The sequence below is a fragment of the Gopherus evgoodei genome, chromosome 5 (genome assembly GCF_007399415.2).
Source record: "Gopherus evgoodei ecotype Sinaloan lineage chromosome 5, rGopEvg1_v1.p, whole genome shotgun sequence".
In the NCBI taxonomy this organism is placed as follows: Eukaryota; Metazoa; Chordata; order Testudines; family Testudinidae; genus Gopherus; species Gopherus evgoodei.
In genome coordinates, this window is record NC_044326.1 from 146,563,563 (window position 1) to 146,634,268 (window position 70,706).

At 52.2% G+C, this 70,706-nt stretch overlaps 6 non-coding genes across 6 annotated transcripts; 3 read left to right on the plus strand and 3 right to left on the minus strand.

Annotated features, from left to right (window-relative positions):
* Nucleotides 1–9,183: 9,183 nt before the first annotated feature.
* Nucleotides 9,184–9,255, minus strand: TRNAQ-CUG. Its single transcript has one exon. It is a non-coding gene; the product is annotated as a tRNA-Gln (tRNA).
* Nucleotides 9,256–14,479: 5,224 nt separating this feature from the next.
* Nucleotides 14,480–14,553, minus strand: TRNAT-UGU. Its single transcript has one exon. It is a non-coding gene; the product is annotated as a tRNA-Thr (tRNA).
* Nucleotides 14,554–32,056: 17,503 nt separating this feature from the next.
* On the plus strand, nucleotides 32,057–32,138 carry TRNAL-UAA. Its single transcript has one exon. It is a non-coding gene; the product is annotated as a tRNA-Leu (tRNA).
* Nucleotides 32,139–33,676: 1,538 nt separating this feature from the next.
* On the plus strand, nucleotides 33,677–33,749 carry TRNAF-GAA. The gene has a single exon. It is a non-coding gene; the product is annotated as a tRNA-Phe (tRNA).
* A 9,710-nt stretch (nucleotides 33,750–43,459) lies between these two features.
* Nucleotides 43,460–43,533, minus strand: TRNAI-UAU. Its single transcript has one exon. It is a non-coding gene; the product is annotated as a tRNA-Ile (tRNA).
* A 6,132-nt stretch (nucleotides 43,534–49,665) lies between these two features.
* TRNAS-AGA lies at nucleotides 49,666–49,747 on the plus strand. Its single transcript has one exon. It is a non-coding gene; the product is annotated as a tRNA-Ser (tRNA).
* Nucleotides 49,748–70,706: the final 20,959 nt, after the last annotated feature.

A 70,706-nucleotide genomic window follows, 5' to 3' on the forward strand; every position in this document is an offset into this window, starting at 1 on the left:
GGGCAGGCAGGAGCGAAATCAGGGAGGGCAGCTCAGGCTTGGAGTTGCAGCTAGCAAGAGATGTGAAGAGTAACAAGAAGAAGGGTTTCTTCAGGTATGTTAGCAAGAAGAAGAAAGTCAAGGAAACTGTGGGCCCCTTACTGAATGAGAGAGGCAACCTAGTGACAGAGGATGTGGAAAAAGCTAAGGTACTCAATGCTTTCCCCCACCCCGCCCCTGTCTTCACGAACAAAATCAGCTCCCAGACTGCTGCACTGGGCAGCACAGCATGGAGAGGAGGTGACCAGCCCCCTGTGCAGAAAGAAGTGGTTTGAGACTATTTAGAAAAGTTGGAGGAGCACAATTCCGTGGGGCTGGATGCCCTGCATCCGAGGGTGCTAAAGGAGTTGGCGGGTGTAATTGCAGGGCCATTGGCTATTATCTTTGAAAACTCATGGTGATCGGGGGAGGTCCCAGATGACTGGAAAAAGGCTAGTGTAGTGCCCATCGTTAAAAAAGGGACAAAAGAAGGAGGATGCGGGGAACTATAGGCCAGTCAACCTCACCTCAGTCCCTGGAAAAATCATGGAGCAGGTCCTCGAGGAATCAATTCTGAAGCACTCAGAGAAGAGGCAAGTGATCAGCAGCAGTCAGCATGGATTCAGCAAGGGCAAGTCACACCTGACTAACCGAATTGCCTTCTGTGAGGAGATAACTGGGTCTGGGGATGAGGGGAAAGCAATGGACGTGTTATTCCTTGATTTTATCAAAGCTTTTGATACAATCATCTCCCACAGTATTCTTGTTGGCAAGTTCAAGAAGTATGGGCTGGATGAATGGACTATAAGGTGGAGAGAAAGCTGGCTAGGTCGTCGGGTAGTGATCGATGGCTCCATGTCTAATTGGCAGCCGATATCAAGCAGCGTGCCCCAGGGGTCAGTCCTGGGGCCGATTGTGTTCAATATCTTCATTAATGTTCTGGAGGATGGCGTGGACTGCCCTCTCAGCAAGTTTGCAGATGACACTAAATTGGGAGGAGCGGTCGATACGCTGGAGGGTAGGGATAGGATACAGAGGGACCTAGACAAATTAGAGGATTGGGCCAAAAGACACCTGATGAGGTTCAACAAGAACAAGTGCCCAGTCTTACACTTAGGACGGAAGAATCCCACGCACTGCTCCAGACTAGGGACTGAATGGCTAGGCAGCAGTTCTGCAGAAAAGGACCCAGGGGTTACAGTGGACGAGAAGCTGCCTATGAGTCGACAGTGTGCCCTTGTTGCCAAGAAGGCTAACGGCATTTTGGACTGCATACATAGGGGCATTGCCAGCAGATGGAGGGACGTGATCGTTCCCTTCTATTCGACATTGGTGAGGCCTCATCTGGAGTACCGTGTCCAGTTTTGGCCCCCACACTACAAGAAGGATGTGGAAAAACTGAAAAGAGTCCAGCCTAGGGCAAGAAAAATGATTGCGGGGGGCGAGGGTACGGGGGCTGGAAGGCATGACTTATGAGGAGAGGCTGAGGGAACTGGGATTGTTTAGTCTGCAGAAGAGAAGAATGAGGGGGGATTGATCGCTGCTTCCAACTACCTGTAAGGGGGTTCCAAAGAGGATGGATCTAAACTGTTCTCTGTGGTTCCAGATGACAGAACAAGGAGCAATGGTCCCAAGTTGTGGTTGGGAAGGTGGCGGTTGGATATTAGGAAAACTCTTTTTCACGAGGAGGGTGGTGAAGCATTGGAATGGGTTCTCTATTCCAATGGAGGTGGTGGAATCTCCTTCCTTAGAGGTTTTCTAGGTCAGGCTTGACAAAGCCCTGGCTGGGATGATTTAGTTGGGGATTGGGTTGGACTAGATGACCTCCTGAGGTCCCTTCCAACCCTGAGGCCTGGTCCACACTACAGCGTTACATCAATTTAAACAGGGTTAAATCGATTTAAAGTCGTACCCGTCCACACTACAAGGCACTTTAAATCGATTTTAAGGGCTCTTAATATCGATTTCTGTACTCCTCCCCAACGAGAGGAGTAACCCTAAAATTGATATTACTATATCGATTTAGGGTTAGTGTGGACGGAAATCGAAGTTATTGCTCTCATTCTTTTACTGTAGCTACCCAGAGTGCACCACTCCGGAAATCGATGGTAGCCTAGGACCATGGATGCACACCACCGAATTAATGTGCCCTAGTGTGGACGCGTAAAATCAATTTTATAAAACCGGTTTTATAAAACCAGTTTTAATAATTTCCATTTTATGCTGTAGTGTAGACTAGTGGCCGTAGTTTAGGTTAAGCAGTGTCGCTATGAACTGTAGCCTGCCATCTGTTGGTGATCTGTTGTAAAGGCCTTTTGAGGCTGTTGTCATTTGCATGGTTCCACCCACTCCGGATTGCATGATGGGAGTGCTTGTCCAAACGGTCATTTCAGCTGCTGTGGGATCCCCAGTCTCTTTGTTATTGGGACAGGAGTAATGCAGTGTATTTTCCTGTTCGTTCTGGATCAAGGAGAGAGTAACTGTACCTGGTGTTTGAGGCCTGAGAGCTTCACCCTAGGCTGAAAAGTACTCACCCATTAAGGGGTCTGGGTTCCAAACACCCAAAGCTTGGATGTTTGTTTGGTTGTTGTGGGTGTATGTTTGTGCTTGCATGTTTTTTTTCCTGGTGTATGAAGATGGAGGCTTTTTTGAATTTCTCTGAGTTGTTGTTAATACTGCAGTTGTTTGTCTTAAGTTTATACTACTCAATCTCTTTTAGGGTATGCTTTGTTTCTGCAGAGGTAAAAGGCTGCTCCTTGTGTGGTGTTATGGAGTGAGGGAGCAAAGGTTGGTATTGCAGAGGTGGTGCATGTGCCACTAAAATTGCCCCCCCCCACTACCAACCTCAGTTCTGGTCCCAGAGTCCAGAATTTGCATAAACCCACCTGCTGACCTGCGACTAAGAATTTGGTTGCAGAGGTAGTTCGTGTGTCACAAATTTGTGTCCCACAGCTGATCTCCCAGTGTGCAGTCTGCAAAATTTCCTTGCCGTTTGAGCTGTATGTTTTTATTTTATTTATCTCTCTAGTTTAAAAATAGAGTTTTTATAGTTGTAATACATATTTGCACCTATATTGCAGATAAAAAGTAATTAATGACTAAATGCACTTTTAGACATACATAACCTGCTGGGCTGGCATTTCATTTCCACAGTAAAAGTTGTAAACAACTCCATAGATGGGTAAAATGCTTGTTCTCTGTCCACACCTGAAACTGAGCACAACACAAGTAGTCTCGAAATTTCTCAGTGATGGCCCATTTCAAGACCAAGAACTGCTGCTGGTGAATGGAATAGTGAGTTTTGCTATCAGACAGTCCTCAGCTGGCAAAGCCTACAGATTTACATTTCCTTCCACTTCCCAGGCCAGGAACACCAGATTGGAGGGGGTCAGGGGAGAGGATGAGGTGTTCATGACTCAGTCCAGGTCAGCTAATGCTGCAACGGAGAAGATTTCTTTTCTCAGTCTAGGTCAACTTGAATTGTTGTTGCAGTGGGGGAGAGATGTCTTTCATCTGGTTCTTAGATGCTTTGGTGAGAGAAGACAAGCAGAGATTTTTTCTTTCCTTTGCAGCTCAAATCACACACTTCTTTTCTGCTTTTTGCTTTAGCTTGATTTCTCTCTTGCATCTCAATTTTCTCTTTCCTGGCCTCATTCCTGAGCATTCACAGCCCAATTCTCTATCCTAACTCTGAGTCCTCTACTGCACTCTGAATGTCTCATTCTAACCCCACCCCAGAGTCTGCACCCCCAGAGCCAGTGCCTTCATCCCTCTGCACTCCAACTCTCTGTCCCATGTAGCCTGAATTAGGGTGTACTAATAATATTAATTTGGATAATTTGATGAAAATTTAATTGATTAGCTTACATTTTATTTAATTTAATTGAGTTACAAAGTTACAGTTGCATTACTGCTATTCAAAAGATACATATGGCATTATATGCAACAAAGTTTTGGTGAATATACTCACAGCCTTCCTTGATAACCTGGTGGTAGGAGACAAAGGACCAGCCTTGCAGTTCAGGTTTCTCAATTCTTAAGTGAAAGATGCAGTGCTTAGAAAAAGCTGGTGTTACTTAGGGTTTACTTGAATATGTTAAACTTTAGAATCAAAACCTAATAAAGACTAAAAACGTAGGGAAACCGAACTTAGCCTAGTTCCCTTGAAACTTAAAGTTTAAGAACAAGTACAGCCTACTGATAGTACATAGAGAGAGAGTGGAGGAAGTAAGTCAGAATGATAGAGCAAAGTGCTCTAGCGAGGTGGGTTCCCTCTTTTATAGGGCACAAGGGCCGGAAATCCTTCCTCCTATGCCCAAATTTCGTTCCTCACCCACAAAACATTAGGGTACGTTTACTTCATAGGGTAGTATGTTTGTGCTTGTTGATGACATGTACATATGCACATAAGTTAACGTTGTGGTGTACCTGTTAAATCTGTGGGTACAACGCTGAAAAAAACCCTATGGCATTCTCCATTGTCGATTGGTCTAGGTAAAGGTCTTGGACAGACATGTGTACTTATCTATTTAAGTAACATGATAAAGGTCGATTTTCCTTTCTGAGTAAAAGGTCACAATATAGATATGCTAACTTTGCCTTAGCTTAACATACAGGATATGGCCTGTAGGTTCTCGTAAGTCATGTGTCCCAGTCCCCTAATCATTTTTATTGCCCTCTGCTGGATTCTCTCCAGTTTGTCCACATCCCCTCTCATGTGGGTCCCAACCCCAAAAGTACTCACATTTCACCCCATTGGCCCCAAAATGCCAGCTTTTAATATGTAAATAGGGTGCTGCCATGGTCAAGTCACTCCCCAGCTCTCCAGTGGATCCTGCTGGTGGAGAACAAGGTGAAAATTAGCCAGGATGTCACTCGGTCAAATCCCTGTGCTCCCCACAGGTGATAGCGGAAAGCTCCAAGATGGCTCACTTCCCTTTCTCTTGTCAGCTTCAGGCCCCAGGGTTACAAATGCACAAATCATTTGGGATTCTCCCCTGGCCTCAGGGTGTGGGGCTGCTCTGAGGGGATGGACTTGCACACTTGGGCTATTAGTGCAAAGATACAATTTCAATTTCTCTTAGAGAAATTGGAGGGCAATTTATATTTGGTAAAAATCTTATTTAGTGAAAGGAAAGCTGCAGTGACAGCCTGATTACTGGGGTGCAAAACACCTTCCTCCTGGGAGAAACAAGAAGTTAGAATTAGAAATGTACATTGTTTGTTCCTGTGTTGGTACAGGTTTAATTTTGCATCTGTATAGGTTTGTTTCAGGCTGTGGCCATTTTGGTTTATTGGGTTGTTTTGGTTTTTTTACTTGGACTGGAGCTTTTAATTGACATTTTCTGGATCGAGTGGCTGTCCTGCAACACCAGTTTTGACATACTTCTGCATACTTTATACAGATTTGCCCAGTATTCAAGGATTCAATTCCTTTATAGGAGGTTTTAGTGGTTATGCTTATTTATTTGATGTTATTTTATCATTCTGCTGCAGCACACTTTTTTGATAAAATGTTAAAATTATTAATTTACAGCATTTGTTAGTTTTTATTTTTACAAACAAAGTTTTTCTTAATGTTTGGGTTTTAAATTAAGCCTTGTTTTTGGTTTCCATTTGGGTTTTGGTTACTGATGGGATCTTTAAGAGAACTTTGGATTCAGTGCTAAAATTTGGACAGATTTAGAATATTTAAAGTAAACCCTGTTTACTATTTTATTTTAATAAAGTTTGTATTGCTGTGAACCCTAGCCCGGGGGAGAGGAGATGAGCCTGGCCTTTAACTTAGAAGGAGCAGAGTCATGGCCCCTGTGAAGGGTGGGGCCAGGTGATGGGGGGAACAGCCCCCCAATTTTTTTTGTCTAGCCCATCTCAGTCCCCCACTAAAGGAGAAGAGTCTGATGCCACCCATGCTGGTCACTGGGTGTCACTGCTGCTCCATGAGAAACACACTCTGTGCCTTACCCAGACTGGTGGGAAACACACTCTGTGCCTTACCGTGACTGGTCCGTGGGTGTCACTGCTCGTAGAGGGCAGACACACGCTGTGCATTACACCACCTGGCCACTGGGTGTCACTGCTGTACCAAGGGAAACACCTTCTGTGCATTACCCTGACTGCCCACTGGGTGTCACTGCTGCGCCAAGGGAGACATAAGAGCGGCCAGACTGGTTCAGACGCAAAGTCCATCTAGCCCAGTATCCTCCTGTCTTCTGACAGTGGCCAGTGCCAGGTGCCCCAGAGGGAATGAACAGAGCAGGGAATCATCAAGTGATCCATCCCCTATTGCCCATTCCCAGCTTCTGGCAAACAGAGGCTACAGGCACCATCCCTGCCCACCCTGGCTAATAGCCCTTGATGGATCTATCCACCATAAACTTATCTAGTTCTTTTCTGAACCCTGTTATAGTCTTGGCCTTCACAGCATCCTCTTGCAAGGAGTTCCACAGGTTAACTATGCAACTGCCCTGAGTTTACCCCCCCCCCTCAGGCCAGGTTGTATATGGAAAAGAGGATGAGGATGAGGAGAGCTATGATGTGTCTGTCAGTGGCTGGTGCCTCAGTTTCCTCTAGGCAGCAGTGCTGCAGGCTCCTTTGGTCTGTGCCCATGCAACTGTGTCTGAGGAAGGGGGAGTACAGGCTCATTCTTCCCAGCCCCACACCCCACCCCAGCAGCAGGGGAATCCAGGCCAAATTAAACCCTGGTAGCTGGGCTGGGATTAGCCTGGGCTGGGGTAGGGGTGGGGAGGAATTGGGCAGGAGACAGACGCACCTGCTGTGAGGCCAGATCCTCCCATTCCCTGCCAACCCCCTTCACTCCTTGCAGCACGGCACCCCCTAGCGTTTCTTTCTCTGTCATGGGAGCTGTCTGCTGCCTGCTTCTCCCTTAGCATCGTCTCTCCCCACCCTGGGGCACTGGCATTGCCCATCCTGTGCAAACAGGCAGGCCCTGGTGTGCCCCATGGCACTGCCCTGCAATTGTGGGGGCAGCTGTTGTATGGAGCCATATCGAAATATGGGGGTGGGCAAGGCTGGCAACCAGGACTCCTGGGTTCTCCCCTCAAATGTGGGAGGGGAGTGGAGGTTACGGGGTAGAGTGGGGGAGGAGCAGGGCCGGGATCCAGGGCCACTGCTTTTTCTGGTTTTCTCCACCTCCTGCAGCTGCCTTGGTCCTTTCAGTGCGTTTCTTGTTCCGAAGTCATTTGCTGACTTGTGTAACTCACCCCAGAGGTGGCTGCATCTCAGTGTTGGGTGAGGCACCCTTGGCTGCATCACCTCTTAACCGCGTCTCTCTCCCCCTTCGGGTGACCCTGCAGCACTCGGCAAACATCCACAAGATCATGGGGCACTTTGAGCACTGGGCAGGCAGGCAGGGGCCAGGCGCCCAGCCCTCCCTCCAGAGAATGGGACCCAGCACCCTCTACTTTTTACAGGGATTAAAAAGGGGCAAAGGGGGCATGTCAGAGGAGGGGGTGGAAAGGGTCTGAGCAGGGGGTGGAAATTAACTGGTCGGGGGGTCAAGCAGCTGGAGGCAGAGTTAGGAGAAGGACTGAAGGGCAAAGTCAGGGAGGGGGGAAGGAGCCGAAATTAAGCCCAGAGGGAGGCGCTGCCAGAGAGTTAAGCCCAGGCACAGGCAGGGGAAGAGGTGTAACAGTTATCCCGGTGGGCTGAGACTCCAGTGTTTGCAGACATGGGTGGAGGGAGCAGAGGGGCTTTTTTATTTCCCCTCCCACAGGCAGCACCTCTCAGCATGGGCTTCCCAGGGCTGGGCTCTTAAAAGCACAGGCATCCCACTGCCTAGACACTGCAGCTCCTCTCTGATGTAACCTACTGAGGTGCTGCAGTAGGAGACTCAATTCAGTGAAACTGGGCATTCCCTATACGCCCCCCAGTCAGGGGGCTGTGCACCCCCTTCCCCGAATTTCCCCAGCACCCCCTCCCTCAGTGGTCAGCTAGTTACATGCTGCGCTGCCAATGTTGGTTCCATTGGTTGCAAATTTGTACGGAAATTGAAACGTTAACACACACTTTAAAATCAGATACAACGTATGAAAACTACTTGTACCTGAGAAAGTAAAATAGGTTTGGAAAGTCTGGTCAAAGCCGGGTTTCCTCACCCAGCTGTGGTGTTTGCTGACAATGTTGGTGCATTGGCTTGGGCAGTGTTGGCCAACCTTAGAATTTCAAATGATGATCTGTAAGCGAGGTGTGAATGAGCTCTCCCCTGGCAGCTACTGATGACCAGGGTTGGGGGGAGGCTTTGGGACCAGACTGTATTTACATGAACTCACCTACTCTGCTGAGGTATCCAGCGGACAGAGCTGGGCTGCCTCTGCTCTAGGTGCCCGGAGGAGGGAAGGTGTGTGGGGCTCCAGCCTGGGACTCTTCCTCCCTCCTGCTAAGCCCTGACTATTAATCCCAGCCCTGTCACTCCTTTCTTCAAGCGCCATTTGGGCCAGAGGAAAAGTGTGGTAGGAAGCACAAGGGCCAAGCTTGTGGATATCAGCTGCAGCAGCAAGAATCCCAACTATCAGGATAGCAAGTTCTAGAGCCCTAACCCATTGTGGCCATCGCAGCCAAAGACCTGGCTCTAGGAGGTGTGAGTCACCCAGCAGGAGGGGAAAGATTCACTCTTACACAGCTGGAGACAGGCAGGTTGAGCTCTGGGGCTTTACCATAAGCATGGGTGGCAAGTTTGTAGAAATTTTGGTGGTGCACAGAACCCGCCCCCCAAACTCCACCCCCACCTGCATAAGGCTCTGGGAAGGCAGATCTTGGGCTGGGGATTAGGGCGCAGGCTTTGGGATGGAGTTTGGGTGCTGGCTCCAGGAAGAGATGAGAGGTGCACCCTCTGGGAGGGAGTGCAGGGCTGAGGGATTCATGATGCAGGAGGGGGCTCAGGACAGCCTGCCTTGCCCTTAGTGCAGGGCAGGAACTAGGATGTGGGGCAGCAGACTAGCAGTTCTGCTCAAAATCCCTCTACTCCAGCAGCAGGAGAGAGGCACAGGCTGCTTTTGGTCAGGCAGGGAGGGGGGCTAGGCAGGGGCCAGGGGAAGAGACCCAGCTCCAAATATTGCTGGAGCAGGGCCCCCAGCCTTGAATATTCCTGGAGCCTGAGCACCACAAATGTATATAACCTGCCACCTATGACCACAAGCCAACACAAGGTCCCACTGAGATTTGAACTCAAATTACAGGATTCAGAGTCCTGAGTGCTGCCCATTACACCATGGGACCAGCTTGTGCTGCCTTCTCTGCACATTGGTGACCCTCATGGGGCTGGCTTGTGTAAGGGGGCTCTTGGCCCTTTGCTAAAACTTAGTGTGTGTGTGTGGGGGGGCTTGGCTGGCTAGTTCCCAGCACCAATAGAAGGGGGAAGGATCAATGGGAAATCAGGACCCTGAGACTGACAGTCCCCAGGGACAATGGGGAGAGGCCAAAGCTCCAAGTTAGCTGCACTGACAGGCCAGGCAGTGTAATGAGGGAGTCACCAGGCCAGGGGGTCCCGTCCTCCATGTGAGCTGGAACTGCCTGGGCGAGAGTGGGGCAGAGCTAAGGAGAGAGCAGGAGCCCGAGAAGAGCTGGGGAGCAGAGCTGTGCAGGTGTATGCTAGAAACTGCTGCATGTAGGAATTTGCAACCTGTAGCAGTTACTGATACCTGAAGTTGTTCTTATTTGCTGACTTGTCCAAATTTGCTAAAACTTGACAGTGGTTTCTCCAGCAAAGGCCAGTCCCTGGCCCCTTGGTCCAGACATCCTCCTTCATATCAGGCTAGGGTGACCAGATGTCAAAGATGAAATATCGGGACTTGGGGAGCAGAGAAAAAAAAAAGCCGGAGGGCCCCCCCGCCACCAAGCACCAGTGGCATAGCCCCATCTGCAACCAACTCTCGGCTCCAACCCCCGCTACACCCCCAGTTCCCCCATCCTCTCGATTCTGGGCCCAGCCTGGGCTCCGAGCTCTGCAGCCGAGCCATGATCCGGGCCCCTCCTGCAGCTCCCGGGCAAGGGGTGAACCAGGCAGCTCCCGGCAGGAGCGTGTCAGCCTCATGTATGTCTCTGCCCCCCACCCACCTGGGCCCTGCCTGCTCCGCGCTGCCCCCATCCCCACTGCGCTGCCCCGCAGGCTGCAGGGCTGGAGCAGCTTCCGCACTGTGCTCCCGGCCATGGCCATGGCCTGTGTGCAAACCTGGGAGGGAGGAAGAATGCTGCTTACTTGGGGAAGAGACAGAGCCAGGGCGAGGATTTGGGGAGGAATCCAATGGGGCAGTGAGAAGATAGGGCTGGGGGCAGGGCCAGGGCCAGGATTTGGGGATGGATCCAATGCGGGAATGAGGGGGTGGAGTTGGGGGGGGGGCAAGTATCCCTCCAGACTATGCCTGTGTGCTGGAGAAGAGGACAAAGTTATTTGTTTGTCCAGGGTCCTGACCAAACATCGGTCGGGAAGTGGGACAAACAAGAAAATATCAGGACAGTCCTGATAAAATCGGAACGTCTGGTCACCCTACATCAGGCTTCAAGTTGAGAATCATTTCCCATTCCTGCTGTGTGGGAGGGGAGACTTTTAAACGCACTCTCTGTGCGACTGCACATGGCTAAGCAAAGATAACAAACCCCAAATCCCCCCTGTGCTTTGGGAGCCAGGTTTGCGGTGGGAATTCTGTAGCTCAGATGACTTGACACCTGGTCATTGTGATTCTTTACCAATTTCTCTGGCATTGGGGGAGTTTTTCACTCACAGCTGTGATGGCTGAGTGGTTAAGATGTGGGAGTTGAAGTATAATAGGGTTTCGCTGTGCAGGTTTGAATCCTGCTCACAGCATTGCCTGCGTTTTGGCCAGTCTCTAACCCAGGCAATACCTCTGTACCACTCCCTGAGACACTCTCAGTTCTCTCCCCACCCCAAGTAAATCCTGCTCTGCTCCTTTCATAGAGGTCCCTGGGACACCACCTCACACTGTGTCCCTGGGGGGTCAGGCAAACTCTCAGCACCTGAAGCCTCTGCCACTCACCTGGTGCCCCATAGATCAGCCATAGCCCTGGTTCTGCTCCTCTCTCTAGAGTGCAAAGGAAGCCAAGTCAGCGACTCCATGGGAGCTATGGGACTGCAGAACCAACAGAGGAAAAATAGGTGCTCAGCGCCCACTGGCAGCCAGCTCCCTCCCCCCACTACAGGCCTTGCTGACAAGCTCCTCCTCTTCCCCTTCAGCACCTCCCACTTGCCAGTGATCAGCTGTTCAGTGGGGTGCAGGAGGCACTGGGTGGGGAGGGGAAGGAGCAGGGACGGGAAGAGGTGGGGGGAGGGAGAGAAATGGGGCAGGAAGGTGCAGGATGGGAAGAGATGGGACAGGGTGGGATGGGGGCAGGGCCTGAGGATGAAAGGGGGGAATTTGTCCCAGACCCCTCTAGGGCCGGCTCTGAAGGGAAGCAGTGACTATCACAGTGACAATACAACTGACCAGCCTTGCGGGGGAGGCTGAGGGAGATCCGCACCCAGCAGGTCTCTTCTCTCCCCATGGTGAGCCAGACACTGCTCTCTCCTGGCTCTCTCTCTAGCAGCTGGATGCCAAGGAGCCATTTCCCCACAGGAAGTGCATTGAGTGCCCCTGTGGTGCTGGGGGGTGGAGCTGGTGCTGCTGCTGACTCTGGGGCTGGCAGGGGGTTGATGTCTGCACAGACTCTCAGCTGCCAGGCCGGAGGGGGCACGTGGGACCTTACCAGACTGGCACAGTGAAGATGGGAGGTTGACAGAGCAATACAGACGCTCTCCAGAGCACGGAGCAGCGTCCGCCCATGCAGCCAAGCAATGAGCATTTCCCACAGCCTGGAGCCGAGGGGGAGGCGGTAACTGCTGTTCCAGCTCCTGGGGACAGGCCCTGCCAGCCAACAGACACTTCTTACCACCACAGCTAAGGGCGCCGGGTTCCTCCAGTGGGGGTGTGAAGCAGCCATTCGTTTTCCTGTCCTTTTTGTGTGTGACTGCTGACAAAAACATCCCAGACAGAGAAGTAACAGGCCAAAATACTGTTGTACAGCTGCCAAAGTAGCTCAGTGGGGAGAGTGTTAGACTGAAGGTCCCTGGTTCAATCCTGGGCTTTGGCAGGCTTTGTTGGTGCAGGGATGGCTTGTTTTCTGGGAGCACAACAAAGTCTGCATCCAAGGTGAGTTCCTGAGCTTGGGCTCTGCAGTAGGAAAACATAGAAGGGGCTTCTGCCTCTAGTTGGCCCACCTGACCTTTAATGATGAGAGCTGTCTTTCCCAATATGGTAGAAAGAAAGTGAAGCAGGACAGCCCTCAGGAATGGTCCTAGAGGGCTGCTGGGCAGGGATTAGAGATGAAAACTCCTCTGTGCAGCTGAGCAAGGGCAGTACCAGGGAAGGGGCATCTGTAAAAGTGACCCCACACACCTCTCCTCCTCTGGGTACCTAGAGCAGAGGCAGCTGGTGCTGACAGCTCCAAGGGAAGGCTTAAAAGCCACAGAGCAACTGAGGTCAGAGCTAGATGCCTATATGTGGCCTTCAGACAGGCACAAAAACACCCAGCCAGGCTGCTCCCTGCCATGCCAAACACCCACTGAAGGTCACCAGCATGTGGGGCAGCTGCTGATGCTCTGTGGATAACATCACAAGTTGGGAGGAAAGCAGGGCCAGCCCCCATGGTGTGGCCTCTGACTGGTCCCACTCAAGGTGCTCACTTTTGCAGTGGGGCAGGAGATTTTACCCCAAGAGGCTTTTCCTGAGCTGGCGAGAAGCAGAGAAACACCCGGGCTCCGAAGACGCTATGTAGCAAGTACCCCCCAGCATAGGGAGAGGGGCACACGCTAGCCCGGGTAGCTGCCCACTTTCTTTGGCAAGTCAGGAAGGGCAAAGGCTAAACTGGAAGCACTTGGGGCTCCTGCCCCAGCCTTTGTGACACCCACCCCCGGCTCCTTCCCAGGGCTCTAGCTGAAGCCAGAGCATTGGCCTGAGCAGCCAAGAAGAGGTTCCAGCCCTGAAGGGAGCAGGACTTTCAGCACAAAGGTAAAACTGCAGAAACACAACCACCAAGGGACTCAAACCCTCTATCTTCTGATCCACACTCAGACGCCTTATCCATTAGGCCACATGAGGGGTTCCTGGGGCTTTTTTGTGCCTCTCTTTTGCCTACCTGCTCACTCTCATGGTGAATGGTGAAGATGGTCTCAACAAGCCCAGGTAACACAGTTGGTAAAACATCAGGCTCTTAATCTGAAGGTCCAGGGTTCAAGCCCCTGTCTGGGTGCTCAGCTTTAAGTTGCTTTGTGTGCCAGGAGCCAAATGATTCCTGGTGCTGTCCACCAGCCACATGCAGATTCCCAGAAGCCATGGCCATTTCCTGGAAAGGTTCCTTTCCTCAGGAGAGAGGCCACATCCACAGGAACAAGCCTGGAACATGCAGTCTCTGGCTGGTAGGAAGTGCTGTGGGGCCAGGTGCTGAGAAAGCTCAGAGGGAGACCAGCAGAGATGAGGGGAAGAGAGACAGAGAAACAATGAGGACAGGTGTACAGGGGGTTCTGGTCTGGCTATTGTGGGGAGCTTCCCTGGTTTATACATGACCCTGGTGTAACTTGCCAGAGAAAGGATCTCAGTCCCCACCCCCTTACCAGAGGCCTGCCTGACCCCAAGGACGCTCTTTATACTCTCATGTGTGGCAGAGTCCTCGTAACCCCAACAAGGCTGGGCCCAGGAATCCTGCTGAAAAACCAATACTAGTCTGGCTGGGGAATTTGGTTTGAATGTATTATTAGTATTCTCTCCTGATTTCTGAATCAGTTCAGCTCAGTCTTTGTGCTCCAGGTGTGTTTCCAGCTGTTGAGTTATGGGGGAGAGAGGCCAAGTCATGGTGTCTCTACCCTTCTTTCATAGTTTCTTCCAGCTTGTTAGGAAGCTCCTTTGCTAGGATGTGAATCAAGCAGTGTCCATCCTCACAAGGCAGACTTGTACAAACCATATGATCATTATATGAGAGTGGTGAATATGGGGCTTCCAGGGTGCTGCTTTGAGCACAGCGTGCCACACCTGGGCTTCCATTGCAATGGAGACGTACCCTTAGAGTCCATCTCTCCTGGGATAAAGATGGCAGCATGGCTGGCCTGGGTCATCTGACTTGGGCTCATGGACGTAAAGCTGAGAGGCTAAAAACTGTGGTGCAGATATTTGTGTTCACACTGAAGCCTGGGCTCAGAAACCCTCACCCCTCGTGGGGCCTCAAGCCCCTATGTCTGCACTGTAATTTTATAGAGGTTGGGAGGGAGTTTAGCAAGTGGAAATGGTAAAACCACATTGAGGGGACTGGACCACTGACCTATCAGCTCTTAACATCCAAACTTTCAGTAACTCTATTGTCAGTGCCTGTGAGTGTAATTTAAACCATAGGTCCCTCTAGTTCTGAATCTTGTCTTGTGACAGTAGCCAGTGCCAGGTGCCCTAAAAGCCACTCCCCAAGGCACCACTGGGAGTTGAACCCAGAATCTCCTGTTTACAAAACAGGTACTTTAACCAACTAAGCCATGGTGCCTGTTGCTATTTAAAGCATTGTGGTTGGCCCACACCTGACTCTCTGCCAAGCCCCACTGGGCCCTGACAAGTGTTGCTCGTGTTTGGCTTCTGTAAAGCAGAGGAGAAGGTGAAGTTTTGCTCTCAAGGTGTGTGTGTGATTCTTTGGACAGGTTTACACTACAAAATTAGGTTGGTGTAATTACGTTACTTAGGCTGGCAATGGAGTGCTGTCAACCTAATCCCAGTGTAGATAGCGGCTCAGCTGTCAGAACTTTCTGGAACTATGAAAAGGGTGGGGCCCAGCCTCTGTAGCAGGAATGCAGGGCAGATGAGTTCCCGGCGGGCATTATGGGATACTGGTGGAGGCCAGTTATGGTGATATAATAACCAGCAGCATTTACACTGACAATTTGTCACTTTAAGTTTGCTGCACAAAGCTCTAGGCCTCTTGTTGAGGTGGTTTTATTTTGTCACCAAAACAGGGCAGTTTTGTCGCCAGACGTGGCATTGCAGTGTGTGCACCAGCCACGAGCTGCCAACCAAAGGAGAGTTGTGTGTTTTTCAGACATCTGAGCAATATAATGATGCTGAAATAACTTTGTAGTGCAGACCTGGCCAAAGATTCACACACACACAAAACTTGCAAGGAAAACCTCACCTGCTCCTCTGCTTTGCAGAATCCAAACACATGCAAAGCTTGTCAGGCCCCGGTGGGGATGGCAGGGAGTCAGGTGTGAGCAGACACTGTGTTTTAGTCACAGGAAAGTACCGTGGCTTAGCTGGTTAAAACCCTTGTTTTGTAAACAGGAAATCCTGGGTTCAACTCCCAGTGATGCCTGATTGAGTAGCTCTTGGGGCACCTGGTATTGGCTACTGTCAGAGGACAAAACACAGAGCTAGAAGGACTTTTGGTCCAGCCCAGTATGGCTGTTCTTGTGGTTTAAATTACACTCACAGGCATTGACAATAGAGATACTGAAAGTTTGGGAGTTAAGAGCTGATAGGTCAGTGTTCCAAGCACTTTGCAGATGACCCCTTCCCTCTGGGGCAGGGGCAGGTCTGGGCTCTCACACCAAATGGCTCATTGTGGCTGCCAGAATCTGTGAGCAGCTCATTTAGTTTGCACCGAGGATTGAGTCCTGCTTCATGCACCGTGTGTGAGAATGAAAATCCTAAACCACCCTTTGAAATAACAAAAGCAGCAGGACGTGTTATTGTCCCTGCCTCAAAGCAGACAGACCAATGGAGAAATGCCATTGAGTCCATGGTAATACTCCACTGCCATTTTACCTTTTTTGCTTGCTAAACTCCCTCCCAACCTTGTGGGGTCCAGAGCCTGGTATTCAGCCTGAGCGAAGATGTCTACACTGCAAATTTACCACCCCACAGCCCAAGCCCTGGGAGCCTGAGCTTGCATGGGACAGCCCTGGGTTTTTCATTGCAGTGTGCACATAGCCGAGCATTATGTCTGCACTGCCATTAACACACCCATGTCACTATTCTCAAACACTAGGTCAGCTGATGGAGGCTTGTGGGGCTTGTGCTGCAGGGTTATAAAATTACAGTGTAGACCGTTGGGCTTGAGCCCAGCCTCCGAGACCCCATGAGGGGTGAAGGTCTCTGAGTCTAGGCTCCAGTCTGAGCCCCAGGAATCCAAATCATATCATCCAGGCTAGACAGGCTACAGGGATTTTGTCACAGTATAGATGCCCTCTCATGGTATGTCTACATTGCAACGTAAGCCCAGGGTTAGCAGAAGTCATGTCAGCAGCCCCAACACATAAACATAAACCAAGAGGAAAAGACCCACCCCCAAATAAGCTGGGCAGTGTCCTTCCCCCTATGGTTCGTAAGTCCAGTAACCAAAAGTCCTTTAACATGAGCCATCCCCTCTCTGCACCCCACTCACAGCTGTTGTCCTTTATCAGTGCAAGCCCAGAGGTGCCTCTGTATAGTTCACCTGCCACCCTGGGTGGAAAAGGGGGAAAATAAGAAGGCACCATACTCACTGTGCTGTCTAGGGACTCACTCATCCCTCCACAGCCACCCTGTCCTAATACTGATCTAACCCCTAAATTTTAGTATTAGGACCCAAACCCCAGCCCACTTGTCTTTGGAACCCCTGTCCCTTGCCTAGCAAGTGCTATTGAATTGAGAGTGAGTCCCTCACTCGGGGTCTGCCAAGTACAGTTGTGCTGCCCTTGATTCAAACAACAAGGATAACAACGTTTTATTTCTCCTGCCCCAATAACAAGGAGACTGGGAATCTAACACCAGCCAGAAGTGATCATTTCGGCAAGCAACCCAACATATTTCCAACATACTGTAAAATCCACATGCAGACTCATACACGAAACCTTGCAAGAAAATCTTCCTGAGGCGGGTCTGAAGCACCTGCTGCTGGAGGGAAGGAGGGAGCCGTGGGCTGGGATTGAGGGGCACTGGGAATAGGAGGGGGCTGTGGGTTGGGACAGAGGAGAAGGGTGAAGAAGAGTAGGCTCTGGTTGGGAGTGAGGAGCAGTGTGCATAGGAGGGACTAAGGGTTGGAATTGAGGGGCACTGGGAAAAGAGGGGACATGGGTTTAAGCTGAAGAGCATCCTCATTTGGGGATCCAGCAGGAAAGGGGAAGGCAGCAGGTGATTCTAGTTCCTTAGGGATATTCTGCGTGTTTGTATGTGTGTGTGTGTGCAGGGAAGGAACATGCTATACGCCCAGAGGCCTTTATTCTTCCAGGCTGCAAGGACAGAGGGGCTGTCAGGAAGCTGCCCCTTCAAACCCACACAGAAAAAGGCCCTTCTGAGGAAAAGGAAAATCCTGAAGAGAAAAAGTAACATCAAATAAGACACCCGAGCTTGGTGAGTAGTTTATCACCTGACCAGGGACTTGAACCCTGGACCCTCAGATTAAAAGTCTGATGTTCTGCCAACATAGCTAGCCAGACTCCAAAGAAACAAGAGCACCTTGGTGCAGAGGAAAAGCTAGTGAAGAAAACAAGTGCAAGAAACAATAGGGGAAACCTGCTGCTCTCACTGGCCTGGTCAACACTACGTGTTTATATTGAATGTAGCAGCATTAAATCGCATTAACCCTGCACCCGTCCAAACAACAAAGCCCTTTATATCGACATAAAGGGCTCTTAATACAGATATCTGTACTCCTCCCCGACGAGGGGAGTAGCGCTGAAATTGGTATTGCCATGTCGGATTAGAGTTAGTGTGGCTGCAATTCCACGGTATTGGCCTCCGGGCACTATCCCGCAGTGCACCATTGTGACCACTCTGGACAGCAATCTGAACTTGCATGCACTGACCAGGCAGACAGGAAAAGCCCCATGAACTTTTGAATTTCATTTCCTGTTTGCCCAGCGTGGAGCGCCGATCAGCACAGGTGACCATGGAGTCCCAGAATCAAAAAAGAGCTCCAGCATGGACCGTATGGGAGATACTGAAGCTAAGGCTTTTTCTCAGCTCCTTTCACCACCCTCTGTCCTGCTGGGGTTGAGTTTATCACAGCTGTTACCCAAACTTGGGCCAGCTAGTAAGTGTAGGGAGGACTAATGACCCACCAGAGTTTGGCAGAAAGCAGCACATTTATTATACTGACAGCTAAGCTCAAAAGAAGAAGGAGGGGAGTGTCACACTCACACTTGCATACTCATGCTCCCAGGACAGGCACAGCACTGGAGATGTCTGGATTCTGCAAGGTAAGTGTCCCACAGCGCAGCTATGGACGGTGCGATGAAGGTAAATCTTCCTGAGGCACAATGAAATACAACGCAGAGAACCACTGGCCAGGCGGTCCAGGCAAAGGGCATTCACTGGAGTTACAAGCTTGTGAGTAACTCCTGAGCACATGGCCCCTTCTCCTTTTAAGGGCCTACATCTCATGGCCTGTGACTAGAGATGACTTGGCTGCATCTGCTTGGTCACACTCCACCTTGGGCAGTGTCCATGCTCTGGGTGTGTGAGTGCTGCCTAATTAGAGTCCTAGACACCTTGTCTACCTGGAAGCTCTTCTGCTCTTCAACCGGAACATTCATCCCATGAGCAGTCCAGGAGGGAGCAAGAGGGGAAAAGCCACTTCACAGGCATTCAGAGAGGGAGAGGAGACAAAAGTGGGAGCAGGGGAAGTATAACAGACCTTTTGATCATAGAAATCACTGCTGCTTCCCTAACAGCAGGGACAGGCCAGTAGGAGCTGGGAAAATTAAGCCCTCATGTTTCCCCCTGGTTTTGAACCAGAGATTTTCTACAGGTTAAGCCAACGTGATAACTACTACACTACAGACACTCTATTGCTGTTTTCTGCCCCTCCCTTCATAAGAACATAAGAATGGCCATACTGGGTCAGACCAAAGGTCCATCCAACCCCACATCCTATCTGCCAACAGTGGCCAATGCCAGGTGTCCCAGAGGAACTGAACCTAACAGGTAATGATCAAGTGATCTCTTTCCTGCTATCGATCACCACTCTGACAAAGAGCGGCTAGGGATACCATTCCTTACCCATCCTGGCTAATACCCATTCATGGACTTAACCTCCATTAATTTATCTGGAAAAAGAAGGAAGAGTACTTGTGGCACCTTAGAAAATGAACAAATTTATTTGAGCATAAGCTTTCCTAGGCTAAAACCCACTTCATTGGATGCATGCAGTGCAAAATACAGTAGGAAGGGATATATATATATATATATATATACACACACACACACACAGAGAACATGAAAAAATGGGTGTTGCCATACACACTATAAAAAGAGTGATCAGTTAAGGTGAGCTATTAGCAGCAGGAGAAAAAAATCCTTTTTGCAGTGATAGGATGGTCCATTTCCAACAGTTGACAGGAAGATGTGAGTAACAGTAAGGGGCAAATGAACATGGGAAAATAGTTTGACTTTGTGTAATGACCCATCCAGTTCCACTCTTTATTCAAGCCTAATTTAATGGCGTCCAGTCTGCAAATTAATTCCAATTCAGCAGTCTCTTGTTGGAGTCTGTTTTTGAAGTTTTTTTGTTGTAATATTGCGACTTTTAGGTTTGTAATCGAGTAACCAGGGAGATTGAAGTGTTCTCCAACTGGCTTTTGAATGTTATAATTCTTGACATGTGATTTGTGTCCATTTATTCTTTTACGTAGAGACTGTCTGGTTTGGCCAATGAAGGAAGGGGCTGGATTCAATGGTTCCTTCCAGTTCTAGGAGATAGGGTACATCCATTATCTTTTTTTTTCTTACTGCACATCAGACCCAGGACTTCCACCCAGCAGTTCTTGGGGCCGTGGGACAGAACTGAGCTTCAGTGGCAGCAGTGAGGGAGAACGGTTGGGACTGAGCTGTCTGGAGAATATTTTAATCCTTACTTAATTTTCAGAGGATTAAATCAAAGCAGCTTCCACTTCTCCGTCTTTCCCAAGGAAATAACGTTTCTGTGTGAAGTACCCAAACCTTTTAATAATAAGAAGTGAAATGAAATGGCCACATGATCTAAGAAATTTGTTAGTCTATAGGGTGCCACACATACTCCTGTTCTTTTTGAGGAAACAGACTAACACAGCTGCTCCTCTGAAACCTAAGAGATGAGAAGCCATGTTCTTGTTCAATGAGCATTGAAGCTGAAAAGGGAGGTGTTTTCTCTTTGACTTCTAGGCCCCCACCTCTACTCTACTACACACCCTTTTCCTCCCACAGCCAGGAATAGAACCCCACAGTCATGCTAGTAGCACCCTCTGACCCTGCTCCCTGTGATGAAAGAGAAGCTCTGAGACCCCTGTGCTGTCCCATCACCTCTTTGCTTGAGCTGCCCTTGAAACCCAATGGGGTTTCCTTGGGCAGTTTTGACACTCCCAGAAAGGGTGCACTTTTAGGATAAGATTCCAAATAGTGCAATTAACCAGCCAGAAGGGGCAGGAGATGTCAGTGTACGAGCCATTGAAATAACTCTGCACTTACTTAGATGCAGACATAACAAGTTCTATGGATGGTAAACTTACAGAGACTCTGCTCCTGCTCATGAACTAGCAGCCCATGACCTGTAAACAGCTGCTATTTGAAAGCATCTGAAAGTTACAAGGAACAATGACCTGTGTTACAGGAAGGTTAACATTTGTTAGAGCCCCAATTGATACTGTTTGCACAAAGAGAGGTTTGAATGTGTCACAGGGAGTTTGGTAAATCTTGGTTATTTTATTTTTGTAACAGGCTCCTGTCCATCTCCAGTAGAGTTTTCAGTCCCAATGGCAACTTATTTACCAAATGTAATAGAAACTAGTCCATTCCTCCCAAGTGGATGTGGTTCTTGTTCTGCACATTGCAGCCCATGGAGGCCAAAGACCTGCAAATGTGTCTTCATTTAATTGATGAAAACAGACCTAGAGGATTGGAAGTGATTTCAGCTGGGGGACATGTTTGCTAGGTTTTTAAGGCATTTGCACAGGAAAGCATTGAGTGTGTCCATTCATTTCAGGGATCCCTGTTTAGTGGAGCTCCTGAACATACTGGAAACAGAATTATTTTTAATTGAAAGAACAGGTTTGTAAGGGAGGACTTGGATTTGAGCCAAAGACTATTTGATCTATAATCAAACACTCTATCACTGAGCTATACCCCCACAGCATTGACAAAGGCAAGTCAATGATCTTAAGGATTTTGAAGGACAGGCTCTGCCTCAGAGAGCTCCTTTTCTATTCCCAGACCACAGGGGTTTTAAAAATGGGGTTTGATTAAACTTTGTATATACACGTAGACACCACAGCTTGCACGTACACCAGCATAGCTTCCCCCAGTGACATAGCTACCACCTCTCGGGGAGATGGATTAACTGCACGGACGGGACAGCTCTCTCCCCTCCACTTAGAGCATCTTCATTATTTATAAATAGGTGGAAATAACCTCCTGAATGGACAGGAACCAATTTATCAAATATTGCTGTGTCTGCATTCAATATGGGGAACTGGTCAGATTGGGCTGGATTAGTAGGAGCGTTGCCAGCAGATGGAGGGAAGTGATTATTCCCCTCCATTCAGCACTGGTGAGGCCACATCTGGAGCACTGCGTCCAGTTTTCACCCCCCTCCCCCAATACAGAAACAAATTGGAGAGAGTCTAGGGGAGGGCAACAAAAATGATTAGGGGACAGAGGAGGTACAAGAAGAGGCTGAGGGCAGGGCCACCCAGAGGGGGGCAGGTGGGGCAATTTGCCCCAGGCCCTGCAGGGGCCCCCATGATCATTGTCACGGAGTGTGGGGGAGTCTGGCCCTGCACCCCTCTTCCTGGGACCCACAGTGACTCTCAGCCAGCCAGTAAAACAGAAGGTTTATTGGACAACAGGAACACAGGTTACAGCAGAGCTTGCAGGCACAGTCAGGACCCCTCCACCGAGTCCTTCTGGGCTTTCAGGGTGCTTGGATCCTAGCTAGGATCCCCTGAATTCCGCCCATCCAGCCCCAAGCCCAAACTCAAACTGCTTCCCTCCTGCCGCTCCCTTCCTTTGTCCCCTTCCCGGGCAAAGGTGTTGACCTTTCCCCTCCCTTACCTAGCTCAGGTTACAGGCCCTGGCATCGTCCATCTCCTAAAGTCCTCCCCTGCTCTCCCACTCCCCACACAGACAGTCCCTACTCCATCACAATCATATAGTATTCTATAGTATTGCAACTTTTTTTTATGGAAGGGGCCCCGAAATTGTTTTGCCCCAGGCCCCATGAATCCTGTGGGCAGCCCTGCCCAGACCAAGGTGCTGTCCCCCCACTCCACCCCCTTCCCTCATTCTCCTCCCTCTGAGGCCCCACCTGTGCTCTGCCCTCATTCCCATTTGGCCACTTCCCACACCTGCTCTTCCTCTTTGGCTGAGGCTGCTGGTCCACCTTTCGCTCACTCCTCTCCTCCCCCAAGGCCTCCTCGCGCGTCTCCACCCTCTACCCCAAGGTCTGCCTGCTGCCCACACCTCTCTGCCCCCTCCCCTGAGACTCACCCTGCCCATTGCCCACACCTCTCTGAGCCCTCCTCTGAGACCCCCCTGCCCACACCTCTCTGCCCCCTCCCCTGAGACTCACCCTGCCCATTGCCCACACCTCTCTGAGCCCTCCTCTGAGACCCCCCTGCCCACACCTCTCTGCCCCCTCCCCTGAGACTCACCCTGCCCATTGCCCACACTTCTCTGAGCCCTCCTCTGAGACCCCCCTGCCCACACCTCTCTGCCCCCTCCCCTGAGACCCGCACTGCCCACACCTCTCTGCCCCCTCCCCTGAGACTCACCCTGCCCACACCTCTCTGCCCCCTCCCCTGAGACTCACCCTGCCCACACCTCTCTGCCCCCTTCCCTGAGACTCACCCTGCTCATTGCCCACACCTCTCTGCCCCCTCCCCTGAGACCTGCCCTGCCCACACCTCTCTGAGCCCTCCCCTGAGACCCCCCTGCCCACACCTCTCTGCCCCCTCCCCTGAGACCCGCACTGCCCACACCTCTCTGCCCCCTCCCCTGAGACCCACCCTGTCCACCTCTTTCTTTGGTCATCTGTTGTTATTCCTTGAAACATCGAGGATGGAATAAAAAGCTGAGTTTACTCCAGGGTGAGAAAAGAAAGGAGCCACCAACCCCCTGGCAAAATGACGGGAAGGGGACTGTCTGAATGATCAAGGCAGGAAATGGACAACAAACTACAGCAACATCATTAACCACGAGCACACTCTCCTCATGCTCCAGCCAGAAGGGAAAGGAGCAGGAATTCTTGCTGTTCAGCCATGGACACACTTACACAACGGCACAGCAGTGTGTGTGTTGTGGAAGCTGGTCTGAGGAAACCACTGGAATTGATCACTCAGTGAGAGCAGAACTAGAGTGCAGTGAGAAACACATATCAAGCAAGCTGGGTCTTGTCTCACTTTCACGCTAGGCCTACACTAAAGGGGGATGTGGCTTTAGTTAAAGTGTTTTAATTGAACAGCTGCTGGAAGCAACCAGTCCTGAGGCAGGGGGCAGGGGACAGCCCCAACATCAGCCCCCCTTCTCTCACTGGCTCAGCTCAGCACAGCACAGCACTCTTTGTCACACACACACACACACGTACACACTGCTGCCTGCTTAGCTCTGTGTCAGGGGTGCTGGAACAGGGGGTTAGAGGGTCATGGCCCCACCACTCTTTATTGCTGTTAGGACTAATGATGGAGGGGGGGAAGGGTGCAGTCTTGGGGAAGAGGTGTTCTGTGGGTGTGGCCTCGGGGGGAGAGGTGTTGTGAGTGGGGGTCCTTAGGGAAGGGGTGTCATGGGGGTGCCACAGTTCGGATAACAGTGACCCCCTCACTGTAAGGAAGCTTCTGCCGCCCCTGCTCTGTGTTGGTAGAGCAGGAGAGAGCAGCATCCACCGCAGTGATTTGCTCCCCGGGGCTCCGGCAGGGGGGCTCAGAAGGTGATTTAAAGGGCTCGAGGCTCCAGTCGCTGCAGGGAGCCCTGAGCCCTTTAAATCACCAGCCTGGGGAAGCCAGGTTGGGCTGGCACAGCGTACTGGCTCTTGCCAGTACCCCGTACCGGAACATACCAGCTTACTTTCACCTCCGGAAGGTCCTCACATGGATCAATAACTGGTTAAAAGATAGGAAACAAAGGGTAGGACTAAATGGTCAGTTTTCAGGATGGAAACAGGTATCTAGTGGTGTCTGTACTGGGACCAGGACTAGTCAATATATTCATAAATGATCTGCTAAACAGTGACCTGACAAAATTTGCAGCTGATCCAAAACTACTGGCTTGGTTCCTAGAATGAACGCTCCTTGAGTGGGGTGATACACAGGGAGTAGCTCAAACCTCCAAAGTGCCTGGCCAGGGGCAGGACATTAGCACAGCAAGGGAGGGGTGTGGCAGTGACATCACAAAGGCCTTTTGCAGGACCTCAGACTATTGGTCAAAGGTGGTGGGGAGGTGATGACCTCACAGAGAGATGCTGACATCAGACAGGCAGGACAAGGGTGAGGGGCCAGGGAAACCTCAGAGACCCCTGTGGCTTTGCTTCAGCAAGTCTCCGCCTCCAGGTCTCTCTTTGAGGACTGAGAGAGTATTCGGGTTCACGGACGTGAGCGCCAGGATGAACCTCTTTCAGGTTTTCTCCTTCCCTTTTCGTGATTTTACTGGAAAACAGCCGTCCCTGTTTAGAAGGTAAGAGCCTCCTCGTGGTTTGGAACCTGTTCAGTCTGATCCCTCTGGTGACAGTTGAATTCTAGGCTTGGAAAACACGAGCTTAAGGAGGCAGAATTTTATTCCGCACCTGGGATTTTGTCCCTCAGAATCACTGGAGACATTAGGGTTTGTCCTTTTTGTTTCACCTTTTCCTCCATCCATCCCTTTCTCCTTTGTCTTTGTCTCTTGTTTCTTTTGTCCTTTCTCCTGTTCCCCTCCCAACACCAGCAGCGAGGGGGTGAGGTGAGTGTGTGTGCGCGCGCGCGTGTGTGTGTGCGCGCACGCGCAGCTCCCACTGTGGAAGGTCCACCCAAAAATATGAGGCTGAAATAGTGCTCAGGCAGTGATCCCCACCAGTGACCTGGGTCATCCTTTGGGCTCTCTGGTGAGAACCCTCAGCTTCCCATCCTACGTCTCTACCCTGATTGGCTGAGCAGGGGGTTATTGACATGGAGGAGACTCAGGTCCTTGTTCTTCTCTTTTAAGACCAAGTAAATAAGTCATAACCATTTATATGATTGATGAATTTTGCTGCTTCTCTTCATTAATTGTCTCTGAGCAGTTCATGATTCTCTCTAACATTGCAGTTCTCCTAAAATACTTGCTGAATAATTACTGTGCACTGTTGTTGGTCTGGAGCTCATCTGAGAGCACTTTATTCAGGTCATTCAATATCTGAAATTCAAGATCTGATGGTTAGTTTGAAAATCAGGGATCTTGGGTCCTATTCCCAACTCTGCCAGTGACTGGCTGTGTGACCTAAGACAAGTCAATTCTCCTTTCTCAGCCTTAGCTTCTCCCTCATTCAAGTAGGGATAATAATGATCCGCTCCTACCTAACTCACTGTGGGTGGAGGATGGGGATCCATTGGAGAGTGTCACTAGGAGTAGTGCATATTATGAGGTGTCCTATCACGTTTACTCAGAGCAGATTAAGACATAATAAAATAGCTGAAATAGACTTTTTTATTTGTATTTTTTTATTTTGAAATTAAGAGCAGCAACTCCTTAGCTCAGACTGAAGAATGTTATCTAATTTTTGAGATCTAAGTGTCTCCCCTTTGTGTGCGAAGAGACAATTTAACACACTCTGACAAACAGGAGATACTTTCGTGTTGCAACAAAATATTTTTGCAAAGAACTTTCATCCCACTTGTTTTGATTATGTGAAACAAACTGGTTTAGTCTGAAGGGGATTTTCTGAAAGAAATGGTTTCAATGAAATTTCCCCACCATCTCGATTCCTGGGCTCTATCCCTGCCTCTAGGGGGGTTGCTGTTTGTAAGAACAGGAGTCAGGACTGGGTGGCTTCTTTTTCTGGCTCTGCCACCGCCTTGCTGTGTAGGCCCTTGGGTAGGTCACTTCCCTTCTCTGGACCTCAGGCTCCTCCCCATCTGTCCAATAGGAACAGGGACAATTCTCAAACTCTGGGCAGTTGTGAGCCTGAGTGAGATAAGGGGTGTTAAAGCCCTCTGTGATGGAGAAAGGGTTCTTTCATGGTGTTTAGTACCAAGGAATTCTAAAGTTTGCTAAAATGTCTACTCTGTGGAAACAATAAATGGTTGGGGCAAAACTTTTTAACCACTGCCTTTTTTAAAGCCCATTCAGGGATGTGAGTCCCTGTCTCTTAGGTACCTGGGGTTCTTTGCCAGGAGGAGAGAAGAGGTTCCTGCCTCTGTTTTTGTGGCCTTAACAAACCAGGTGTTGTGCTCCAGTTCTCATCTGAGATCCCTGAAAAAGAACATCTTCCCATCCATGAACAAGACAGAACCTATCTTTAAAAGGGAACAAAGAGACCCCTGGGACTTACAGACTAGCTAACCTCACGTCTACAGCTGGAGAGATACTGGAATACATTGTTAAACACTCAGTTTGTCAGTGGCACCAACAGGATAGTTTGGTTCTTAGGACTAGTGAGTATGGATCTGTCAGGAACAAATCATTCCAAACCAATCCTCTTTCCTTCTTTGGCAGGGTTCTGGGCCTAGTGGAGATGGGTAAACAGTAGATGAGATCTATCTTGGTGTTACTAAGGCTTTTGACACAGTCCCGTAGGACAGTCTCACAAGCAAACAAGGGAAATGTGGTCTAGACGCATTCAGTGTGATGTGAGTGCAGAGCTGGTTGAAAGCCCAGACTCCAAGAGCCCTTCTCCATGTTTGGCTGTCCAACAGAGAGGGTGTACCTGTTGGGTCTGGCAGGGATCAGTCTGGGGTCTGGTACTATTCAATATTTTCATTACTGATTTGGAAAATGGAGTGGAGAGCATGCTTCTAAAATTTACAAATGACACCAAGCACTTTGGATCACAGGATTGGAATTCAAAATTCCTTTAACAAATTGGAGAATTGGTCTTCTTGAGCCAAACTCCATGGCTGGGCCCCTCTCTCTAGACTGGGATGAAGTGAATCCCCAGAGCCAAACAGTCCTCTTCCTGGGCAGTGCGCTCCACCCTTGAATGGTCAGATGCTGCTTCGCACTGTCACAGCAGCCTTGGCTGGGGGATTCTCCCAGCACTTTCCAATAGCGGGAAAGTATGAAATCCCCAGCAATGGAACTCAGGAGTCCTGACTCTCAGTCCCCTGGTCCAGTGTCTCCAGCGGAGCACACTCCCTCTCAAAGGCAGGGGGAGCGGCCATGAGGGCCTGCTTGTAATTGCCAGCTGTGAGAGGGAGTGTGCAGCAGTGGTTAGCAAAGAGTCCTGGAAAGAAGGACTGCTGGGTCCCATCCATACTTCTGACACTTGGTGTGACCCTGAGCCAGTAGCTTCCCTTCCCCAGGCCTGTTTCTCATCAGTAGGGTTGGGGTCACAGTCCCGACAGCCCAGGGGGGTGGGGAGGCTCCAGGAAGGTGTGTAAAGTGCTGGGATTTCAGGATCCCGGAGGTGCTGTTACCCCCGCACTAGGGTGATGTTCTGCACCCCCTGCTGCTGGCCAAGTTTCTCCTTTCCCTGGCAATAAGACAGACTCTTGTTTTCACAGCCAGCTGATCGCTCAGTGTCATCACCCTGCCTGCTGGCTGCGCAGGGTAACTCCTCAGGTCACCACCCCCCTCTCTAGCCTGCCTTGGGCTTGGAGAGTGAGGAGAAGGGCGAGGGATGACACTGAACATCCTCCATCCATCGCTCCGTCACCAGAGCAAGTGAGTGGCATTAGGGTTCCTCGATAGTGTCCCCTGTCTGTCTGGGGAGAGGCAGAAAGATGGGGAGAGAATCTCTCCCAAAGGCCATTGGATTTGCAAACAGCCCCCAGGAGCCCCTCACTCTCAGACCGGGGAGGGACTTCTCCAGAGCTGTCTCCAGCGTGTTTGGCATGCCCAGCAATGGGGCTCCCACCGATTCCCTTCTGGAAGTTTTTTCCACAGGCTGAGAGTCTCTGAGCTGGGCCAGACCCGGTGAGCTGCTGAGCATGGAAATGAATGGGAAATGAGGGGGCCCTGGCCTTGCTATGCCTAGGGACTTTGAAGTGGGGAATAGTTTCCCAGGAGAAGTCCGGACTCCTGGGTTCTGTTCCTTCTCTAGCCTGGGAGTGGGGTGGGGGGGAGGTGTGAGTGTGTTCTGGGCTGGCAGGAGAGAGCTGCTTGTCCAAAGTGACCGATGGTCTTTGTGACTGACCCCAGTGCTCCAAAAGGACGAGACTCCCCGGTTCCTGCAGCCCCAGGGATGACGAGGGGGAACGCTGAGGGGGAGCAGATCATGCAATGAACTCCTGCCAGTGTGTGTAGCCTGCATTCCCTGCACCCCTGTGCAGGGAGGAGTTGCTCTGGATGGGGCAGGGATGGGGAGAGACCAAACAGGCTGGTTAGTAAGAGGCTGCCTTGACCCCAGACTCACGCCTGCTCCCCGCTCGGTTCCAGGATGGCCAGGCTCCTGAGGACGTTCAGGAAGAAGGCTCTGCAGGCGGCCACAGAGCCTGAGGGAAGCAGCTGCCATCTTCCCCAGGAGCGGAGTGGCCCCTCCGTCCCCAATGGCGGGGAAGGAGCTCCCGGCCGGGCCAGGAGGTGGAAGTGCCCAGCCTTCTGGAAGAGGAAACCTGCTCCCAGTGCAGGCGCCGAGGTGGGAGAGGCACCGGCCAGGCCAAAGTGGAGCTGGGCCAGGATGTGGCTGGGCAGGCAGGACCCAGCCCAGGAGCAGAACCAGGCAGGGTGGCTCCGGGGCTTGTTGTGTGGGCGGCAGCGGCCCCAGGAGCCCAGCACGCATTTCCAGCAGGAGGCTGGACCTTCCAGTCTTCCCAGGGCAGGAGGTGGAGGATCCCTCTCCCAGACCCAGCAGCTCGTCCCGCTCCCCATGGGACAGCAGCACCGCCTGGGACTCGGACAGCAGCGAAGCTGACGGATGCTTCTGCTTTGTTCCAGGTGAGGAGCCCGCCAGGGCTCAGGGATGGGTGAGGAGGGGGCTGTGAACACCCCGGGCCCAGGCCCTCGGGCAGTGCTATGGGGGCGGGTCCCCAGCTCAGGCGTCTGGCCTGAGCCACTGAATCCCATTGACACTAGATGCTGCCATTTTAATCCTTGGTGCTCCATTGGATGGGGGGTGGGAGGCACCTCCCAGGGAGTCCAGGATTGTGGGTGGAGGGGTCTCTTTGCTATGGACTCCTGAAGGAGTAGGGGGCTGATGACACTGAGGCTACTTGGGTGGATAAGGAACTGGTTAAAGGGGAGACTCCAGAGGGTCGTATTGAAAGGTGAATTGTCAGGCTGGAAGGAGGTCACTAGTGGAGTCCCTCAAGGATCGGTTTTGGGACCGATCTTATTTAACCTTTTTATTACTGACCTTGGCACAAAAAGCGGGAATGTGCTAATAAAGTTTGCGGATGACACGAAGCTGGGGGGTATTGCTAAAACGGAGAAGGACAGGGATACTATTCAGGAAAATCTGAACCACCTTGTAAACTGGAGTAATAGAAATAGGATGAAATACAATAGTGAAAAGTGCAAGGTTATGCATTTAGGAATTAATAATAAGAATTTTGGATATATGTTGGGGGCGCATCAGTTGGAAGCGACGGAGGAGGAGAAGGACCTTGGGGTGCTGGTTGATAGCAGGATGACTATGAGTCGCCAATGTGATACGGCTGTTAAAAAAGCAAATGCGATTTTGGGATGCATCAGGCGGGGTATTTCCTGCAAGGATAAGGAAGTGTTAGTACCGTTATACAAGGCGTTGGTGAGACCCCATCTGGAATACTGTGTGCAGTTCTGGTGTCCCATGTTCAAGAAGGATGAATTCAAACTGGAACAAGTTCAGAGACGGGCTACAAGGATGATCCGAGGAATGGAAAAACTGCCTTATGAAAGGAGGCTCAAAGAGCTTGGCTTGTTTAGCCTGGCCAAAAGAAGGCTGCGGGGGGATAGGCTTGCTCTATATAAATATATCAGGGGGGTTAACGTTAGGAAGGGAGAGGAATTATTTAAGTGTAGTACTAATGTAGGCACGAGGACGAATGGGTATAAACTGGATATTAGGAAGTTTAGACTTGAAATTAGACGAAGGTTTCTAACCATTAGGGGAGTGAAGTTCTGGAACAGCCTTCTGAGGGAAGTAGTGGGGGCAAAAGACTTTCCTGGCTTTAAGACAAAGCTTGATAAGTATATGGAGGGGATGTTATGATAGGATTGTTAATTTGGGCAATTGATCTTGGATTATTACCAGATAGGTCTGCTCAATGGTCTGCGGGGAGATGTTGGATGGAATGGGAACAGAGTTACTGCAGAGAATTCCTTCTTGGGTGCTGGCTGGTGACTCTTGCCCACATGCTCAGGGTTTAGCTGATCGCCATATTTGGGGTCGGGAAGGAATTTTCCTCCAGGGCGGATTGGCAGGGGCCCTGGAGGTTTTTCGCCTTCCCCTGCAGCGTGGGGCACAGGTCGCTTGCTGGTGGTTTCTCTGCAGCTTGAGGTCTTCAAACCAATTTTGAGGATTTCAATAACTCTGTCCTGGGTTAGGGGTTGTTATAAAATTGGATGGGTGGGGTTTTGTGGCCTGCCTTGTGCAGGAGATCAGACTAGATGATCAGATTGGTCCCTTCTGACCTATGAGTCTATGAGTCTATGAGATACAAGTATATAGCCCATATTCATAACTTCAAATACAAAAATGGTACACACATACAGCCAGCATAATTATAACCAGCAAATCATAACCTTGTCATAGACACCTCACACAACAACCTTTGCACAATATTTGCTGCACATATATAACAGTGGTGGCAACAATGATCTCTACGGTCCCAGTTCATATTAATAACGTCACAGAAGGTTATAGAGAAGTGGGAGGGAGGCATCTTCCAGCTGGTGTGTCTCATCCGCTTCTCCCTTGCCGCTTGGGCCGAGGTGGGAAGGGAGCAAAACGTGCCCAGCTGAAGGTTTTGCACTCGGCCTTGAAGATTAAGCCCGACCCCCCGGCATTGCTAGGTCAGGGTTGTCCTGGGCTCTGTGGGGAGAGGTCTCAGCTGGGAGAAGGGGCAGACGAGGGGATTTTGTATCTGATAGATAAGGGCTTTGTCAGTGGGAAGCTGTAGGTCACATACTGGGGGTGACAGTGGGCTCTGAGCTGGGGTAGCAGCAGCAGGGGATCAACATGTGTGTGTGGGAGAGGGGGGTTCACTTGGTAAAAATGAACCTGCCAAGCCGCTCCCTCTGCGGGAGCAAAAGCCTCTCATTTATCTCCTCAACTCCCCTCCATGAAAATCTCCACTCCTCCCCTGGTGCTGAGAGACCCCCTCACTCCCGTGGAGATTTGTAATTGTTCTGACTCTTCCTTGGACTTCTCCAAAAAGTTTTCCCAGAAAAATGATCAAGGACATTTCAAATGAGAAAAACAAAACAAACCAGAGAAACCCCCACCACACACAGTTTGGGTCTGAATTTTTCTACTGAAATTTTGAGACAATAAAATTCATCCCTTTGTTGGCCAGAAACCAAAGCTAGACCTCCTCCGCTGTATCTGTGACTTCTGCTACTGAACCACCAGTGCACTGACTCCTCTTGTGAGACATTTCTCTGCACAATACTGCTGCTATTCCAGTTACTGACTCCAGGAAACATTTTCCTTAGCCTGGTTCTGTGTGTCACTGGTTTCTATAGCAAAGATCAGTCCCTGGCCCTGTGGTCCAGATATCCTCATTCACATCAAGCTTCAAGTTGAGAATCATTTCCCATTCCCGCTCTGTGGGAGGGGAGACTTTTAAACGCGCTCTCTGTGCGACTGCACATGGCTAAGCAAAGAGAACAAACCCAAATCCCCCCTGTGCTTTGGGAGCCAGGTTTGCGGTGGGAATTCTGTAGTTCAGATGACTTCAAGCCTGAGCATTGTGATCCTTTACCAGTTTCTCTGGCATTGGGGCATTCTTGTGCTTGCAACTGTGATGGCCGAGTGGTTAAGGCATTAGAGTTAAAATCCAATAGGGTTCCCCTGCGCAGGTTCAAATCCTGCTCACAGTGAGGCCTGTGTTTTAGCTAGTCTGTCACCCAGGCAACACCTCTGTACAACCCCCTGAGACACTCTCAATTCTCTCCCCACCCCAAGTAAATCCTGTTCTGCTCCTTTCATGGAGATCCCTGGGGCACCACCTCACACTGTGTCCCTGAGGTGTCAGGCAAACTCTCAGCACCTGAAGCCTCTGCTACTCACCTGGTGCCCCATAGATCAGCCATAGCCCTGGTTCTGCTCCTCTCTCCAGAGTGTGAAGGAAGCCAAGTCAGTGACTCCATGGGAGCTGTGGGGCTGCAGAATCAACAGAGAAAAAATAGGTGCTCAGCGCCCACTGGCAGCCAGCTCCCCCCACACACACACTACAGGCCTTGCTGACAAGCTCCTCCTCTTCCCCTTCAGCACCTCCCACTTGCCAGTGATCAGCTGTTCAGTGGGGTGCAGGAGGTGCTGGGTGGGGAGAGGGAGGAGCAGGGACAGGAAGAGGTGGGGTGGGAGAGGAATGGTGCAAGCTGGGAAGAGATGGGATGGGGTGGGGGATTGGGGGAAGGGATGGAGTGGGGGCAGGGCCTTTGGAGGAAAGGAGGGATTTGTCCCAGACCCCTGATCCCTCTAGGGCCGGCCCTGAAGGGAAGCACTGACTATCACAGTGACAATAGAACTGACCAGCCTTGCGGGGGAGACTGAGGGAGATCCACACTCATCAGGTCTCTTCTCTCCCCCAAGGTGAGCCAGACACTGCTCTCTCCTGGCTCTCTCTCTAGCAGCTGGACGTCAAGGAGCCATTTCCCCACAGGAAGTGCATTGAGTGCCCCTGTGGTGCTGGGGGGGCTGGCGCTGCTGCTGCCTGTGGGGCTGGCAGGGGGCTGATGTCTGCACAGACTCTCAGCTGCCAGGCCGGAGGGGGCACTTGGGACCTTACCAGACTGGCACAGTGAAGACAGGGTGTTGACAGAGCAATACAGACGCTCTCCAGAGCACGGAGCAGCATCTGGCCATGCAGCCAGGCAATGAGCATTTCCCACAGCCTGGAGCCGAGGGGGAGGCGGCAGCTGCTGTTCCAGCTTCTCGGGGACAGGCCCTGTCAGCAAACAGCCACTTCTTACTCACCACAGCTAAGGGCGCCGGGTTCCTCCAGTGGGGGTGTGGAGCAGCCATTCATTTTCCTATTCGCACTCCTCTGACGTTTGAAAATCGGAGAGCAGAGGCAGAAGCCCCACTTCCCTCCCGAAATGTCGTCCAGTGAGGGAAGCCAGGACAAGAGGGTGGGGTGGCAAATGGTGGCCAGACTCTCACCACCATGGTCTAGTCTAGCTCAGGGTCCAGCTCAACTTCCTCCCAGCGCCACTGGCCCCCAGTCCCTTTCCACCACCAGGTCAACCCGGGCACTAGGGCAGGAACAGTGTGAGGAAGCAAGTCAAGCCGAGCAAGGTAGGCAAAAGTGAGTCTTGTCTTCATGGGCCGCTCACAATGCCATCCTTTTTGTGTGCAACTGCTGCAAAAACATCCTGGACAGAGAAGTAACAGGCCAAAACAATCCCATGCACTTGCCAAAGTAGCTCAGTTGGGAGAGCGTTAGACTGAAGATCTAAAGGTCCCTGGTTCAATCCCAGGCTTTGGCAAGTTCTTTCTGCAGGGGCAGCTTTTTTTCTGGCAGCACAGCAGTGCCTTTCAGGGATGGCCAGGGCAAAGCAATTCTGGGGGCCCCTTCCATTAAAAAAAAGTTGTGATATTGTATTCCTGTGGGGCCTGGGGCAAATTGCCCCACTTGCCTCCCCTCTGGGTGGCACTGAAGGTGAGTCTCTGATCTTGGGCTCTGCAGTAGGAAAACCTAGAATGGGCTTGCTCTCTTCCTGCCCTGCCCTGCCCTGCCTTGCTCTCTTCCTGCCATGTTGGGAAAGACAGCTCTCATCATTAAAGGTCAGGCAGGGCAGCTAGTTGGCCTGCCTGACCTTTAACGATGAAAGCTGTCTTTCCCAACATGGCAGAAAGAGAGCAAGGCAGGGTAACCCTCAGGAATAGTGCCGGAGGGCTGCTAGGCAGGCACTGGGGATGAAAACTCCTCTCTGAAGCTGAGCAAGGGCAGCACCAGGGAACGGGCATCTGTGAAAATGGCTGTGTGGAAAGTGGAAGGGACTTGGGGGCCCAGGAGGAGGTGCTTGATGTTCAGTGCCTTGGAGCAGCTGAACTTGGACATGGTGGGTGTTCAGGAAATGCACATTAATAACTCTAGGGTAGCTCAATAGGCAGAGGGTGATTGGAAGAAGGGCCTCCAGGGCAGGGAAGAACGATAGGGCTGAAGTCTTGTTTTTCACATTCGCGGTGCGAGTACAGAAGGTGGTGGAGCTCCGACCAGGGAGGGCATTACTGGTGGACTTTGTGCTCTGTGGCACTGGTTACTGCTATATTAGTGTGTATGGTCCCCAGTTAAGGCATGAGAGGGAAGATCAAAGGATCCCTTCCTCAGGACTGCATGATGTTTGTTGTTGGGGGATAAAGGCACAGAGCTCAGCAGTCAGTTGCGCTGTGGCATCATCAGGGATACTGCTCCTGACAGCTTGTATTCCATCTGTGTGTGGAAGATCCATTAACCCGGAAATCCTGGACGCCCCATCATCTCGGGCATTGGCACTCTCACTGAAGGACTGTCTGGATATGTGGACTCTCTACTCATACTCTATGCCACCAGCACTCCCAGCTATCTCCGTGACACCACTGATTTCCTGAGGAAACTATAATGCATTGGTGACCTTCAAGAAAACACTATCCTAGCCACCACGGATGTAGAGGCTCTCTACACAAACATCCCACACACAGATGGAATACAAACTCTTAGGAATGGTATCCCTGATGATTCCACAACACAAGTGGCTGCTGAGGTCTGTGCCTTTATCCTCACACACAACTATTTCAATTTTGATGACAATATATCTCTCCAGATCAGTGGCACTGCTATGGGCACCCGCATGGCCCCACAATATGCCAATATTTTTATGGCCAACCTGGAACAATGCTTCCTCAGCTCTTGTTCACTCACGCCCCTTCACTACCTACGCTACATTGATGACACCTTCATCATCTGGACCTATGGGAAGGAGACTGGAAAAATTCCACCACGATTTCAACAGCTTCCACCTCACCATCAACCTCAGCCTGGACCAATCTACATGGGAGGTCCACTTCCTAGACACCATGGTGCAAATAAATGATGGTCACATTAACACCACCCTATACCGAAAACCTACCGACTGCTATGCCTACCTTCATGCCTCCAGATTCCATCCCGGGCACATCACACGATCCATTGTCTACCAGCCAAGCACTGAGGTACAACTGCATCTGCTCTAACCCCTCAGACAGAGACCAACACCTACAAAATCTCCACCAAACATTCTCAAAACTACAATACCTGCACGAGGAAATAAGGAAACAGATCAACAGAGCCAGACGTGTACCCAGAAGCCTCCTACTGCAAGACAAACCCAAGAAAGAAACCAACAGTACTCCACTGGCCATCACATACAGTCCCCAGCTAAAACCTATCCAACGCATCATCAGGGACCTACATCCTGGACAATGATCCCACACTTTCACAGGCCTTGGGTGGCAGGCCAGTCCTCGCCCACAGACAGCTGCTGAACTGAAACATATTCTCACCAGTAACTGCACACTGCAACATAGTAACTCTAGCTCAGGAACCAATCCATGCAACAAACCTCGATGCCAGCTCTGCCCACATATCTACACCAGCGACACCATCACAGGACCTAACCAGGTCAGCCACACCATCACCGGTTCATTCTTCTGCACGTCCATCAATATAATATATGCCATCATATGCCAGCAACGCCCCTCTGCTATGTACATCAGCCAAACTGGACAGTCTCTACGGAAAAGGATAAATGGACACAAATCAGATATTAGGAATGGCAATATACAAAAACCTGTAGGAGAACATTTCAACCTCCCTGGCCACACTATAGCAGATCTTAAGGTCGCCATCCTGCAGCAAAAAACCTTCAGGACCAGACTTCAAAGAGAAACTGCTGAGCTTCAGTTCATCTGCAAATTTGACACCATCAGCTCAGGATTGAACAAAGACTGTGAATGGCTTACCAACTACAAAACCAGTTTCTCCTCCCTTGGTTTTCACACCTCAACTGCTAGAACAGGGCCTCATCCTCCCTGACTGAACTAACCTCCTTATCTCTAGCTTGCCTGCATATATATACCTGCCCCTTGAAATTTCCAGTACATGCATCCGACGAAGTGGGTATTCAGCCACAGAAGCTCATGCTCCAAAACATCTGTTAGTCTATAAGGTGCCACAGGATTCTTTGCTGCTTTTACAGATCCAGACTAACACGGCTACCCCTCTGATACTTGACTCCTAACTGTGTCTCTCTCCCCTTGCAGGTGACCCTTCAGCACTCGGCAAACATCTGCAAAATCGCGGGGGGTGCTTTGAGCATTGGGTAGGCAGGGCCCAGGTGCCCAGCCCCGCCTCCGATAATGGGACCCAGCACTCCCTACTTTTTACAGGGATTAAAAAGGGGCAAAGGGGGGCAAATTAGAGGAGGGGGATGGCCAGGATCTGAGCAGGGGGTGGAATTTGACTGGTCAGGGGGGTCAAGCAGCTGGAGGCAGAGTTAGGAGAGGGACTGAAGGGCAAAGTCAGGGATGGGGTAAAGAGCCAGAGTTCAGCCCCGGTGCGAGGCGCTGCCAGAGGGTTAAACCCCTGCACAGGCAGGGGGTAACAGTTACCCCGGTGGGCTGAGACTCCAGTGTTTGCAAACATGGGGGGGGGAGCAGAGGGCTTTTCTATTTCCCCTCCCACAGGCAGCACCTCTCAGCCTGGGCTTCCCAGGGCTGGGCTCTTAAAGGCACAGGCATCCCACTGCCTAGACACTGCAGCTCCTCTCTGATGTAACCTACTGAGGTGCTGCAGTAGGAGACTCAATGCAGTGAAACTGGGCATTCCCTATACACCCCCCAGCCAGGGAGCTGTGCACCCCCTTCCCCGAATTTCCCCAACACCCCCTTCCTCAGTGGTCAGGTAGTTACATGCAGCGCTGCCAATGTTGTCATTGGTTGCAAATTTGTATGGAAATTGAAACGTTAACACACACTTTAAAATCAGATACAACGTATGAAAACTACTTGTACCTGAGAAAGTAAAACAGGTTTGGAAAGTCTGGACAAAGCCGGGTTTCCTCACCCAGCTGTGGTGTTTGCTGACAATGTCGGTGCATTGGCTTCAGCAGTGTTGGCCCACCTTAGAATTTCAAATGATGATCTGTAAGCGAGGTGTGAATGAGCTCTCCCCTGACAGCTACTGATGACCAGGGTTGGGAGGAGGCTTTGGGACCAGACTGTATTTACATGAACTCACCTACTCTGCTGAGGTATCCAGCGGACAGAGCTGGGCTGCCTCTGCTCTAGGTGCCCGGAGGAGGGAAGGTGTGTGGGGCTCCAGCCTGGGATTTTTCCTCCCTCCTGCCAAGCCCTGACTATTAATCCCTGCCCTGGCACTCCTTTCTTCAAGCGCCATGTGGGCCAGAGGAAAAATGTGGTAGGAAGCACAAGGGCCAAGCCTGTGAACATCAGGTGCAGCAGCAAGAATCCCCACCATCAAGGTAGCAAGTTCTAGAGCCCTAACCCATTGTGGCCATCCCAGCCAAAGACCTGGCTCTAGGAGATGTGAGTCACCCAGCAGGAGGGGAAAGATTCACTCTTACACAGCTGGAGAGAGGGAAGTTGAGCTCCGGGGCTTTACCACAAGGTCCCACTGAAATCATGTTACAGGATTCAGAGTCCTGAATGCTGCCCATTACACCATGGGACCAACTCAGGCTACCTTCTCCAAACATTGGTGATCATCATGGGGCTGGCTCGTGTAAGGGGGCTCTTGGCCCTTTACTAAAACTTGGTATGTGTGTGTGGAGGGGGGGTTGGTTGGCTAGTTCCCAGCACCAATAGAAGGGGGAAGGATCAATGGGAAATCAGGACCCTGAGACTGACAGTCCCCAGGGACAATGGGGAGAGGCCAAAGCTCCAAGTTAGCCGCACTGACAGGTCAGGCAGTGTAATAAGGGAGTCACCAGGCCAGGGGGTCCCATCCTCCATGTGGGCTGGAACTGCCTGGGCGAGAGTGGGGCAGAGCTAAGGAGAGAGCAGGAGCCTGAGAAGAGCTGGGGAGCAGAGCTGCACAGGTGTAGTGCCAGAAACTGCTGCATGTAGGAATTTGCAACCTGTAGCAGTTACTGATACCTGAGGTTGTTCTTATTTGCTGACTTGTCCTAAGTGGCTAAAACTTGACAGTGGTTTCTCTAGCAAAGGCCAGTCCCTGGCCCCTTGGTCCAGACATCCCCCTTCATATCAAGCTAGGGTGACCAGATGTCAAAGATGAAATATCGGGACACGGGGGGCAGAGCAAAAAAAAAAAGCCAGAGGGCCCCCCCGCCACCAAGCGGCAGTGGCACAGCCCCATCTGCAACCAACTCTCGGTTCCGACCCCCACTACACCCCCAGCTCCCCCATCCCCTCGCTCCTGGGCCCAGCTTGGGCTCCGAGCTCTGCAGCTGGGTCGCGCTCCAGGCCCCTCCTGCAGCTCCTGGTCAAGGGGCGAACCAGGCAGCCGGGCCCAGCCACTCCTGGCAGGACTGTGTCCGCCCCACATGCGTCTCCGCCCCCCACCCACCTGGGCTCTGCCTTCTCCGCACTGTCCCCAGCCCCACTGCGCTGCCCTGCAGGCTGCAGGGCTGGAGCAGCTTCCGCGCTGCGCTCCCAGCCATGGCCATGGCCCGTGTGCAAACCTGATGTGCTTGGGTATAGGCGGGGCCAGGGTGAGGATTTGGGGAGGGATCCAATGGGGCAGTGAGGAGGTGGGACTGGGGGCAGAGCCAGGGCTGGGATTTGGGGAGGCATCCATTGGGGGAATGAGGGGCCGGAGTCGGGGTGTTGGGGGGAAAGTGTCCCTCTGGACTATGCCTGTGTGCCGGAGAAGAGGGTAAAATTATTTGTTTGTCCAGTGTCCTGACCAAACATTGGTCAGGACGTGGGACAAACAAGCAAATACTGGGATAGTCCCGATAAAATCAGGACGTCAGGTCACCCCACATCAGGCTTCAAGTTGAGAATCATTTCCCATTCCCACTCTGAGGGAGGGGAGACTTTTAAACGCGCTCTCTGTGCGACTGCACATGGCTAAGCAAAGAGAACAAACCCCAAATCCCCTCTATGCTTTGGGAGCCAGGTTTGCGGTGGGAATTCTGTAGTTCAGATGACTTCAAGCCTCGACATTGTGATTCTTTATCAGTTTCTCTGGCATGGGGTCATTTTTGTGCTGATGGCTGAGTGGTTAAGGTGTTGGAGTCGAAATCCAATAGGGTTCCCCTGTGCAAGTTCAAATCTTGCTAACAGCAAAGTCTGTGTTTTAGCCAGTCTCTCACCTGGGCAATACCGCTGTACACCCCCTGAGACACTCCCAATTCTCTCCCCACCCCAAGGAAATCCTGTTCTGCTCCTTATATAGAGATCCCTGGGGCATCACCTCACACTGTGTCCCTGAGGAGTCAGGCAAATTCTCAGCACCTGACGCCTCTGCCACTCACCTGGTGACCCATAGATCAGCCGTAGCCCTGGTTCTGCTCCTCTCTCTAGAATGCGAAAGGAGTCGAGTCAGCGACGCTATGGGGATGCAGAACCAACAAAGGAAAAATAGGTGCTCAGCACCCACTGGCAACCACCTCCCCCCTCCCGCACTACAGGCCTTGCTGACAAGCTCCTCCTCTTCCCCTTCAGCACCTCCCACCTGCCAGTGATCAGCTGTTCAGTGGGGTGCAGGAGGCACTGGGTGGGGAGGGGGAGGAGCAGGGACGAGAAGAGGTGGGGGAGGGAGAGAAATGGGGCAGGGAAGTGCAGGACTGGAAGAGATAGGATGGGACGGGACGGGGTGGGAGCTTGGGGGAAGGGGTGGGGTGGGGTGGCGTGGGGTGGGGGCAGGGCCTGGGGAGGGAAGGGCGGATTTGTCCCAGACCCCTCTAGGGCCGGCCCTGAAGGGAAGCATTGACTATCACAGTGACAATACAACTGACCAGCCTTGCGGGGGAGGCTGAGGGAGATCCGCACCCATCAGGTCTCTTCTCTCCCCCAAGGTGAGCCAGACACTGCTCTCTCCTGGCTCTCTCTCTAGCAGCTGGATGCCAAGGAGCCATTTCCCCACAGGAAGTGCATTGAGTGCCCCTGCGGTGCTGGGGGGTGGGGCTGGTGCTGCTGCTGGCTCTGGGGCTGGCAGGGGGGCTGATGTCTGCACAGACTCTCAGCTGCCAGGCCGGAGGGGCACTTGGGACCTTACCAGACTGGCACAGTGAAGACAGGGGGTTGACAGAGCAATACAGACGCTCTCCAGAGCACGGAGCAGCGTCCGCCCATGCAGCCAGGCAATGAGCATTTCCCACAGCCTGGAGCCGACGGGGAGGCGGCAGCTGCTGTTCCAGCTCCTGGGGGACAGGACCTGTCAGCCAACAGCCACTTCTTACTCATCACAGCTAAGGGCGCTGGGTTCCTCCAGTGGGGGAGTGGAGCAGCCATTCGTTTTCCTGTCCTTTCTGTGTGCAACTGCTGAGAAAAACATCCCAGGCAGAGAAGTAACAGGCCAAAATGCTATCATACAACTGCCAAAGTAGCTCAGTTGGGAGAGCATTAGACTGAAGCTGGTCCCTGGTTCAATCCCGGGCTTTGACAGGGCCTATCATCTGTCTTTGTGCAGGGATTGCTTGCTCTCTGGGAGCACTGCAGTGCGTGCATCCAAAATGAGTTCCTGAGCTTGGGCTCTGCAGTAGGAAAACATAGAATGGGCTTCTGCCCCTAATTGGCCCACTTGACCTTTAATGATGAGAGCTCTTTCCCAACATGGTAGGAAGAAAGTGAGGCAGAGCAGCCCTCAGGAATGCTGCCAGAGGACTGCTAGGCAGGGATTGGGGATGAAAATTTTGCTGAGCAATGACAGTACCAATGGGGAGGGCACTGGTGGTGGGGAAGCCAAGTACTGGGGCAGCAGGTGGGGGCGGCCTGGGGCAGTTAACCTTTTTTTTGCTTGGGGCAGCAAAAAACCTAGAGCCAGCCCTGACCCCCTGGGCTCCCTCCCACATACCCCTGCCGCCCCAGTGCTGGGCTTCCCCCCGCCACCTGCACCCTCCTTCCGCCGCAGTCCTGGGTCACTGGTAACTCACTCCCAGGGCAGGTCATCTAGCACGAATTTTGGATGTGCACAAAACACAGACAGGCTTGGATCCCATATGGTTACAGAGCTGCAGTAAAGTGGAACAATTTTCAGCTTGTGTGATTGGAAGATATCCGGATGCATATTATAAGACTGTCCTCCATAAATGAGGAAAAGTTGAGATGCCTTTATTATTCTTTTGTTCCAGTCTTTCTTTCTATGGGGAATTTGCCAGTGCAAAATCAATGTCTTCCTTTTAAACAAACAAACAAAAAGGCAATGGCTGTTGAAAATAGCAGTTCCAGTCCTAATAACCACTGGGAAGCATTTCTTGCTCAATTTTATCCTACTTTTTTCAACAGCAAATTACAGCGGATCAGCCTATTTGATTTGGGAGAAATGAAGTACCAGCTGCCCAAACTGAGCTTCAGCACTCCTGAATTTTGAGGTGTTCAAATCTGGAAGGCAGGTGCTGGGTGTGTGTGTGGGGGGAAGGGGAGGCTGTGGGCTCCATGGGGGAGCATGGCAGCATGTATGCAGCAGTGTGTCTCAAGCTGCGCGGAGCCAGACACGCTGGTCTGAGTGACACGATAAAGGAGCGGGGGGGTTAGAGAAGGGGTATTGGGTTCCGGGGGGGGCAGTCAAGGGACAGGAAGCGAGGGGGGGTTGGATGGGGCAAAGGTTCAGGGGGGCAGTCAGGGGCAGAGAGAAGGGGGTTTAGATGGGTCATAGGTTCGGGGGGCAGTCAGGGGACAGGCAGCAGGGAGGTTTGGGGGGGCAGTCGGGCAGGGAGAAAGGGGGGTTAGATGGATCAGAGGTGGGGGGGCAGTCAGCAGACAGGCAGCGGTTGGACAGGCATGGGAGTCCCAGGGGTTTGTCAGGGGACAGGTAGGGGGTGGGGTCCTGGGGGGCAATTGGGGCAATGCTCCCAGGAGGAGGTGATAAGGGGATAGGGAGCAGGGGGATTGGATGGGTTGGGTTTTCTGGGGGGGGCAGTCGGAGGGAGTGGATGGGGGCAGGGTGGGACTTCCCTCCCCCTGGAGTGTCCTGTGTTTTGAATGTTAAAATATGGTCTTCCTGCCATTCACAGGGCAACTCTCCACTCACAGCACGCTGCCGCATGAGGTCCCCCTCCTTCTTTTCCAGTTGGTAGTGGCCAAGGAAATGCTGGGAAATGTAGTTCTTTCCCTGCTCCAGGGCTGGCTCTATAGGCAGGGAGCTAACCAGGGAACTACAGCTCCCAGAGCCCCTGTTGGTTCTCAGCTCCCATGCCACCCCTGCAAATGGGCTGCCCCAAGCAGGTGCTTTGCTGGTATCTAGAGTCACTCCTGCTCACAAGGCAGACTTTGTACAAACCTGGGATAGTCCTTGGGGGTGTGGATCCCTTTAATGGGCCAGCAGCAAGTCTGGCTCCTCCATTGTCGCACCTGAAAGGTTGGTAGGGGGCATTTCCCAACCTCATAACATATCTCAGTAATGCCCACAAAGCAAAACTTCTTAACTTCCCAACCAATGCGAGCACACACAATCCAACGTGATATTAATGTTCAACAGATCAAGACTTTTGAAATGATACCTCACCAGGCAGACTTTTTACTAACCATGTCATCATTATATGAGAGTGGTGACTATGGGGCTTCCAGGTGCTGCTTTGAGCACAGCGTGCCACACCTGGGCTTCCATTGCAATGACGATGTACCCTTAGAGTCCATCTGTCCTGGGATAAAGATGGCAGCAGGGCTGGCCTGGGTCATCTGACTTAGGCTCATGGAGTTAAAGCGGAGAGGCTAAAAACTGTGGTGCAGATATTTGTATTCACACTGAAGCCTGGATTCAGAAACTCTTGCCCCTCATGGGGCCTCAGAGGTTGAGTTCAAGCCTATATGTCTGCACTGTAATTTTATAGAGGTTGGGAGGGAGTTTAGCAAGTGGAAATGGTAAAACCGCATTGAGGGGACTGGACCACTGACCTATCAGCTCTTAACACCCAATCTTCCGGTAACTCTATTATCAGTGCCTGTGAGTGTAATTTAAACCATAGGTCTATCTAGCTCTGAATCTTGTCTTCTGACAGTAGCCAATACCAGGCACCCCAATAGCCACTTGTCAAGGCACCACTGGGAGTTGAACCCAGGATCTTCTGTTTATAGAACAAGCGCTTTAACCAGCTAAGCCATGGTGCCTACTGTTACTTAAAGCAGCGTCTTTGCCTACACCTGACTCTCTGACAAGCCCCACTGGGCCCTGACAAGTGTTGCTCATGTTTGGATTCTGTAAAGCAGAGGAGCAGGTGAAGTTTTACTCCCAAGGTGTGTGTGTGTGTGATTCTTTGGACAGGTTTACACTACAAAATTAGGTTGGTGTAATTACATTACTTAGGCTGGCAATGCAGTTCTATCACCCTAATCCCAGTGTAGATAGCAGCTCAGCTGTTAGAACTTTCTGGAGCCATGAAAGAGGAGGGGACCAGTCTCTGTAGCAGGAATGCAGGGCAGGAGAGTTCACGGCAGGCATTGTGGGATACCAGTGGAGGCCAGTTATGGTGATATAATGAACAGCAGCAGTTACACTGACAGTTTGAAGTTTGCTGCAAAAAGTTCTAGGCCTCTCGTCAGCATGGTTTTATTTTGTCACCAAAACAGGGCAGTTTTGTCACCAGATATGGCATTGCAGTGTGTACACCAGCCACAAGCTGCCGACTGAGGGAGCGTTGTGTGTTTTTCACACACCTGAGCAATATAATGATGCTGAAATAACTTTGTAGTGCAGACCTGGCCAAAGATTCACACACACACACAGCTTGCAAGGAAAAAGTCACCTACTTCTCTGCTTTGCAGAATCCAAACACATGCAAAGCGTGTCAGGCCCCGGTGGAGATGGCAGGGAGTCAGGTGTGGGCAGATACTGTGTCTTAGCCACAGGCAGGCACCATGGCTTAGCAGGCTAAAGCACCTGCCTTATAAACAGGAGATCCTGGATTCAACTCACAGTAGTGTTTTGTTGAGTAGCTCTTGGGGTAACTGGTATTGGCTGCTGTCAAAGGACAAAACACAGAGTTAGGTGGGCCTTTGGTCCAGTCAGTGTAACTGTTTTTATGGTTTAAATTACACTCACAGACACTGATAATAGAGTTACTGAAAGTTTCGGAGTTAAGAGCTGATAGGTCAGTGTTCCAAGCACTTTGCAGATGACCGCATCCCTCTGGGCCAGGGGCAGGTCTAGGCTCTCAAACCAAATGGCTCATTGTGGCTGCCAGAATCTGTGAGCAGCTCATTTAGTTTCCACCGAGAGTTGAGTCCTGCTTTGTGCCCAATGTCTGAGAATGAAAATCCTAAACCGTCCTGTGAAATAATGAATGCAGCAGGACGTGTTATTGTCCCTACCTCAAAGCAGACAGACCAATGGAGAAATGCCATTGAGTCCATGGTAATACTCCACTGCCATTTTACCTTTTTTTGCTTGCTAAACTCCCTCCCAACCTTCAGGGGTCCCAGAGCCCAGTATTGAGCCTGAGCTGAGACATCTACACTGCAAATTTACCACCCCACAGCCCAAGCCCCGGGAGCCTGAGCTGGCACGGGACAGCCTTGGGTGTTTCATTTCAGTGTGCACATAGCCTAGCATTATGTCTACACTGCCATTAAGACACCCAAGTCACTATTCTCAAACCCTGGGTCAGTTGATTGAGGCTTGTGGGGCTTGTTCTGCAGGGTTATAAAATTACAATGTAGACCCTTGGGCTTGAGCCCAGCCTCTGAAACCCCAAGAGGTGTGAGGGTCTCCAAGCCTGAGCTCCACTCTGAGCCCCAGGAGCCCAAATCAGATCATCCAGGCCAGCCAGGCCACAGGGATTTTGTCACAGTACAGATGCCCTCTCAGGGTATGTCTACATTACAGTGTAAGGCCAGGGTTAGTAGAAGTCATGTCAGCAGCTCCAACACATAAATCTAAACCACGAGGGAAAGACCCACCCCCAACTAAGCTGGGCAGTGTCCTTCTCCCTACGGTTCATAAGTCCAGCAACCAAAAGTCCTTTAACATGAGCTCCCCTGCTCTGCACCCCACTCACAGCTGTTGTCCTTAGTCAGTGCAAGCCCAGAGGTGGCTCTGTAGAGTTCACCTGCCACCCTGGGTGGAAAAGGGGGGAAAATAAGAAGGCACTGTACTCACTGTGCTGTCTAGGGACTCACTCATCCCTCCACAGCCATCCTGTCCTAATATTGATCTAACCCCTAAATTTTAGTATTAGGACCCAGATCCCAGCTCACTTGGTTTCGGAACCCCTGTCCCCTGCCTAGCATTTGCTATTGAATTGAGGGTGAGTCCCTCAATTGAGGTCTGCCAAGCACAGTTGTGCTGCCCTTGATTCACACAACAGCGATAACAACCCTTTATTTCTCCTGTCCCAATAACAAGAGACTGGGAATCCAACACCAGCCAAAAGTGATCATTTCAGCAAGCAACCCAACATATTTCCAACATACTGTAAAATCCACATGCAGATTCCTACACAAAGCCTTGCAAGAAAATCTTCCTGAGTGGGGTCTGAAGCACCTGCTGCTGGAGGGAAGGAGGGAGCCGTGGGTTGGGATTGAGGGGCACTGGGAATAGGAGGGGCCTGTGCATTGGGATTGAGGGGCACTGGGAATAGGAGGGGCCTGTGAGTTGGGATTGAGGGGCACTGGAAATAGGATGGAGCTGTGGGTTAGGACTGAGGAGCAGTGTAAAAAGAAGGGGGCTATGGGTTCAGACAGAGGAGAAGGGTGAAGAGGAGTAGGCTCTGGTTGGGAGTGAGGAGCAGTGTGCATAGGAGCGGCAGTGGATTGGGACTCAGGGGCACTGGGAGTAGAGGGGACATGGGTTTAGGCTGAAGAGCATCATTTTTTGGGGATCCAGCAGGATAGAGGAAGGCAGCAGGTGATTCTAATTCCTTAGGGATATTCTGTTGTGTTTTCTATGTGTGCGTGTGCATGCAGGGAAGGAACATGCTGTGTTCCCAGAGGCCTTTATTCCTCCAGGCTACAAAGACAGAGAGGATGTCAGGAAGTTTCCCCTTCAAAGCCACACACACAAAGACCCTTCTTAGGAAAGGCACAGTCTTGAAGAGAAAAAGTAACACCAAAAAGGACATCAGAAGAACAATTTTTAAAGATATAGTGAGTGGTTTATTACCTGACCAAGGCCTTGAACCCTGGACCATCAGATTAAAAATTGGACACTTTACCAGCTGAGTTAGCCAGGCTCACAGCAAAAGAAGTACAAGTTATGCAGAGGAGAAACTAGTCAAGAAAAAGGGAAATGGATACAATATCGGAAACCTGCTGCTCTCTCTCTCTTCCCAGCCCTGGCCTGGCCTGGTATTAGTGCAGGTTAAAAAGACAGGGAAATATTGGCATCTACCAGCCTTTCATAGCTGTACAAGACTCAGGCACAGTACAGAGGTGCCCATCTGCAAGTGCCGAATGGTTGGATTGGCTAATGCAGCCTGTAGACGTGCAGGGCACACTGGGATATAGAGCCAAGTGTCCATCACCATCATTATTTCAGAGGGATAATGATAATGATGGGAAGGTTCACAATTGACTCAGTAGTACAAAGGTGCACGTTTGGCAGTTACATTGGGAAATTCTGGCTCCTTCTCAGGCTCACGTTGGCCACCCCGGCCTAGATGTAGAAGTTACAACATTGAAACTTGAAAGAGGGGCCAATTTCCCCATCATTTCCCACCTTCACATCCAAACACGATGACTTTCTGAATGAAACCTCCTCGCTCAGCCAGAAGATCTTGGAGTGGGTGTAGGAGTCACCAGGTAAAATTCTCTGCACTCTGTTATGACTCAGGTCAGAGCAGAGGTACCGAGTGATCTAGTCTGGCTGTAAAATCTATCTATCAACCCCAAATATGGTGTGAAATTAATCCTCAAGAATGGCTGTTCCCCACCCAGACCCAGCAAAGGGCTCTCCAAGGAAGGGGGCTATTGAGGAAGGAAAGAAGAAAGATGTCCTTCTCTCCCTGCAGGAACTGGGCTCTGCGCTTTGGACAGAAAGGAGGGGAAGGAAATGGCCACACCATGGCAGCAGAACTTAAGAAATGAAACACAACAGGCTTCTGTGCACATTGATTCTGCACAGTGAACGAACCTGACTCCTGTATCATGAAAAGCCAAAAAGCCGTTTCTTTGTGTGACAGGGAGAAAAGAGTTCCAATCATTCCTGCCCATTTACTTTTGAATTATTTTACATTATAAAGAAAATTGTAACAAAATTAGTCTGAACTTGAGCTGCCTGTTATTAAAAGCCTGTTCCCCAATTCAGTTCCAACTGCCCTGCTAGAAACACCCCCAGATCCCTGCTCACCCCAGGAAGAGGAAAAAGAGAATCCCCCACTAGACACTGCCCTTGGCTCCAGGCTGCTGTCCCGGGGTGTGTGTGGGGACTGATTGTTTGCTGCTGAGGAGGGAGCCAGCAGAGGCCTCTGGAGCTCTGCTCCTAGCGTCTGCCCAGCCCAGGCTGTCCTCTGACTCAGCTGCTGCTCCCGGCCTGCTCTAGAGTCAAACACGCAGGGCTCCCAGGGGAACAGAGGCTGGGACAGGGCAGCAGCCTGGGTTGGGCTGGGAAGATGCTGGGAGTTCTCGTTCCCTGAGAGCTGGCCTGGCTTCCTTCTCAACAGCAAACAAATCAATTCCACATCCCCTCCCCAGAAAATTCAGCCTGGAGCCAAGGGCAGCAGGGGACGATTGCCTTTAGTTCCCACAAAGGCAGGAGAGAACCCAGGGCCTTTCTAGCAGAGCTTATGGAACTGACGTGGAGAAACCAGCCTTTAATAACAGGCAGCTCAAGTTGAAACTAAGTGTTTTTAATGATTTCTACAACATTAAATAACCCTTCAATCGTAGTGTCATCATCCATAAAATTGCTTCAGCCTTACAGGTTCCCAAGTACAAAACTAAAGTCTCTTCAAATCCAAGGAAGTGGAGATCAGTCAATCTTCAGAGTCATCCATCATAAAATAATCATGTTGTGGTACGTGCTGGCCCCATCATGTGGCCATCGCCTTTCCTTCCTCTCTCTTAAAAGTTTCAGTATTTTGCACAGAAACTCTCTTCCCTCAGGAGAGACCTGGGAACCAGGGCTGCCAGCCAGACAAACACCTTTAAGAGGAGGCGTAACCTGTCAAAAAATGATCTCCCTCCTTCAGTTCAGTGACACCCTGAAATGTTACTTATCCTGGCAGAGCCAGAGGATTGAAAGCAGCTACATCAAGCCCCTGTGTAGCTCGCAGGAATGAACACAAACACTCCCTTGTATCTGAAGAGATGTTTAGTTTTACCCTTGATAAACTACAAGGCTAAAGGGAAAGGTGATGGTGGTGTCAGATATAAAGAGTGAAACATGAAACAATCATCCTGGTTATGCCCATAGCAACTGTAAATATTTCTATATTCCTCTTATTATCATCAGTTTATTATTTTCTCTGTCATCTAGACATTGACTAGATCTTGACCAAGAAATTTGGATCTTGACAAAATAATCAACTACCCCTCGTTAAGGTAATGGACTTGACACCCACTCGAATGTCTCCACGCAGGTTCAAGTACTAACAACAGTGGCACCTTACAGCCATAGCTTTTAATCAGGGCAATACATTGATACAAATTCCTGTTAAATCATTTCTCAGCCAGAGTCCATCGCCCACATTCCTTAAGGCACTGGGCCACCATGTGGACGTTTCATTTCCCTCCTCAATTTCACATAGAGCCACAATTTCCTTTGCACAGATCCAATAACAGTAAAACCTCCCTGTGTCTCTTGTCTGAGCCAGGGCATTCGATTCCAGTGAACCCTTCTCTCCTGCAATGGCAATGGTCAGACAGAGGGGACGTGGTCACCTGCATCCCTGCCAGGGAGATATTGGCTCGGCTCTTTCTTTCTTTCTGCTGCTGTTGTTAGTCCATGAAACATCAGGGATGGAATGCAAGGCTGAGCTCACACACCAATCCCCTGAAACATTTCAGTGCCCCAGAGAAATCCGCCCCCCGGCTATTGGAATGATATGGTGGAGATTCGAATAGGAAAGGGACTGTCTGAATTGTCAGAGTGGGGAATGAACAACAATCTATAGCAATGTCGTTAACCACAAACACACTAATCATGCTCCAGCTGGAAGGGAAATGGGCAGGAACTCTTGCTGTTCAACATGGGCACAATTACACTAATGCACAGCCGTGAGTGTGCTGGGGGAGCTGGTCTGAGCCATTTGAAGTGACAATTCTGTGAGAACAGAACCATTGTGTAGTGCAGTAACTGTATATCAACTAGTTGTAGCTGAGTGGTTAAGGTGATGGACTAGAAATCCACTGGGGTCTCCCCATGCAGGTTTGAATCCTGCCAACTACAGAAGCATTAGTGTGTTGTCAGTGCTGCTGTCTCAGTGCCTGAGCATCCATGGAGCCACATCTAGTCTCCCTCTGAGGCTGGCTATGCTTAAAATACTGCTGTAGCCCTGTGGAGTATACAGCTGCTACAGTGAGGGGAGGGGTTTTCCATCCCTGTAATAGCTGCATTGGCAAAACAATCTTTCCTTTCATTTAGCACTATCTAACCATGGCTTAGGTCAGCTTAATTATACTGGTTCTGGGGGGTTTCACACCCTGAAAGACGTACTTGTTAGAGGGTTTGTCCCAATTATAGGCCTGTTAGCTTGACGTCTGTAGTATGTAAGGTCTTGGAAAAAATTTTAAGGGAGAAAGTAGTTAAGGACATAGAGGTCAGTGGTAATTGGGACGAATTGCAACACGGATTTACTAAAGGTAGATCGTTTCAAACCAATCTGATCTCCTTCTTTGAGAAGGTGACGGATTACTTAGATAAAGGAAATGCGGTAGATATAATTTACCTAGATTTCAGTAAGGCGTTTGACACAGTTCCACATGGGGAACTGTTAGTTAAATTGGAAAAGATGGGGATGAATATGAAAGTTGTAAGGTGGATAAGGAACTGGTTAAAGGGGAGACTCCAGCGGGTTGTATTGAAGGGTGAACTGTCAGGCTGGAAGGAGGTCACTAGTGGAGTCCCTCAACGATCTGTTTTGGGACCGATCTTATTTAACCTTTTTATTACTGACCTTGGCACAAAGAGCGGGAATGTGCTAATAAAGTTTGCGGATGACACAAAGCTGGGGGGTATTGCTAACACGGAGAAGGACAGGGATACTATTCAGGAAGATCTGGACCACCTTGTAAACTGGAGTAATAGTAATAGGATGAAATACAATAGTGAAAAGTGCAAGGTCATGCACTTAGGGATTAATAATAAGAATTTTAGATATATGTTGGGGGCGCATCAGTTGGAAGCGACAGAGGAGGAGAAGGACCTTGGGATATTGGTTGATAGCAGGATGACTATGAGTCGCCAATGTGATACGGCTGTTAAAAAAGCAAATGCGATTTTAGGATGCATCAGGCGAGGTATTTCCAGCAAGGATAAGGAGGTGTTAGTACCGTTATATAAGGCGCTGGTGAGACCCCATCTGGAATAATGTGTGTAGTTCTGGTGTCCCATGTTCAAGAAGGATGAATTCAAACTGGAACAGGTTCAGAGACGGGCTACTAGGATGATCCGAGGAATGGAAAACCTGTCATATGAAAGGAGACTCAAAGAGCTTGGCTTGTTTAGCCTGGCCAAAAGAAGGCTGCGGGGGGATATGCTTGCTCTATATAAATATATCAGGGGGGTTAACGTTAGGGAGGGAGAGGAATTATTTAAGTTTAGTACTAATGTAGGCACGAGAACGAATGGGTATAAACTGGATATTAGGAAGTTTAGACTTGAAATTAGGCGAAGGTTTCTAACCATTAGGGGAGTGAAGTTCTGGAACAGCCTTCCGAGGGAAGTAGTGGGGGCAAAAGACTTTTCTGGCTTTAAGACAAAGCTTGATAAGTATATGGAGGGGATGTTATGATAGGATCATTAATTTGGGCAATTGGATTACCACCAGATAGGTCTGCTCAATGGTCTGCGGGGAGATGTTGGATGGGATGGGAACAGAGTTACTGCAGAGAACTCCTTCTTGGGTTCTGGCTGGTGAGTCTTGCCCACATGCTCAGGGTTTAGCTGATCGCCATATTTGGGGTCGGGAAGGAATTTTTTCCTCCAGGGCGGATTGGCAGGGGCCCTGGAGGTTTTTCGCCTTCCCCTGCAGCGTGGGGCACGGGTTGCTTGCTGGTGGATTCTCTGCAGCTTGAGGTCTTCAAACCAATTTTGAGGATTTCAATAACTCAGTCCTGGGTTAGGGGTTGTTATAAAAGTGGATGGGTAGGGTTCTGTGGCCTGCCTTGTGCAGGAGGTCAGACTAGATGATCATATTGGTCCCTTCTGACCTATGAGATTATGAGTCTATGAACCCTGTAATATTTACATCTTGAAGTTACAGAGCTAATTCTTTACTTTTTCCTTTCTTTTATTAAAAGATTTCTTTTTTTAGAGAACCTGATTGATTTTTTTTCCTTGTTTCCCTTGTGTTATTCCAGGGGATTGGGATAACTCACCAGAACAGGTGGGGGGGAGACGGGAGGGGGAGAGAAAGAATCTCTCTTTGTTTTCCTTGAATCTGTTTGCCTCTTTGTGGAAAGGAAGGGAGATGCTTCTCTGTATGGTGATTTAAGAGGTTGGATCAGTATCTCTCAGAATAACCCAGGGAGGGAAACTCTAGGAGGGGGAAAGGTGGGGGAATGGTTTATTTCTCCTTGTTTTAAGAACCCAAGGGATCTGGGTTCTTAGGGTCCCCAGAGAAGGCTGGGGAGGTCAGAGTGCTCCAAAACACTATATTTTTAGGTGGTGGCAGCGCTATCAAATCTAAGCTGGTAATTAAGCTTAGAGGATTCAGATGCTAGTATCTCATTTTCTGAACTCTAAGGTTCAGATCTGAGAAGGAATGCTGTGATATTCGTAGTGTAGACATCCCCTGTGATTAATAACTTTGGTGGCTAATTGAAAGGCTGATGGTTCAAACTCAAGTGAAGATGGAGGTGTTTTTTTTCAGTGATGAGAATCCAGTACATTTTAACAGGCTGAAAATCTCCTCAATGCTGCTCTAGCCTCATTGGGCAAGCATAAGTAGCACTTTTATGAGGTGTATTGGTGGTATAGTGGTGCGCATAGCTGCCTTCCAAGCAGTTGACTTAGGTTCAATTCCCAGCCAATGCAGTGATGTGATGTTTCCTCCCCTGGGAATTGGTTTAATTTCAGTCACCTTGTATCAGTTTAGCAATGGAATGAGAGAATCAATGTCCTGCAGGGCGTTCAACACACAATGGAGGAAGAAAGGGGTGGGACTAGACAACGAGCAGGTGGAGTTATCCTGGTATTACAATGCTTGGTTTATTTTTTTTTTTTTTAAACTTCCTTTACTTCCCTTTCCCTTTTAGACTTGGAGCCTTTAAGGTCAGAAGGGAGCAATGTGATCATCTAGTCCGACCTGCTGCACCTTACAGGCCAAAAGACCCCCCTCCCCTCCTGTAATAGACCCGGGAGGGGAGGCAGCTCTGTGCACTGCCCCTACCCCAGGCAGCACATGGAGGCCCTCTGCCACACAGCATGCCCCAAGAGGGAGTGGGGGGCCAAGCAGATGATCCAGCATGAGGGGATCATTCTCATTCGTAGCTGTCCAACTGTGTGGGGCAGGAGGTCCTTGTATTTGGAGCAGTGGGAGTGAACTGCGTGCACTTGTGTCTCTGAGCACAATTTTGTGAATAGTATGGTGTGTGTAGGGGGGGTGAGTGTGAGTGTGGCTGCGGGTGTGATTGTTTCTTTCTTTGGGGGTTGGGCTAGCATGTCCCTCTGGGTGTGTTGTGTGTGAGCGTTCTTGGGATTGTGTGAGTCCCTTTGTGTGTGTGTGTATGTCACTTGCTGCAGAGTACAAAATCCTGCAAAGCCATTTCTTACTGGTTAGCCCAGCAACACACTGATACAAACAGTGTCACAGACTCACACACACAGAGCAGGGCTCAGCACAGGGCAGCAGGGACACACACGTCTCCCCTGGGCCAGCTTGGACAATTTCCCATCATGACTCGGCACAATGCTGGTGCCCCCACACGGGGGTGGGCAGTGACTGGGCAGGGGGGGCAGATGTGCTGGATCAGTAAAAGCAGCAAAGAGTCCTGTGGCACCTTATAGACCAACAGACGTATTGGAGCATGAGCTTTTGTGGGTGAATCCCCACTTCGTCGGCTAGATTCAGAAGGAAGCACTTTGGGAAAATCAGTCAAGGCCCTTAGCAGAGCTGGGACACGGACCCAGTGATCCCTACACCACCCTGGGAGGGCAGTGGGGTTTAGTGGTCAGAGCAGGGAGAGGCTGGACACCAGAACCCCTGGGTTCTATCCTTGGCTCTGGAAGTGGAAAGGGTCTAGAGCAGGGGGATTGGGATCCAGGACTCCTGGGTTCCATAGGGGAGACTGTTTTTCCCTGTGCTTCCCTCCCTCGAGAGCCCAGCCCAGCCCCCTAGTGGAGACTGAGCAGGAGTGGGGGGAGTTGTTCTCCCACTTTGCAGTTATGATTCAAACTCCTCCCCCAGGGACTGTGACATCACAGAATCTGCCCCGCCCAACACAGAGAAAACTAGTGGGGTTAGGAGGGTTCTAGCTGCACCCACCAGACAACCCTGGTCATTGCAAGAAACCCCCAAACCTACTTGCACCCACAAAACACCCTCTCAGGGTATATGCCCCCTGCTAGGACAGGACCTCTTGCTCCCACCCCTTTTCTTATCATCACAAGCTGCTCCCAGCCAGGCACCACACCCCATTCACACACCTTTTGTCACTACGTAGCTCAGTGACAATCACTGCCCCAAAGTGACTCCGGTGCAGGCACTCCCCACACGAACTCCCCACACCGGATTCTGTCCACACACAGAGAATTCTCTCTGCCCGGCTCCTTCGGTTCATTTCACTGCTCTCCCTACTGCCGCCAGCCACTGCTCATCTGCATAACCCCGCATTGTTTGGTTCTTGCTGGCCCGTGCTTGTGCCTGCTGGTTTCCTTCCTGCTGTCCCTGGTGTGTAAAGACAGAAGCGTTTTTGAATCTCTTTGAGTTGTTGTTAGTGCTTCAGTTGTTTGCCTTAAGCTTATGCCGTTGGATCTCTTTCAGGGTGTGTTTTGGTTCTGAGAAGTAAAAGGCTGCTCTGTGTGTGTGTGGTGTTATGGAGCGAGGTAGCAAAGGTTGGTTGCAGAGGTGGTGCATGTGCCACGAAAATTGTTTCTTGTTTCTCCCAGGAGGAAGGTGTTTTGCACCCCAGTAACCGGGCTCTCACTGCAGCTTTCCTTTCACTAAATAATATTTGTACCAAATATAAATTGCCCTCCAATTTCTCTAAGAGAAATTGAAATTGTATCTTTGCACTAATATCCCAAGTGTGCAAGTCCATCCCCTCAGAGCAGCCCCACACCCTGAGGCCAGGGGAGAATCCCAGCTGGTTTGTGCATTTGTAACCGTGGGGCCTGAAGCTGATGAGAGAAAGGGAAGTGAGCCATCTCGGAGCTTTCCGATACCACCTGCGGGGAGCACAGGGATTTGACTGAGTGACATCCTGGCTAATTTTCACCTTGTTCTCCACCAGCAGGATCCACTGGAGAGTTCAGGAGTGACTTGACCATGGCAGCACCCTATTTACATATTAAAAGCTGGCATTTTGGGGCCAATGGGGTGAAATGTGAGTACTTTTGGGGTTGGGACCCACATGAGAAGGGATGTGGACAAACTGGAGAGAGTCCAGCAGAGGGCAATAAAAATGATTAGGGGACTGAGACAGTATATCAACTAGTTGTGGCTGAGTGGTTAAGGTGATGGACTAGAAATCCATTGGGGTTTCCCCACACAGGTTCAAATGTTGCCAACTACAGAAGCATTAGTGTATTGTCATTGCTGGTGTCTGAGCATCCATGGAGCCAGATCTGGTCTCACTCTGAGGCTGTCTACACTTAAAATACTGCTGTAGCACTGGGGAGTAGACAGCTGCTACAGTGGGGGGGGGGGTTCCATCCCTGTAATAGCTACATTGACAGAACAATCTTTCCTTTCATTTAGCATGGCTTAGGTCAGCTTAATTATACTGGCTCTGGGGTTTTTTACACCCTGAAAAGCGTACTAGTTAGAGGGTTTATCCCATCACCCTCCCATTCCCTGGCCCTTCTTGCATGACTAGAGAGCAGCAATACCCGAAGTTCAAAGGTGCAAACAATTCAATGTTTATTGGGGTAAACTTCCAGCAAGCAATGAGTCCAGTTTCCTTCCTCTGTATCCCCCTTCCCAGCTCTGACACCACAGAGGCTTGTCTGTGTCCTTGTTCCCATTCCCCTCTTAGCAAAACATAATTCCAGTTCCCCTACCCCATTCCCATTCCCCCCCTTTACTTTCTGATTGACTGCAATCTATATAGTAAAACTAGAGTTCTGCTTAGCTATACCTTAGCTAATCATTTTACTGAAATGTAACTAACCAATCCTAACATACTGTAACACGATTATCTAACCAATTATACCCCACTGCCTTAATTGGTTTACCCCCAACATATTAATTATACAGCAGACAGAAACAATCACAGAACCAGACAGAGATTATACAGACAAGCAATAGGAAAGTGGGGACTACAGTGACAGAACAACAAAGAAATGAGGATTTCACACCCCAGCTATTGACCAGTGAGTTGTTCCCAGATAGGATGCTATCCTGGTAGAGGCTGGTTGCTTAACTCTCTGGCCCCCAGGGCAGGATTTTGAGGTTCACCATTACTGTGTCAGAATGCCGGCACCCATCTTTTGTTCACTTAAAATGCGAGCAGGGAGATTATAACACCACAGAACTCATGGAGCTCCAGGAAACTTGTAACTTTAGGTCCAGGTGAGTGTGTTTAAAAATCAGCTGTGCTGTGGAAGGTCTCTAGGAGTTGAAAGAGATGTGTCATCTCGACCTCCCTAAAGAGTTCATCAACTATTAATGAAAACTAGGGTTGATAAGTCACATTCTTTGTAGTATCAGGATGGTGGACAGGTCTAAAGCGCTAGTTATGAGACTCATTTTTTCTAATCCTTTGGGTGTTCTGGTCTCTGCATGGAAACGTGGTTTCACATCCCACTCCTGACATTACGATTTAATTCTATCTGGAGAAAATGGCCTCACTTCAATCTCCTTTGCAACAATAGAACACCATTTGCTTAGCTTCTCTATTCCAGTAGCTGTGAGAGAAGCTCCAAACCAGGGGGAAACAGAGCCTCTTCTCTCGACCGATCAATTTTTGTCTTTCTTCATTCCAAGCCATTTTCTGAGATACATCCATATTTCCCACACTATTGTGTTTAGCGTTCTTTGCTTTTATGAAACTTTAGAATCATCATTTAATTGCCACACAACTGTACTTCTGAAGTGAAGTGAAACAATATTATTTGGATATTCTTGCAGAAGAGTTTTGCTTTCTGACCTGGAAATGAACAGGGCCTACCTGAGGGGCACAATGCTACTCCCTTTTCTTGGCTCATCCAAAAAACATACGTTCTTGATGGTCTTTGTTTTCCTGTTCTTCAAAGGGAAATCAGCTGGTGTAGCAGCTACTGAGAAAGCCTTAGAAAAGGGCTCCAGGTTTCACAGTAGCTGGTTTCTGTTGTGTAGTGGTTATCACATTTGCTTTATATGCAAAATGTCCCTGGTTCAGAAACAGTGCTGCTTTCTCTCTCTTGGTCTCTTATTGCTCCAAGTCTTTTCTCAAATACATCCATAGCTTTTATGATTTCTTCCTCGTTATTTTTTTTCCTTTCATGGAGCTTTAAATTCAAAAGGAGAGGTTTAGCCGGCATTTTGAGGGAAGGAACAGACCATCATTTGGGAGACCGCCAGCTCCATAACAAATCTGAGCATAGAGGAATCCCAACCCATTGTCCAGCATATTTAGCTCCCAGCCAGCAGTTTTTCTCTTGTCTTTTTTTTTTTTTGAGCTAACCTTGAGTCCAGGGCGCACACACTCTCTGCCCCACACATCAAATCTGGTCTTGCTGCAAAGTGACCCCTAAGAACCAGCAACCTGCACGAGAGCATGACTGGGGGGAAAGGGTTTCCCATGAAGCATATAAGCCACTAGATGCGTTGGAAAGAGCAGCTCTGACTGTAACAGTCAGCAAAGAAGGTCTGTTTGGGGATGTGGCTCAGTGGTACAGTGCCTGCTTTGCATGTATCAGGCCCCGAGCTCACTCCCCACATTTGCCTTTCACCTCTGCTGCTTTGCTCATGCCCAGCTGGCATGTGGCCCAGCCAGTCTCCCTGCACAAGTTTCAGTCCTGAGCAGTGAGGGCAAAGTGCCAATTGCATGGAAGCTCTGTAGGGGTTTCTGCTCCTAAAGCACCATGGTGACCCTAAGATTCCCATCCACTGAGCTGCTTGATGAGGAAGGACTGGAGAGAAGGGTCCAAGGGAGGGACAAGGACATGGAGGGACAAGGACATGGAGGAGCAGTCAGTGCTGAGAGAGGAAAGAGGTCAGTGATTTACACAAGACAGGGGACACTGGTTCTTGGAGGGGAAAGGAGGTGAGGCCAGCTTGTTTACAATGATGCTGATGATGAATAGAAAAAAAAGGCTGGAGTCAATGAAACATGAGAGCATAGAAGGAGAAGGGCAGCTCCACAGAGGGCCCTGGGTGCTCATACACCCCAGTTCATAAGTATACAACATCAGACTGGCCACACTGGGTCAGATCAAAGGTCCATCTAGCCTAGTAGCCTGTCTTCTTACAGTGGCCGACCCAAGGTGCCCCAGGGTTCCACAGGTTGACTGTGTGTTAGGTGAAGAAATATTTCCTTTTGTTTGGTTTAAATCTGCTGCCTCTTCATTTCATTTGGTGAGCCCTAGATCTTGTGTCTAGAGGAGTAAATAACACTTCCTTATTTACTTTCTCCAACCCATCATTGTTTTATAGACCTGTATCATCTATTTTCCAAGCTGAAAAGTCTCAGTTTTATTAATCACTCTTCATATGAAAGCTGCTGCATATCCCTAATCATTTTTGTTGCCCTTTTCTGAACCTTTTCCAATTACAATATATCTTTTATCAAGTGGGGTGACAACATCTGCACGCAGTATTCAAGATGTGGGCGTGCCATGGATTTCTGTAGAGGCGCCCTGGCTTGTCCTAGATAGCAAGAATAGACAAACAGGGACCCAGCCCCCTACAGTGATCCCATGGACAAGAACCTGGTTGTTAGTGGGGTGAAGGTTTCCTCTGGACAAAGGGGAGCTGAAATCCCTCAGTGTCCTGGAACTTAAGTAATGAAAGCTTCAAACCCTTCATAGCCGTGCGTTGAGATGCATCAGCAGAAGGTTGGGCTAGAGCAGGGGTCGGCAACCTATGCCAATTTTTAATGGCACGCTGGGGCCTGCCGGGACTCCAGTATGCCATTAGAAATCCTGCCGGCGTGGCAACCCGCTGGCCCCTTCCTCGCCTTCCCCCCGAGCCCTGCCGCCGCGCGTGCAGCATTCTGGGGGACAGGGGTCTGCACTCCCGCGGGGCAGCATTGGCTCTGTGGGGAGTGAAAGATGATCCCCGCTCATCTGGGGCCCTGCCACCTTGCGCGCAGCACTTTGGGGGCGGGGCTGCACGCGTGGCAGCAGGGCTCCGACTGAGCGGGAAGCCTCATGGTAAGGGGCCGGGGTTGGGGGGGGTTGGCGTAAGCGGGGGGCAATCAGAGGACAGGGAGCAGGGTGGGTTGGATGGGGGGTGGGATCCCGGGGGGTGGTTGGAGCGGAGGTCTCTGGAGGGGGCAGTCAGGGAGCGGGGTGGGTGGATGGGGCTTGGGAGTCCCGGGATCTGTTAGGGGATGGGGGGTGGATAGGAGACAGGGCAGTCAGGGAACAGGGAGCAAGGAGGGTCCTGGGGGCACAGTTAGGGGTCTCGGGGGGGTCAGGGAACAAGGAGCTGGGAGGGGTTGGATGAGTCGGGAGTTTGGGGGGGCTGTCAGGAGGTAGGGGTGTGGAGTGTGGTTGTGGCAGGCAGAGAGCAGGGGGGTGTATGGGTCCAGAGTTCTGGGGCTCCTGTCAGGGGGTGGGGAGTGGTTAGATAGGCACGGGAGTCCGGGAGGTTCTGTCTGGGTGCGGGGGTGTGGATAAGGGTTGGAGCAGTCAGATACACTCAGCCTTCTCCCCTACATTGGGTGGGTGGTGCTGCCACTGCCTGCTGGAAAGTCATGAGGGTGGTGGGGCTCTGTGAACAGCTCAGTCCCTGACCCTGGTGGCAGAAATGATGAGATGGAGGCTCCAGCTGTTTTTAGGATTTACTATTGCCACCTGCCTGTGAAGTCCAGCTTTCCCCAGCACATTCACTGCGGTGCAGTTGGGTCACTGTTTCCATGGCTGAACAGCAAAGAATCACTCCCAGTTTCCCTTCTAGCTGCAGCAGGATTAGCCTGTGTCAGTGGTTAATGAGGTGGATCTGGCTGTAGATTGTTATTCATTCCCCACCTTGACAATTCACACAGTCCCTTTCCTAATCAAATCCCCAACACCTCAGTGATCCTGGTAGCAGGGGTTGGGTCCTGAGATTTTCAGAGTTCCTGTACCCTCCACTTGGAGTGAACTCAATTTTTTTACCATCCCAGAAATTCCATGAAATAACAACAGGGGCATAAAGAAAGAGGGGAGAGAATATTGATCCAGCCTCTGGGGGTTTGGGCTGCTTTAACTCTTGGTAAAAATATGAACTTGATTCCAAGAAGGGAGAGAGGAGAAGCCTGAAGCTGACTTTAGTCCCAGGCTGGGGTCTCCTGAAGGGTGGGAAACATCTTTGGCTGCCCCCATGGACAGCAGGCTACTGGCAACATACCAGGGCTGGGATGAGAGGGGAGTGTTACATAGACTTTATCACACAGGCCCCATCCTGCTCCTCAGAGCCCACAGGTGAGGATCTAGAGAAGGGTGAGTCATTTCTCAGCTGCATTCTCAGAAGTAGTCAGTAGCCGTCCTTGATCAGAGACCCAGGGGAGCAACCACAGCAGTTCTGCGGAGAGCTCTGGCTGCCAGGGGATCCAGCTTGGAGAGGGAGTGCTGGGGGATCTGGAGGGCCAGTCCAATAGGGCTGTCTCAGGAGTCAGAGGTGGCTTTGCCAGTGGGAAGGTGCTAGGCCAGATGTTGGTGGGATGGGGAAGTAGGGAATACAGGATATGAAGCTGGCTAAAATGAAACTGCACAAAAAATCCTTCCTCTTTGCTCCAGCCAAAAGCCCTACTTTGGCCTCTCCCCTTTCATAAAAATCTCCATATCTACCCCAACTGTCAGAAACCCCCTTTCTCCCATGCGTATTTTCACAGTTTCTTCCTTTTTTCATGGTCTCGTACAAATATTTTTGCGATGGAAATGATCAAGTACATTTAACATGAGAAAAACAATCAAACAACACATCTGTATCTCCTTCTCCAAGCATGGTGTGTCTCAGTTTAGCTACTGAAAAGTCTAGGCAGGCAGAGTCACCTCTGCATCACTTAGCAAAGGGATAGCTCAGGGGTTTGTGCATTATCTTACTAAATGCAGGGTTGTGACTTCAATTAGTGAGGGGGCCACTCAAGAATCTGGGGCAAAATCAGTACTCAGTCCTGCTAGCGAAGGCAGGGGGCTGGACTGAATGGTCCCTTCTAGTTCTAGGAAATCGGGTACCTCCATTATCTATTTTTTCTTACTTCACATCAGACCCAGGACTTGCACCCAGCAGTTCTTGGGACCCTGGGACAGAACTGAGCTTCACTGGCAGCAGTGAGGGAGAACGGTTGGGACTGAACTATCTGGGGAATATTTTAATCCTTATCTAGTTTTCAGAGGATTAAATCAATGCAGCTTCCACTTCTCCGTCTCTCCCAAGGAAATAACGTTTCTGTGCGAAGTACCCAAACCTTTTAACAATGAGAAATGAAATGAAATGGCCACATGATGGCAACAGAACCTACGCAATTTCTTAGTCTCTAGGGTGCCACACGTCCTCTTGTTCTGTTTGAGGATACAGACTAACACAGCTGCTCCTCTGAAACCTATGAGCAGGGCCGGTGCAACCATTTAGGCGGACTAGGTGGTTGCCTAGGGCACCAACATTTGGGGGCGCCAAAAAGCGGCACCCCCCAATTTTTTTAAATGGTTGAGCAGCCGCTGCTGCTGGGACAGAGAGGGAGTCTGAGCTGCTGGCCTGGGTCAGGACGCCGCCCCGGCAGCCGGCAGCCCAGGGCCCCCCCCGGGTCAGGGCACTACCGAGGCAGCCGGCAGACCAGGGCCCCCCTGGGTCAGGGCGCCGAAGGGGCAGCTGGCAGCCCAGGGGGTCACCTGGGTCAGGGCGCCGACGGGGCAGCCCAGAGGTTCAGGCTGCCTGCGGCGCGCTGACCCAGGGGAACCCCTGGGCTGCAGGCAGAGGCTCAGAATCCCTCTCCCCCCCAGAGCAGGGGCTCCAGCCGGTGCCATTTCTCTCATTGCCGGCGGGGGCGCCGGCGGCTGGGCAGAGCTGCGCAGCTCTGCTTAGGGCACGTGGCAGGAGCCCTGCGAGGGCAGCGCGACACCAGGGCTTCTGGAGGAAAGCAGGGGCTGCCCCCTGGCGCAGCCTCCACGTCAGCCCAGCGAGGGGCAGGAGAAGGAAAGAGACTCAGCCGTGGGCTGCTGGAGCGGAGGGAGAACGAGGACCCCGATGCCCATGCGCTGGGCAAGGTAAGCAAGTGCCTCCCCACAGCCTGGCCTCAGGTGCCTGGGCTCCTGCCCCTTGGTCCTTGGCTGGGCCCTGCTGCTGCTCCCCTGTGCCCGCACGGCTGGAGAGAACAGCAGCCTGCAGAGCTGAGCTGCCCCAGTGCCCCCAGGCACCCCCCGACCCCATTCCCCACGGCCCTGACCCCCAGCTCTGAGCCCAGCCCCTCTGAGCTGGACACCCCCTGACCCCATCCCCCCCACAGCCCTGACCCCCAGCTCCGAAACTAGTCCTTCTAAGCTGGAAACCTTCTCACCCCATCCCCCCACAGCCCTGACCCCCAGCTCCGAGCCGAGTCCCTCTGAGCTGGACACCCCCTGCCCCCATCCCCCCCACGGCCCTGACCCCCAGCTCCGAGCCCAGCCCCTCTGAGCTGGAAACCCCTTCAACCCATCCCCCCCACAGCCCTGACCCCCAGCTCCAGGCCCAGCCCCTCTGAGCTGGAAACCCCCTGACCCCATCCCCCCACAGCCCTGACCCCCAGCTCCGAGCCCAGTCCCTCTGAGCTGGACACCCCCTGCCCCCAACCCCCCACGGCCCTGACCCCCAGCTCCGAGCCCAGCCCCTCTGAGCTGGACACCCCTTCAACCCATCCCCCCCCACAGCCCTGACCCCCAGCTCCGAGCCCAGCCCCTCTGAGCTGGAAACCCCCCGACCCCATCCCCCCCACGGCCCTGACCCCCAGCTCCGAGCCCAGCCCCTCTGAGCTGGAAACCCCCTGAACCCATCCCCCCCACACCCCTGACCCCCACCTCCGAGCCCAGTCCCTCTGAGCTGGAAACCCCCCGACCCCATCCCCCCAACAGCCCTGACCCCCATCTCCGAGCCCAGTCCCTCTGAGCTGGACACCCCCTGACCCAATCCCCCCGCAGCGCTGACCCCCAGCTCCAAGCCCAGCCCCTCTGAGCTGGACACCCCCTGACCCCATCCCCCCACAGCCCTGACCCCCAGCTCCGAGCCCAGCCCCTCTGAGCTGGACAACCCTTCAACCCATCCCCCCCACAGCCCTGACCCCCAGCTCCGAGCCCAGTCCCTCTGAGCTGGACACCCCCTGACCCCATCCCCCCGCAGCGCTGACCCCCAGCTCCGAGCCCAGCCCCTCTGAGCTGGAACCCCCTGACCCCATCCCCCACAGCCCTGACCCCCCAACTCAGAGCCCAGCCCCTCTGAGCTGGACACCCCCTGACCCAATCCCCCCGCAGCGCTGACCCCCAGCTCCGAGCCCAGCCCCTCTGAGCTGGACACCCCCTGACCCCATCCCCCCACAGCCCTGACCCCCAGCTCCGAGCCCAGCCCCTCTGAGCTGGACACCCCTTCAACCCATCCCCCCACAGCCCTGACCCCCAGCTCCGAGCCCAGTCCCTCTGAGCTGGACACCCCCTGACCCCATCCCCCCGCAGCGCTGACCCCCAGCTCCGAGCCCAGCCCCTCTGAGCTGGAAACCCCCTGACCCCATCCCCCCACAGCCCTGACCCCCCAGCTCAGAGCCCAGCCCCTCTGAGCTGGACACCCCCTGACCCCATCCCCCCACAGCCCTGACCCCCAGCTCCGAGCCCAGTCCCTCTGAGCTGGAAACCCCCTCGACCCCATCCCCCCCACAGCTCCTGACCCACAGGCTACGAGCCCAGTCCCTCTGAGCTGGAAACCCTGTGACCCCATCCCCCTGTCATAAACAGATAGCTAAGGGTTAATGTCTCTTTCACCTGGAGCACCTGACCAGAGAACCAATCAGGAAACCGGATTTTTTCAACTTTGGGTGGAGGGAATTTGGTGTCTGGGGTCTTTGTTTTCTGGCTGCCTGCTGTCTCTGAGCTTTGGAGAAGTAGCCCTGTTTTCTAATCTTCTGTTTCTAAGTGTAAGGACAAAGAGATCAGATAGTAAGTTATATGGTTTCTTTTCTTTGGTATTTGCATGAATATAAGTGCTGGAGTGCTTTGATTTGTATTCTTGTTGAATAAGGCTGTTTATTCAATGTACTTTTAAGCAATTAGCACTGTATTGTATCATCTTAATACAGAGAGACCATTTGTATTTTTATTCTTTCTTTTTTATATAAAGCTTTCTTTTAAGACCTGTTGGAGTTTTTCTTTACTTCAGGGAAATTGAGTCTGTACTCACCAGGGAATTGGTGGGAGGAAGAAATCAGGGGAGATCTGTGTGTGTGTTGGATTTGCTAGCCTGATTTTGCATTCCCTCTGGGTGAAGAGGAAAGTACTTTTTGTTTCCAGGACTGGGAACAGAGAGGGGGAGTCCCTCTGTTTGGATTCACAGAGCTTGTGTCTGTGTATCTCTCCAGGAGCACCTGGAGGGGGGAAGGGAAAAAGGATTATTTCCCTTTGTTGTGAGACTCAAGGGATTTGGGTCTTGGGGTCCCCAGGGAAGGTTTTTCAGGGGGACCAGAGTGCCCCAAAACACTCTAATTTTTTGGGTGGTGGCAGCAAGTACCAGGTCCAAGCTGGTAGCTAAGCTTGGAGGTTTTCATGCTAACCCCCATATTTTGGACGCTAAGGTCCAAATCTGGGACTTAGGTTATGACAGCCCTGACCCCCACCTCAGAGCCCAGTCCCTCTGAGCTGGAAACCCCCTGACCCCAGCCCTGACCCCCAGCTCCGATACCAGTCGGTCTGAGCTGAAACCCCATAGACCCCGTCTCCCCCCACAGCCCTGACCCGCAGCTCCGACCCCAGTCCCTCTTAGCTGAAAACCCCCTGACCCCAGCCCTGACCCCCAGCTCCGATAGCAGTCGGTCTGAGCTGAAACCCCATCGACCCCGTCTCCCCCCACAGCCCTGACCCCCAGCTCCGACCCCAGTCCCTCTGAGCTGGAAACCCCCTGACCCCATCCCCCCACAGCCCTGACCCCCAGCTCAGAGCCCAGTCCGTCTGAGCTGGAAACCCCCTGGCCCCATCCCCCCAACAGCCCTGAACCCCACCTCCGAGCCCAGTCCCTCTGAGCTGGAAACCCCCTAGACCCCATCCCCCCACAGCCCTGACCCCCAGCTTGGAGCCCAGTCCCTCTGAGCTGGAAACCCCCTGAACCAATCCCCCCCACAGCCCTCACCCCCATCTCCGAGCCCAGTCCCTCTGAGCTGGAAACCCCCTGGCCCCATCCCTCCCACAGCCCTGACCCCCAGCTCCGAGCCCAGTCCCTCTGAGCTGGAAACCCCCTCACCTAATCCCCCCCACAGCCCTGACCCCCAGCTCCGAGCCCAGTCCCTCTGAGCTGGAAACCCCCTCGACCCCATCCCCCCCATATTCCTGACCCCCAGCTCTGAGCCCAGTCCCTCTGAGCTAGAAATCCCCTGACTCCATCCCCCCCTACAGTAATGACCCCCAGCTTCCAGCCTAGCCCCTCTGAGCTGGAAACCCCCTGAACCCCATCCCCCGACAGCTCTGACCCCAGGCTCCGAGCCCAATCCCTCCAAGCTGGACACCCCCTGACCCCATCCCCCCACAGCCCTGACCCCCAGCATTGAGCCCAGTCCCTCTGAGCTGGAAACCCCCTGATCCAATCCCCCCCACAGCCCTGAACCCCAGCTCCGAGCCCAGCCCCTCTGAATCGGAAAGCCCCTCGACCCCATCCCCCCCACAGCTCTGACCACCAGCTCTGAGCCCAGCCCCTCGGAGGTGGAAACCCTTTGAACCCATCCACCCTACAGCGCTGACCCACGGCTCCAAGCTCAGTCCTCTGAGCTGAAAACCTCCTCCACCCCATCCACCCACAGCCCTGAACCCCACCTCCGAGCCCAGTCCCTCTGAGCTGGAAACCCCCTGTCCCCATCCCTCCAACAGCCCTGACCCCCAGCTCCGGGCGCAGTCCCTCTGAGTTGGAAACCCCCTCGCACCCCCCTCCACAACCCTGACCCCGAACTCTGAGCCCAGTCCCTCTGAGCTGGAAAGCCCCTCGACCCGATCCCCAGCTCAGCCCTGACCCCCAGCTCCGAGCCCAGTCCCTCTGAGCTGGAAACCCCTTCGACCCCATCCCCCCCATACCCCTGACCCCCCAGCTTCCAGCCTAGCCCCTCTGAGCTGGAAACCCCCTGAACCAATCCCCCCCACAGCCCTGACCCCCAGCTCCGAGCCCAGCGCCTCTGAGCTGAAACCCCCCTGACCCCATCCCCCTCACAGCCCTGACCCCCAGCTCCGAGCCCAATCCCTCTGAGCTGGAAACCCCCTCGTCCCGATCCCCCCCACAACCATGACCCCCAGCTCCGAGCCCAGTCCCTCTGAGCTGGAAACCCCCTGGCCCAATCCCCCCCATTGCCCTGACCCCCAGCTCCAAGCCCAGTCCCTCTGAGCTGGAAACCCCCTCGACCTGATCCCCAGCTCAGCCCTGACCCCCAGCTCTGAGCCCAGTCCCTCTGAGCTGGAAACCCCCTGAACCAATCCCCCCCACAGCCCTGAGCCACGGCTCCAAGCCCAGTCCCTCTGAGCTGGAAATCCCCTGACCCCATCCCCTTCACAGCCCTGACCCCCAGCTCCGAGCCCAGCCCCTCTGAGCTGGAAACCCCCTCACCCCATCCCCCCCACAGCTCTGACCCCCAGCTACGAGCCCAGTCCCTCTGAGCTAGAAACCCCCTCACCTCATCCCCCCCACAGCCCTGACCCTAGCGCCAAGCCCAGTCCCTCTGAGCAGGAAACCCCCTGACCCCATCCCCCTCACAGCCCTGACCCCCAGCTCCGAGCCCAGTCCCGCTGAGCTGGAAACCCCCTCACCCCATCCCCCCCACAGCCCTGACCCACGGCTACAAACCCAGTCCCTCTGAGCTGGAAACCCCCTCACCCCATCCCCCCCACAGCCTTGACCCCACAGCTCCGAGCCCAGTCCATCTGAGCTGCAAACCCCCTCAACCAAATCCCCCCCACAGCCCTGACCCCCAGCTCCGAGCCCTGTCCCTCTGAGCTGGAAATCCCCTGACTACATCCCCTCCCACAGTCCTGACCCCCAGCTTCGAGCCCAATCCCTCTGAGCTAGAAATCCCCTGACTCCATCCCCCCCTAAATTAATGACCCCCAGCTTCCAGCCTAGCCCCTCTGAGCAGGAAACCCCCTGACCCCATCCCGCCCACAGCCCTCACCCCCAGGTTTGAGCCCAGTCCCTCTGAGCTGGAAACCCCCCTCGACCCCATCCCCCCCATATCCCTGACCCCCAGCTCTGAGCCCAGTCCCTCTGAGCTAGAAATCCCCTGACTCCATCCCCCCCTACAGTAATGACCCCCAGCTTCCAGCCAAGCCCCTCTGAGCTGGAAACCCCCTGAACCCCATCCCCCGACAGCTCTGACCCCAGGCTCCGAGCCCAATCCCTCCAAGCTGGACACCCCCTGACCCCATCCCCACACAGCCCTGACCCCCAGCATTGAGCCCAGTCCCTCTGAGCTGGAAACCCCCTGATCCAATCCCTCCCACAGCCCTGAACCCCAGCTCCGAGCCCAGCCCCTCTGAATCGGAAAGCCCCTCGACCCCATCCCCCCCACAGGTCTGACCCCCAGCCCTGAGCCTAGCCCCTCGGAGGTGGAAACCCTTTGAACCCATCCACCCTACAGCGCTGACCCACGGCTCCAAGCTCAGTCCTCTGAGCTGAAAACCTCCTCCACCCCATCCACCCACAGCCCTGACCCCCAGCTCCGAGCCCAGCCCCTCTGAGCTGGAAACCCCCTAACCCCATCCCCCCCACAGCCCTGACCCCCAGCTCCGAGCCCAGCACCTCTGAGCTGGAAACCCCCTGACCCCATCCCCCCACAGTCCTGACCTCCAGCTCTGAGCCCAGTCCCTCTGAGCTGGAAACCCCCTCACCCCATCCCCCCACAGCCCTCACCCCCAGCTCCGAGCCCAGCCCCTCTGAGCTGGAAACCCCCTCACCCCATCCCCCCACAGCCCTGACCCCCAGCTCCGAGCCCAGTCCCTCTGAGCTGGAAACCCCCTGTCCCCATCCCTCCAACAGCCCTGACCCCCAGCTCCGGGCCCAGTCCCTCTGAGTTGGAAACCCCCTGAACCAATCCCCCCCACAGCCCTGACCCCCAGCTCTGAGCCCAGTCCCTCTGAGCTGGAAACCCCCTGACCCCATCCCCCTCACAGCCCTGACCCCCAGCTTTGAGCCCAGTCCCTCTGAGCTGGAAACCCCCTGGCCCCATCCCCCCAACAGCCCTGACCCCCAGCTCCGAGCCGAGTCCCTATGAGCTGGAAACCCCCTCGACCCTATCCCCCCACACAGCCCTGACCCACGGCTCCAAGCCCAGTCCCTCTGAGCTGGAAACCTCGTCGACCCGATCCCCCCCACAGCCCTGACCCCCAGCTCCGAGCCCAGTCCATCTGAGCTGCAAACCCCCTCAACCAAATCCCCCCCACAGCCCTGACCAGCGGCTCCAAGCCCAGTCCCTCTGAAGTGGAAACCCCCTGACCCAATCCCCCCCACAGCCCTGACCCCCAGCTCCGAGCCCAGCCCCTCTGAGCTGGACACCCCCTCACCTCATCCCCCCCACAGTCCTGACCCCCAGCTCCGAGCCCAGCCCCTGTGAGCTCGACACCCCGTCGACCAGATCCCCCTCACAGCCCTGACCCCCAGCTCCGAGCCCAATCCCTATGAGCTGGAAACCGCCTCACCCCATCCACCCCACAGCCCTGACCCCCAGCTCCGAGCCCAGTTCGTCTGAGCTGGAAACCCCCTCACCCCATCCTTTCACAGCCATGACCAGCGGCTCCGAGCCCAGTCCCTCTGAGCTGGACACCCCCTCACCTCATCCCCCCAACGGCCCTGACCCCCAGCTTTGAGCCCAGTCTCTCTGAGCTGGAAACCCCCTGACACCATCCCCCACAAAGCCCTGACCCCCAGCTCCAAGCCCAGTCCCTCTGAGCTGGAAACCCCCTGAGCCCATCCCCCCAACAGCCCTGACCCCCAGCTCCGAGCCCAGCCCCACTGAGCTGGAAACCCCCTGAGCCCATCACCCCACAGCCCTGACCCCCAGCTTTCAGCCCAGTCCCTCTGAGCTGGAAACCCCCTGAGCCCATCACCCCACAGCCCTGACCCCCAGCTTTCAGCCCAGTCCCTCTGAGCTGGAAACCCCGTGGCCCCATCCCCCCTACAGCCCTGACCCCCAGCTCCGAGCCCAATCCCTCTGAGCAGGAAACCCCCTCACCCCATCCCCCCATAGCCCTGACCCCCAGCTCCGAGCCCAGCCCCTCTGAGCTGGAAACCCCCTCACCCCATCCCCCCATAGCCCTGACCCCCAGCTCCGAGCCCAGTCCCTCTGAGCTGGAAACCCCCTCACCCCATCCCCCCCATAGCCCTGACCCCCAGCTCCGACCCCAGTCCCTCTGAGCTGGAAACCCCCTTTCCCCATCCCTCCACAGCCCTGACCCCCAGCTATGAGCCCAGTCCGTCTGAGCTGTAAAGCCCGTGGCCCCATCCCCCCTACAGCCCTGACCCCCAGCTCCGACCCCAGTCCCTCTGAGCTAAAAACCCCCTAACCCCATCCCCCACAGCCCTGACCCCCATCTCCGAGCCCAGTCCCTCTGAGCTGGAAACCCCCTAACCCCATCCCGCCACAGCCCTGACCCCCAGCTCTGAGCCCAGCCCCTCTGAGCTGGAAACCCCCTTACCCCATCCCCCCACAGCCTTGACCCCCCAGCTCCGAGCCCAGTCCCTTAGAGCTGCAAACCCCCTCGACCAAATCCCCCCCACAGCCCTCACCCCCAGCTCCGAGCCCAGTCCCTCTGAGCTGGAAATCCCCTGACTCCATCCCCCCCCACAGTCCTGACCCCCAGCTTTGAGCCCAGTGTGTCTGAGCTGGAAACCCCCTTACCCCATCCCCCCACAGCCTTGACGCCCCAGCTCCGAGCCCTGTCCCTCTGAGCTGGAAACCCCCTCATCCCATCCCTCCCACAGCCCTGACCCCCAGCTCCGAGCCCAGTCCCTCTGAGCTGGACACTCCCTGGCTCCATCCCCCCAACAGCCCTGAACCCCAGCTCCGGGCCCAGTCCCTCTGATCTGGAAACCCCCTCAACTCATCCCCCCCAAAGCCCTGACCCCCAGCTCCGGGCCCAGTCCCTCTGAGCTGGACAGCCCCTCACTTCATCTCCCCCACAGTCCTGACCCCCAGCTCCGAGCCCAGCCCTCTGAGCTGGAAACCCCCTCGACCCCATCCCCCCCACAGCCCTGACCCACGGCTACAAGCCCAGTCCCTCTGAGCTGGAAACCCTGTGACCCCATCCCCCTGTCATAAACAGATAGCTAAGGGTTAATGTCTCTTTCACCTGAAACACCTGACCAGAGAACCAATCAGGAAACCGGATTTTTTCAACTTTGGGTGGAGGGAATTTGGTGTCTGGGGTCTTTGTTTTCTGGCTGCCTGCTGTCTCTGAGCTTTGGAGAAGTAGCCCTGTTTTCTAATCTTCTGTTTCTAAGTGTAAGGACAAAGAGATCAGATAGTAAGTTATATGGTTTCTTTTCTTTGGTATTTGCATGAATATAAGTGCTGGAGTACTTTGATTTGTATTCTTGTTGAATAAGGCTGTTTATTCAATGTACTTTTAAGCAATTAGCCCTGTATTGTATCATCTTAATACAGAGAGACCATTTGTATTTTTATTCTTTCTTTTTTATATA